Genomic DNA, 72,089 nt, shown 5'->3' on the forward strand with positions numbered 1-72,089 from the left:
AGTTCGTATGTGTTTTGCTTGTTTAGTGTTGGTCAGCACGTGAGCTGGGTGGGAATTCTATGTTGTGTGTCTAGTTTGTCTGTTTCTATGTTGGGTTAAATGTGTTGCCTGATATGGTTCTCAATTAGAGGCAGGTGTTTGACGTTTCCTCTGATTGAGAACCATATTAAGGTAGGCTGTTCTCACTGTTTGTTTGTGGGTGATTGTTCCTGTGTCAGTGTTGGTGCTACACGGGACTGTGACGGTTAGTGTGTTTTGTCAGTTTGTATAGTGTCTTGTTTTGTTTGATTAAATTCATTATGTCTAATTACCACGCTGCACATTGGTCCTCTGATCCTTCTCGCCTCTCCTCGTCCGAGGAGGAAGAGCTAGACTGCCGTTACAGTGACTCGTAAATCGTTTTTCACCTCAGCTAGCATCAAGCTAACATATTCTCTCACTCAATGTAAATCACGTTCTTTAACTCAGTTCGACACAAAATCAAAACAAAACCTTCCTAACGTGATAATATCTTGACAAAGTTGTTAAATAGCATGTCATTACATATTGTGTATATATTTGAACGTTTGGAAGTTCTGTTACATACCTGTAATAGTAAAAGGAACAGACACAGTTTACCTATGTAAAGTTCTGATCCTTATTCCGCAGAATGGTGAGCGCTTGGCAAGAACTTGCTGTTTCTCCTGCTACAACAGTGCAACAGCGCCATCTATTGGCCTGATGGACTGCTAACGCTAAACAATGTAGAAATTACAATTTAGATTAATTAAGACAAATACATAAACAAATTGGGGGGGGGGGATAAATAATAAATTGGTGTCTGTTTTTGGTGACTTTGTTTTCAACCCATTACACATGCACATTCGTACATGTGCATTTTAAAGCATTATTGTCACGCCCTGGCCTTAGTATTCTTGGTTTTCTTTATTATTTTAGTTAGGTCAGGGTGTGACATGGGGAATGTTTGTGTTTTGTCTCGTTTTGGTTGGTTATATGGAAAAGGGGGTGTTGGGTTTAGTGTATGGGTTTGTGTTGAGTGAATGTTTCTAGGTATGTCTATGGTTGAGTGAATGTTTCTAGGTATGTCTATGGTTGCCTGAGTGGTTCTCAATCAGAGACAGATGTCTTTCATTTGTCTCTGATTGGGAGCCATATTTTAGGCAGCCATAGGCATCATGTTTTTGTTGGGTCATTGTCTAGGTCTGTGTCTGTGTCTAGGTTGCATGTTTGCATTTTGTTCGGTTATAGCTTCACGGTCGTCTATTTGTTGTTTTGCTTCGTTCGTTCATCTCCTAAATAAAGAGAAGATGTATTTTTTACACGCTGCGCCTTGGTCATCTCTCTCTCCCATGGTCGATCGTGACAATTATTAAGATCCTTGAGTGTGGAACTGCAGGGCGTTTACGCAAAAACCACATGAATTTCACATGTGAACACGGGAAGTGTTCCAAAAACATGTTTTCATGTAATCTTATGTGAAGATAATATGTAAAGCAACATGTGATTACATTAAACTACACATGTGAAAATGTGATCACGTTGTGTTCCAAAACATGTTTTCACATGATTTCACATCAAATGTAAGTTGAAATCATGTGGTTTTTCTGTAAGGGCAGGAATATAAGATGCATTTTGATGTTATGTTTCATGTTACATGATCTTGAAAATGCAATGTTCTTTGAGGTTCTTCCATGTTCCTTTCCATGTATTTTCCGTTTTTCTTTCCCTCAGTCCTTTTCACTTTCCTTGGCAAAACAAGCTCTGTCTCAGTCAAGACTTATTCAGAGCCACCATGAATTGAAAGCAGCTTCTGACGGATTTTAAACCATTCAACAAATTGTTTTATAATGAAGCGTAGACCATACTAAACACCCTGGAGTCTTTACACACACATTGAAAGGCAAAAATCTCAAATTTGGACTCATCAGACCAAATCACAGATTTCAACCAGTCTAAGGTCCATTGCTCGTATTTCTTGGCCCAAGCAAGTCTCTTCTTATTATTGGTGTCCGTCCTTTAGTAGTGGTTTCAATGGAGCAATTCGACCATGAAGGCCTGATTCACGCATCCTCCTCTGAACAGTGCATGTTGAGATGTGTGTGTTTCTTGAACTCTGTGAAGCATTTATTTGGGCTCCAATCTGAGGTGCAGTTAACTACTGAACTTATCCTCTGCAGCAGAGGTAACTCTGGGTCTTCCTTTCCTGTGGCAGTCCTCATGAGAGCCAGTTTCATCATAGCGCTTCATGGTTTTTTGCGACTGCACTAGAAGAAACTTTCAAAGTTCTTGAAATGTTCCGTATTGACTGACCTTCATGTCTTATGTAACGATGGACTGTTGTTTCTCTTTGCTTATTTGAGCTGTTCTTGGCATAATATGGACTTGGTCTTTTACCAAATAGGGATATCTTCTGTAAACCATCCCTACCTTGTCACAACACAACCTATTGGCTCAAACGCTTTAAGAAGGAAAGAAATTCCACAAATGAACTTTTAAGAAGGTACACCTGTTAATTGAAATGCATTCCAGGTGACTACCTCATGAAAAGGTTTGAGAGAATGCCAAGAGTGTGCCAAGCGGTCATCAAGGTAAAGAATGGCTACTTCGAAGAATCTCAAATATAAAATATATTTTGATTTGTTTAACACTTTTTTCTTACTACATGATTCCAATTGTGCTATTTCATAGTTTTGATGTGTTCACTATTATTCTAAAAAGTAAAACATTTTAAAAATAAAAACCCTTAAATGAGTAGGTGTGTCCAGACTTTTGACTGGTACTGTATATATTGTGATATTGCAAATATGGTACAATCCAAGGGTGCAAAGCTCTTGGAGACTTACCCAGAAAGACTCACAGCTTTAATCGCTGCCAAAGGTGATTCTAACATGTATTGTGAATACTTATGTAAATGAGATATTTCTGTATTTCATTTTCAATAAATTTGAGACAAAATTAAAAACCATGTTTTCACTTTGTCATTATGGGGTATTGTCTGTAGCTGGGTGAGATGATAAAAAAACTATAATTTAATCCATTTGGAATTCAGGCTGTAAGAAAACAAAATGAGGAAAAAGTTAAGGGGTATGAACACTTTCTAAAAGCACTGTATATCTGCAAGAAAGTGATAAATGAGCGACTATTTGAAAGGGGGTCATATATACATTGCCTTATTTAAAAATAAATAGCTATCATGCTATAATCGGCATAGTTTCTCAGACCAAGTCTTCATTCTGACTTAAACAAAGCAATCTGATCATACTCCAGGAAAATACACCCTACAGGGAATTCAGAAAAATGGCTTCTGCAAAGCACATATACATTGTCCAATCAACATCCACACATTGATTTCATTCTTTGGGTCTTTATTCAAACACAAACACACTTGGAATAAAATGCTCTTTCAGTGTCTTGTTGCAGGTTGTGCAATGTTCAAAAGTGTGTAAGAGATTAGCATTAATGTGTGTGTATGTGTGGGGGGGGTCAAGTTTGGACGGTCGTACATATGCAAATAGTCAACATTGTATATTTCAGGACCATGGACAGCAGCAATATCGGCATAGCGATATTTGTCATTCAGCACCACATGACAGTAGACAGCGGCCATCGCATGTGAAGTTGGCACTTGGGAAATCCCATGTAATGAGAAACGAGGCCTAGGAGGCAAAAAGACTGAAGGAGAAGACTCCCACAGGAACTCTATGCTAAACTGTTCTGCCACATTCATTTCAAATGTTACATCTTTCGACTTGTAAATAATAGGGAATACATCTTCAAATAATTGAAAGTGATTATTCAAACTACACTGTACAGCTTTAGTGTGTCTGTGCATCATAGGTACAACTATAAGCAATTCCGTTCTCAAATGTCTGTTTAATGTGAGAAACCAAATGAAAAACACTTGTTAGACAATTACAATGCGGACTGTCATGCATTTTTACTATTACCAACAAGACAACGAAGTGATACGTCCCATGGAGACTTAAACGGATACTTTTATAACAGCAAAAGGTCCCACGCTGAGCGATATTGTTTACTACACTATTATGCATACAATCCAAGTCATACGTTTATTGTCATTCATACTCTTATTTTGAACCGAACATCTTTGCAAAAGTGTTCATTGTGTCAATTCAGAGCTTGGAAATATTGGAATAATGTGCTTAAGGGGACTGACACTCAAGGCGCACAACAGGATAACACAACAACCACATTTTCAATTGACAATCATTACTTTAAATGGAAGTGGTCGATAGATTTGTATAGGCATATATAAACAATGTATTTAACTTGTAAACCAAGGTTGGATTAGTAGGTCTAAGCAACATGCACCTGGATAATCGCGTCATGAATCGGGACGGGCTCCTACATCCTCATATACACATTATGACACAACAAAGAGCTTAATCTTTCACGAAATAAAGACATAGAAGCATACCCAATTATACAGGTTCTACACATTCCATTTCTCCATGGCAATAGAATGTGAACATTCTATTTGCGCCAAACATCGCCTACAACTCAATTCTAAGTGCAGCATATTGGACGACTCCACAGTCATTGATCATTCGCGACTTTAAGTCATTCCTGTTATCTCTAGAGCATCCCGTAAATCTATAGCGCTGCATTTCTTCCCCATCTTACTATGGATAGGGTTTTGTGCATTCCGGAGTTCACTTATGGTCCCACAAAGGTAATCTTAGGAGAAATGCATTTTAGCAAACTATAAATGCCTGTGCGTAATGTGCATAACAAAGCATAATTATTTTCATTATCTTCAAAGGAATTCTGTAGAAGCAGCCTTTATTTTCAGACTCTGCAGGCCTGCTGGGAGGAAACATATTACAATAAACAGGTAGGATTCATCCCACAAAACATAAACAACAGAACGAGAGTTGTATTTCAAGACAGTTTAGAGAAGTTGGTCATAAGAGTTCTTAATATCACTTGCAAATTGTCAGGCATGAGCAGTTGTGAAATGTTGCGAGAGGCCCTTCTGAAAGCACATGATATGGTATTTCGTGGCACGGTCTCACACCTTACCTCATCTTGCAGAAGAAGCTCATGGTCCACTATCTGCTGCTCCAGAGTCAAGGCCAGGTCCCGCCCCATGTCACCACGGAGCACATGAGCAACTGGCTGGTGTCTCAGGGCAAAAAATCCCTTAGGGAGAGGTGAGTACCACGTCAGCACTCACCTTCACTGCCATTCCCTGCCACCAGCAGCACTCCAGGAGGCGTGGGTAAAATAAACAACAGAAAAATCAGAAGCCAGGAAAGTTGAATTGCTCTGTGTTTTATTTGAAGGGTGTGGAAGGAAACCCTGGAGGAGGGAAACGACCTCGCTCGGCTGGTAAGAGAATGAGAGTTAGAGACATACTACAAGTTAGTGAGCTCTTTACTAGCCTTTCAACAACTAGTTAGCACAGCAGGATAGATCTGTTGTGAAATTACACTAATGGGACTTCCTGTTTCATACTGCAGGCCTGGGAAGTAAACACTTGCCTAAAAATGATGAACATAGAGCACGAGGCTTTCTGCAAGCTCCGTCGCTCCATGCACTCCACCTCGCCAGCTGACATGTGAGTTCCATGTACTGACTTGATCCATTTATCTACACATCTGGAACTACGCAGAAACAGACTAAGACAGTGTTCTATGTGAGAACATTGCACATCGTTTAGCTTAGTCTTCTCCTTTTTGTTGATTTCAGCGATCCTAAGGTCCACAGCATCGTGGAGAGAGCTGTGAGGAGCATTCTGGGCGAGCAGTCCAATGAGCCCCGTAGCAACCTGCTCAGCCCATCTCAGGTGGTGGTGGAGGTGGTGCCCAGGCTCCTCCTGGCCCTGTGGCTTCAGCCAGAGGAAGGCCATTCAGAGCACCCAATCCTTATAAGCGGGATGGCCGTGGGCATGGTGGCGGCTGTAGTGGAGAAGCTCTCCTGCATGTTAAAGGACCCTTCCCCTCACATCCCTTTCTCCCGGGCTGCTGCTTTTGACTCTGTGCGGTCGATCCTCGGGAGAATCAGTCAGTCCTTCTCAACGGATGACCTCCAGAGCCCTTTTTATATGAGCTCTGTCTGTGCCTTTGTGGCGGACGAGGTGCAGAGCTGCTTCCAGCCCCCTGCAGCCACCCTACTAGTCCCCCCTGTCCTCGCGGTGGCCGTCTCCACCACACTACCAGCTGACATCCAAGCAGGTGAATAGCAATGATATAGAGCATTCTGACAGATGCCTGTTGTGATGACATCTTGGTGCCTTGTAGTAGTAGAGCTCATCAGGATTGTTGTCGTCACCCATAACAGACGCAGACGCGGCTTCCTCCCACCTGGAGGTTGTGGACATCACCCCTAACATAGAGGCAGACCAGGCTTCCTCCCACCTGGAGGTTGTGGACATCACCCCTAACACAGAGGCAGACCAGGCTTCTTCCCACCTGGAGGTTGTGGACATCACCCCTAACACAGAGGCAGACCAGGCTTCTTCCCACCTGGAGGTTGTGGACACCACCCCTAACAAAGAGGAAGACCAGGCTTCTTCCCACCTGGAGGTTGTGGACACCACCCCTAACATAGAGGCAGACCCGGCATCTTCCCACCTGGAGGTTAAAGACATCACCACTTACACAGAGGCAGAGCCCATCTCTTCCCTCTTGGAGGTTGTGGACGTCACACCTGAAGAAAGGACTCTCACGATGGCCGTCTTCGCCACTCTGCCAGCTGACATCCAAGCAGGTGAGTAACACTTAGAGAGCACTCTGACAGGTGCCGCTTGTCATGACATCATAGTAGAACCTTTCAACTGGCCAGTGTTTAGAACCTACGGTTTGCAATTGTTTACATTCTGTTCCTCTTTTTTCCCTTTCCAGAGGATGTTGCTGTGGTCTTCCCGGATGTCACCCAACACGTCACCAAGGACGTGACACTGGATGTTCCATGCAGAGCTAGGAAAGGGGCAGTCCGGCGATTTTTTTGCAGGCTTTGGAGGGCAGTGTGCTGCTGCGCCTGCCACAAGGAAGAGGAGGAACAATATTAATTATTCATCAGACATTCAGAAATGGGATTGAACCATAGACCATTAAATTATTTGCATTATAATTGGACTCAATTCTGCTTTTCTTCTGTTTACTACTTAATTTCAGAACTTTTCTATAAACTTTTACTTTGCAAGTGTGGAGTAGGTTGTGTAAATACCTGGGAAACATCCCAATTTTAAAGCTTTTAATAATTTACTTAGTACATTTTTTAAAAAGTATTATTTGACATAAAAAACGAAGGGCGCTCAACCAAAAACGTTAATCATCATAGAAAAGGAAAAAGCGCAACTCTTGCTCACTATAAAAAATGCATTGTTTTATTCAAGCAAGGTTAAAAGATTAACGTTTCGGCCTAGTCTATGAAGATATGCAAGTTGTGTTTGCCCAGTAAAAGGGCGACCCAGACTCACCCTGGTTCTTGAGGGTTAAAGACAGTGAAAAATGATCATTAAGTAAATGGGACTTTTAAATTCTTGAATAAAAATCTTGAATGAACATGAATTAAAATACAATTGACTTGAGGATCAGAGCAGGCAGGCTGACTGGCTAGCCCTGAAGGCCCTCTGCCTCTACCTCTGTGTGGTTCATCTCAACCAAGAGGTTGTGTGGGTTGTCTTTCTCTCTGTGGGTGTGAATCACTATGACCTCTCCCTCTGCCTGCCATTTGGCTGATCAGAAGCCTTCTGCTCTTTCTTGCTCACATGAACAGGAGGAATTGCCTCTGGGGTAACCTCCTCCTCTATCTAACGCCTTCCACCTCCTCTTTCTGACTGTGTTCGACTGAGGTCACTCGTTCTCTCTCCCTGGGTGTTGGATAGTTCCTCCTCCTCTGTGTCTTTGTGAGTTTGGAGGGAGTTATCCTGTTTCGGCTCCCTCTAAGGGTGTGCACCGTAATCTCTTTCGGTGTGTTGAGGGGTTCAGTGGTTTTGGAGGGAGTCTGAAGTTCGATCTCTAACGATGAGTGTGGGGGCTGTACCGTGGTGGTGTCCCCCTCCCTCCTTAGGAGGAGCCACTGAGACATGTGATGAGGCCAAGGAAGATCACTCTGCAAGGACGGGATAGGACACATCACAATACTGCTGATCATTCATATTCAAACACACCTCAGAGTACGGACACAAACATGGACGCCCCCCCCCCCCCCCCCTTCCCCACACACATACAATGAACTTAACTGTACATATCAGAATCATACATTCGACAGCCACCTCTTCCCCCACATGTATTGATCCCCCACCTCAAACATGTTGAGTCAATTCCAGATGCTGGAATGGTGCTGGAATGCAGGTGCAGTAGGGCCTAGTACGTAATGATGTGATACCATGTGTACCCCATATCCTGTGTTTGTGTTGATATTTTTTAAACATTACATTGTCACATTGAGTCACATTGAGATTAAACATCTATTTTACAAGAGTGCCCTGTACAAGTTGAACTCATATTGAACAACTACCAGAGAGAACCTTCTCTACATAGGAATTGCATACCATATTTTTTTACATACATCAAAATAATACTTTATTGTCAATCAGCAATTACTTACTTAGATACGGCCTCAACAAGGCCCCAGTTAATGGTTGAAAATAACTTATTTCAGTGCCAATTAGTTACACTGAGTGTATAAAATATTAATAACACCTGCTCTTTCCATGACATATGCTGACCAGGTGAATCCAGGTTAAAGCTATAATCCCTTATGGATGTCACTAGTTAAATCCACTTAAATCAGTATAGATTAAGAGGCGGCGACAGGTTTTAAAAAATATTGTAAGGCTTGAGACAAGGATTGTGTATGTGTGACATTCAGAGGGTGAATGGGCAAGACAAAATATATACGTGTCTTTCAACGGGGCATGGTAGTAGGTGCCAGGGGTACCAGTTTGTGTCAAGAACTGCAACACTGCTGTTTTTTTTACACTCAACAGTTTCCCGTGTGTATCAAGAATGGTCCACCACTCAAAAGACATACAGCCAACTTGACACAACTGTGGGAAGCATTGGAGTCAACATGGGCCAGCATCCCTGTGAATGTGTTGTACACTCAGTACATTAATAGTATTGGTACCGTGTTCTTGCCATAACCTGTAAAGCTGGAGCAGCCTGCGAGGCAGGGGGAGGTGTAGGTGATGCCGTTGTCTGAATACACAGGGTCCTACTCCCCAGCCAAGCAGGAGCAGTCTCTGTTACACTCTGACAACAGGCTGCCATCGTACACCAGGGGACCTGGTGGACAGAGAAAATGGCTGGCAATAATGATGTTTAAATAATTGTTGCTGAACTATTATTGACATAGGCACAGTGACAAAACGGTCAGGAATCCTGGCTCAGTAACAACCATACTGTATATTCCCACAAGAGGGAGCCCCGGCACAAGCCCATGTGTAGTTTGGTCTAACTCCCTCATATTTTTATCAACCCACCAACCAACCAACCAATCAGATGTCATATTTACTCATTGTAGGACACGGTCAGACCAGCCACCTTAACTTTGTCACACTTAGTGCCAGACTGCAGAGGGAGGAGGAGGTAGGCCATGAAGGAGGTGACGAAAGACAGCTGGGCTCCAGACACAACGCCAAGCTTATACCTCTTCATCAGTAGACCTCCCAGGAATATCCCCACCGCACCCACAGGCAGGTTCAACTCACCTGGAAAAGTTATACTCACACATCTATAGTGCTACCAGTGTGCTGGAGTTTCATTTCCACTCATGTTCAACAAACCTACAGGGGATGGGAGAGAACAAAAAAAGTGTATTTAATGCCATTCAACATCAATACTGACAGGATGGAACATTTCAGTTGGAGCATGTCCAGGATTCTATGGCTTCGTTGAGACAGGCTGCCCAATTCAGTAATTTTTTTGAGTAATTTGTATTTTGACCAATCAGATATGCTCTGAAAAAGAGCTGATGCGAAAATATCTAATGTGATTGGTCAAAAGACCAATTAGTGAAAAAAATATCATAATTGGGCTGCCAGTCTAAACGCATCCCTTGTCTCTCTGTCTCTGACCCAAACTTCAGTCCTTGCATCGATTACAGAAGGCTGAAAAGGATTAGGATCAAGAATCGTTACCCCCTACCCGATGTCCGCCGCCTTGGAGTTGGCCCTAGGAGCCCAATTCTTCACCAAACTGGACCTCCGCAACGCTTAAAATCTGGTGAGAATCAGGGGGGGAAATGAGTGGAAAACTGCCTTTAACACCCCTAGTGGTCACTGAGTATTTAGTCATGACCTTTGGAATATCGAACTCACCGGCAGTCTTTCAAGCATTGATCAATGACACTCTTAGGGATTTGTTGAACCGGTTCGTCTTTGTTTCCCTCGACGACATCCTGATCTTCTCCAAAAACCCTTCCGGAACACATACAGCCCTGTCCCACCTCACTCAAGCAGGTTTTTGCTGGAATCCCAAGGCTGACAGGGCATTCATAGAGCTCAAGGGACGTTTCACCTCCGGACCCATCCTCATTCATCCTGATCCTACTCGCCCCTTTGTGGTAGAGGTGGGCGCCTCGGACACCGGAGCTGGGGCGGTCCTTTCACAGCAGAACGAGGAGGACAAGAAACTGCACCCATGCGCCTTTCTCTCCAAGCGGTTCTCGCCAGCAGATGGCAACTACGATGTAGGCAACTGGGACCTCTTGGCAGTTAAGTGGGCCCTTGAAGGGGCGGAGACACTGGTTGGAACCACTGCTTCATCTTCTGGTCTCTTCTCTGCACCTGGGTCCAACTTTACCACATCACAGTTAAAGTATCTCTTAAATCGCTTCTCTTAACATGTATGGCCCCAAAACATAATCAAGCAGCTGACCAATTACGCAAGACTTTAGTTCTGTTAACTGAGATTAATCAACAACTGGATACATTTCTTTATTTCTAAAGTGAAACTATCCTCCACATTGGAGTTTCTCTAGAAGTTTAACCAGTATTTCAGTTGTTTTACCGTCCCATGAAGAAGTGTGGCAGGCCTGTGAGGAAGGATCCTACAGCCATGAGGAAACAGCCCATAGCAGTGAGCCTGGGCCAGTGCAGCTTCGCCCCAAAATGGCTGACCACAGCCAGGAACAGCAGGTTACCTGCAAGAAACCACAACACTACAGTAGCCAGGAATCGCAAATTATAAACACTGTTTTTTTGTTAACTAAAAATGGCATATCAGTTTGGATACTAGGCTGCAACAACATAGCATCACATAAAACAATGTTAGATGTTTGACAGTAGAGTCATGGACAAACACCAGTCAATCAATTAATAGGAACAACTATAAAACTGGACAGTATTTTGAGCAGACTCTGATTGAACCACAAAAAAAATGGATCATACTGTAGTCTGTATCTGGTTTTTACTACATGAATTCTCAAGCAACTCAATGCTATTGTTGATACCCATCTCAAAGCTGCCGTCTATGAGTCCGATGAGAGAGCTGGACAGGTCAAAGTGTCTCTCTGAGTGATGGCACTCTTCATGTAGGTCCCTGACAGAGCTTAGGTGAAGGAGGCGAATGACAGGGCCACGATGAACTGCTGACAAACACAAGAGAGAGAACATTAGTGTGTGTTTGTCCGTGTGTATGTGCATGCGTGCATGCGTGTGCAGACAGAGTGCATGTGTAGCTGAGGTGGCCTGCAATAGTAAAAAGAACGGACACAAGTTTACGTCTGCAAAGTTCTGGCGCTTTCTTTATTCTGAAGAATGTTTTTTTTCTCTTGTTCAATTGTCTATTTTCTTGTTAGTACTTTGAAAATATTCACATCAAACAAGTGCACACTTTAAATTACACAACATGAATGCACTTTACCTAAAGCAAAATTAAAAAAAATTCCACAAATAACCCTGTCTTAGTGTATGGTTTCACATGAAAACCACAATGTATTTCACATTCATACAATAGAAACACCTGTATATGAAAACATAACTGAATGTTTTTCTATATACCGCTACCGCTATAGAAAACGGACAACAATACATTCAGCTTTAAGATATTGGCACCTCCAGAAAATCGTCTCTCTCTCACTGTATGCACTAAAAGTCCACCAGACTGAGCGTGCTCGGCCAGTTTACCAGCTAGTGAGCACAATTTTACACAAAACCAATAACGTGTAAAACCAACTCAGAAATCCCTAACAAATGGATTCTTTATAAAAAATCTCATAGACAAAACCCAGTACAAGTAAGCTACTCAGTAAACATAGTCTCTCTGTGACTCGTAAATCGTTTTTTACCTCAGCTAGCATCAAGCCAACATATTCTCTCACTCAATGTAAATCACATTCTTCTCTCACTCAGTTCGACACAAAATCAAAACAAAACCTTTCCTAACGTGAAAATATCTTGACAAAGTTGTTAAATAGCATGTCATTACATATTGTGTATATATTTGAAAGTTTAGAAGTTCTGTTACATACCTGTAATAGTAAAAAGAACAGACACAGTTTACCTCTGTAAAGTTCTGATCCTTATTCTGCAGAATGGTGAGCGCTTGGCCAGAACTTGCTGTTTCTCCTGCTACAACAGTGCAACAGCGCCATCTATTGGCCTGATTGACTGCTAACGCTAAAGTATGTAGAAATTACAATTTAGATTAATTAAGACAAATACATAAACAAATTGGGGGGGGGGGGGGGGGAATAATAAATGGGTATCTGTTTTTAGTGACTTTGTTTTCAACCCATTACACATGCACAATCGTACATGTGCATTTGAAAGCATTATTAATATCCTTGAGTGTGGAACTGCAGGCCGTTTACGCAAAAAACACATGAATTTCACATGTGAACACGGGAAGTGTTCCAAAAACATGTTTTCATGTACTCTTGTGTGAAGATAATGTGATAACATGTAAAGCAACATGTGATTACATTAAACTACACATGTGAAAATGTGATCACGTTGTGTTCCAAAACATGTTTTCACATGATTTCACATCAAATGTAAGTTGAAATCATGTGGTTTTTCTGTAAGGGCAGGAATATAAGATGCATTTTGATGTTATTTTTGATGTTACATGATCTTGAAAATGCAATGTTCTTTGAGGTTCTTCCATGTTCCTCTCCATGTATTTTCCGTTCATCTTTCCCTCAGTCCTTTCCCCTTTCTCGGCAAAACAAGCTCTGTCTCCGTCAAGACTTATTCAGAGCCACCATGAATTGAAAGCAGCTTCTGACGGATTTTAACCATTCAACAAATAGTTTTATAATGAAGCGTAGACCATACTAAACACCCTGGAGTCTTTACACACACATTGAAAGGCAAAAATCTCAAATTTGGACTCATCAGACCAAAGGACAGATTTCCACCAGTCTAACGGTCCATTGTTCGTGTTTCTTGGCCCAAGCAAGTCTCTTCTTATTATTGGTGTCCGTCCTTTAGTAGTGGTTTCAATGGAGCAATTCGACCATGACACCTGATTCACGCAGCCTCCTCTGAACAGTGCATGTTGAGATGTGTGTGTTTCTTGATCTCTGTGAAGCATTTATTTGGGCTCCAATCTGAGGTGCAGTTAACTCTACTGAACTTATCCTCTGCAGCAGAGGTAACTCTGGGTCTTCCTTTCCTGTGGCAGTCCTTATGAGAGCCAGTTTCATCATAGCGCTTCATGGTTTTTGCGACTGCACTAGAAGAAACTTTCAAAGTTCTTGAAATGTTCCGTATTGACTGACCTTCATGTCTTATGTAACGATGGACTGTTGTTTCTCTTTGCTTATTTGAGCTGTTCTTGGCATAATATGGACTTGGTCGTTTACCAAATAGGGATATCTTCTGTAAACCATCCCTACCTTGTCACAACACAACCTATTGGCTCAAACGCTTTAAGAAGGAACGAAATTCCACAAATGAACTTTTAGGAAGGTACACCTGTTAATTGAAATGCATTCCAGGTGACTACCTCATGAAAAGGTTTGAGAGAATGCCAAGAGTGTGCCAAGCGGTCATCAAGGTAAAGAATGGCTACTTCGAAGAATCTCAAATATAAAATATATTTTGATTTGTTTAACACTTTTTTTCTTACTACATGATTCCAATTGTGCTATTTCATAGTTTTGATGTGTTCACTATTATTCTAAAAACTAAAACATTTAAAAAATAAAGGAAAACCCTTAAATGAGTAGGTCTGTCCAGACTTTTGACTGGTACTGTATATATTGTGATATTGCAAATATGGTACAATCCAGGGGTGTAAAGCTCTTGGAGACTTACCCAGAAAGACTCACAGCTTTAATCGCTGCAAAAGGTGATTCTAATATGTATTGTGAATACTTATGTAAATGAGATATTTCTGTATTTCATTTTCAATACATTTGAGACAAAATTAAAAACCATGTTTTCACTTTGTCATTATGGGGTATTGTCTGTAGCTGGGTGAGATGATAAAAAAAAACTATAATTTAATCCATTTGGAATTCAGGCTGTAAGAAAACAAAATGAGGAAAAAGTAAAGGGGTATGAACACTTTATGAAAGCACTGTATATCTGCAATAAAGTGATAAATGAGCGACTATTTGAAAGGGGATCATATATACATTGCCTTATTTAAAAATAAATAGCTATCATGCTATAATCGGCATAGTTTCTCAGACCAAGTCTTCATTCTGGCTTAAACAAAGCAATCTGATCATACTCCAGTAAAATACACCCTACAGGGAATTAAAAAAAAATGGCTTCTGCAAAGCACATATACATTGTCCAATCAACATCCACACATTGATTTCATTCTTTGGGTCTTTATTCAAACACAAACACACTTGGAATAAAATGCTCTTTCAGTGTCTTGTTGCAGGTTGTGCAATGTTCAAAAGTGTGTCAGAGATTAGCATTAATGTGTGTGTATGTGTGGGGGGGGTCAAGTTTGGACGGTCGTACATATGCAAATAGTCAAGATTGTATATTTCAGAACCATGGACAGCAGCAATGTCGGCATAGCGATATTTGTCATTCAGCACCACATGACAGTAGACAGCGGCCATCGGAAGTGAAGTTGGCACTGGGGAAATCCCATGTAATGAGAAACGAGGAACGAGGAACTCTATGCTAAACTGTTCTGCCACATTAATTTCAAATGTTACGACTTGTAAATAATAGGGAATACATCTGCAAATAATTGAAACTGACTATCAAACTACACTGTACAGCTTTAGTGTGTCTGTGCATCATAGGTACAACTATAAGCAATTCCGTTCTCAAATGTCTGTTTAATGTGAGAAGCAAAATGAAAACACCTGTTAGACCATTACAATGCGGACTGTCATGCATTTTTACTATTATAAACAAGACAACGAAGTGATACGTGCCATGGAGACTTATAACGGATACTTTCCCAATGCCAAAAGTTCCCACGCGGAGCGATTATGTTTACTACACTGTTATGCATACAATCCAAGTCATACGTTTATTGTCATTCATACTCTTATTTTGAACCGAATATCTTTGCAAAAGTGTTCATTGTTTCAATTCAGAGCTCGGAAATATTGGGATAATGTGCTTAAGGGGACTGACACTCAAGGCGCACAACAGGATAACATAACAACCAAATTTTCAATTGACAATCATTGCTTTAAATGGAAGTGGTCGATAGATTTGTATAGGCATATATAAACAATGTATTTAACTTGTAAACCAAGGTTGGATTAGTAGGTCTAAGCAACATGCACCTGGATAATCGCGTCATGAATCGGGACGGGCTCCTACATCCTCATATACACATTATGACACAACAAAGAGCTTAATCTTTCACGAAATAAAGACATAGAAGCATACCCAATTATACAGGTTCTACACATTCCATTTCTCCATGGCAATAGAATGTAAACATTCTATTTGCGCCAAACATCGCCTACAACTCAATTCTAAGTGCAGCATATTGGACGACTCCACAGTCATTGATCATTCGCGACTTTAAGTCATTCCTGTTATCTCTAGAGCATCCCGTATATCTATAGCGCTGCATTTCTTCCCCATCTTACCATGGATAGGGTTTTGTGCATTCCGGAGTTCACTTATGGTCCCACAAAGGTAATCTTAGGAGAAATGCATTTTAGCATACTGTAAATGCCTGTGCATAATGTGCATAACAAAGCATAATTATTTTCATTATCTTCAAAGGAATTCTGTAGAAGCAGCCTTTATTTTCAGACTCTGCAGGCCTGCTGGGAGGAAACATATTACAATAAACAGGTGAGATTCATCCCACAAAACATAAACAACAGAAAGAGAGTTATATTTCAAGACAGTTTAGAGAAGTTGATCATAAGAGTTCTTAATATCACTTGCAAATTGTCAGGCATGAGCAGTTGTGAAATGTTGCGAGAGGCCCTTCTGAAAGCACATGATATGGTATTTCGTGGCACGGTCTCACACCTTACCTCATCTTGCAGAAGAAGCTCATGGTCCACTATCTGCTGCTCCAGAGTCAAGGCCAGGTCCTGCCCTATGTCACCACGGAGCACATGAGCAACTGGCTGGTGTCTCAGGGCAAAAAATCCCTTAGGGAGAGGTGAGTACCACGTCAGCACTCACCTTCACTACCATTCTCTGCCACCAGCAGCACTCCAGGAGGTGTGGGTAAAATAAACAACAGAAAAATCAGAAGCCAGGAAAGTTGAATTGCTCTGTGTTTTATTTGAAGGGTGTGGAAGGAAACCCTGGAGGAGGGAAACAACCTCGCTCGGCTGGTAAGAGAATGAGAGTTAGAGACATACTACAAGTTAGTGAGCTCTTTACTAGCCTTTCAACAACTAGTTAGCACAGCAGGATAGATCTGTTGTGAAATTACACTAATGGGACTTCCTGTTTCATACTGAAGGCCTGGGAAGTAAACACTTGCCTAAAAATGATGAACATAGAGCACGAGGCTTTCTGCAAGCTCCGTCGCTCCATGCACTCCACCTCGCCAGCTGACATGTGAGTTCCATGTACTGCCCTCCATATGACTTGATCCATTTATCTACACATCTGGAACTACGCAGAAACAGACTAAGACAGTGTTCTATGTGAGAACATTGCACATCGTTTAGCTTAGTCTTCTCCTTTTTGTTGATTTCAGCGATCCTAAGGTCCACAGCATCGTGGAGAGAGCTGTGAGGAGCATTCTGGGCGAGCAGTCCAATGAGCCCCGTAGCAACCTGCTCAGCCCATCTCAGGTGGTGCCCAGGCTCCTCCTGGCCCTGTGGCTTCAGCCAGAGGAAGGCCATTCAGAGCACCCAATCCTTATAAGCGGGATGGCCGTGGGCATGGTGGCGGCTGTAGTGGAGAAGCTCTCCTGCATGTTAAAGGACCCTTCCCCTCACATCCCTTTCTCCTGGGCTGCTGCTTTTGACTCTGTGCGATCGATCCTCGGGCGAATCAGTCAGTCCTTCTCCACGGATGACCTCCAGAGCCCTTTTTATATGAGCTCTGTCTGTGCCTTTGTGGCGGACGAGGTGCAGAGCTGCTTCCAGCCCCCTGCAGCCACCCTACCAGTCCCCCCTGTCCTCGCGGTGGCCGTCTCCACCACACTACCAGCTGACATCCAAGCAGGTGAGTAGCAATGATATAGAGCATTCTGACAGATGCCTGTTGTGATGACATCTTGGTGCCTTGTAGTAGTAGAGCTCATCAGGATTGTTGTTGTCACCCATAACAGACGCAGACGCGGCTTCCTCCCACCTGGAGGTTGTGGACATCACCCCTAACATAGAGGCTGACCAGGCTTCTTCCCACCTGGAGGTTGTGGACATCACCCCTAACATAGAGGCAGACCAGGCTTCTTCCCACCTGGAGGTTGTGAACATCACCCCTAACACAGAGGCAGACCAGGCTTCTTCCCATCTGGAGGTTGTGGACATCACCCCTAACATAGAGGCTGACCAGGCTTCTTCCCACCTGGAGGTTGTGGACATCACCCCTAACACAGAGGAAGACCAGGCTTCTTCCCATCTGGAGGTTGTGGACACCACCCCTAACACAGAGGCAGACCAGGCTTCTTCCCACCTGGAGGTTAAAGACATCACCACTTACACAGAGGCAGAGCCCATCTCTTCCCTCTTGGAGGTTGTGGACGTCCCACCTGAAGAAAGGACTCTCACGATGGCCGTCTTCGCCACTCTGCCAGCTGACATCCAAGCAGGTGAGTAACACTTAGAGAGCACTCTGACAGGTGCCGTTTGTCATGACATCTTAGTAGAACCTTTCAACTGGCCAGTGTTTAGAACCTACGGTTTGCATTTGTTTACATTCTGTTCCTCTTTTTTCCCTTTCCAGAGGATGTTGCTGTGGTCTTCCCGGATGTCACCCAACACGTCACCAAGGACGTGACACTGGATGTTCCATGCAGAGCTAGGAAAGGGGCAGTCCGGCGATTTTTTTGCAGGCTTTGGAGGGCAGTGTGCTGCTGCGCCTGCCACAAGGAAGAGGAGGAACAATATTAATTATTCATCAGACATTCAGAAATGGGATTGAACCATAGACCATTAAATTATTTGCATTATAATTGGACTCAATTCTGGTTTTCTTCTGTTTACTACTTAATTTCAGAACTTTTCTATAAACTTTCACTTTGCAAGTGTGGAGTAGGTTGTGTAAATACCTGGGAAACATCCCAATTAGAATGCTTTTAATAATTTACTTAAATTTAAAAAAACAAATATTATTTGACATCAAAAAAACGAAGGGCGCTCAACCAATTTGAGTTGAGGTGCAACCAAAAACTTTAATCATCATAGAAAAGGAAAAAGCGCAACTCTTGCTCACTATAAAAAATGCATTGTTTTATTTAAGCAAGGTTAAACGATTAACGTTTCGGGCTAGTCTATGAAGATATGCAAGTTGTGTTTGCCCAGTAAAAGGGCGACCCAGACTCACCCTGGTTCTTGAGGGTTGAAGACAGTGAAAAATGATCATTAAGTAAATGGGACTTTTAAATTCTTGAATAAAAATCTTTAATGAACATGAACTTAAATACAATTGACTTGAGGATCAGAGCAGGCAGGCTGACTGGCTAGCCCTGAAGGCCCTCTGCCTCTACCTCTGTGTGGTTCATCTCAACCAAGAGGTTGTGTGGGTTGTCTTTCTCTCTGGGGGTGTGAATCACTATGACCTCTCCCTCTGCCTGCCATTTGGCTGATCAGAAGCCTTCTGCTCTTTCTTGCTCACATGAACAGGAGGAATTGCCTCTGGGGTAACCTCCTCCTCTATCTAACGCCTCTTCCACCTCCTCTTTCTGACTGTGTTCGACTGAGGTCACTCGTTCTCTCTCCCTGGGTGTTGGATAGTTCCTCCTCCTCTGTGTCTTTGTGAGTTTGGAGGGAGTTATCCTGTTTCGGCTCCCTCTAAGGGTGTGCACCGTAATCTCTTTCGGTGTGTTGAGGGGTTCAGTGGTTTTGGAGGGAGTCTGAAGTTCGATCTCTAACGATGAGTGTGGGGGCTGTACCGTGGTGGTGTCCCCCTCCCTCCTAAGGAGGAGCCACTGAGACATGTGATGAGGTCAAGGAAGATCACTCTGCAAGGACGGGATAGGACACATCACAACACTGCTGCTCATTCATATTCAAACACACCTCAGAGTACAGACACAAACATGGACGCCCCCCATCCCCCACACACACACACAATGAACTTAACTGTACATATCAGAATCATACATTCGACAGCCACCTCTTCCCCCACATGTATTGATCCCCCACCTCAAACATGTTGAGTCAATTCCAGATGCTGGAATGCAGGTGCAGTAGGGCCTAGTATGTAATGATGTGATACCATGTGTACCCCATATCCTGTGTTTGTGTTGATGTTTTTTAAACATCACATTGTCACATTGAGTCACATTGAGATTAAACATCTATTTTACAAGAGTGCCCTGTACAAGTTTAACTCATATTGAACAACTACCAGAGAGAACCTTCTCTACATAGGAATTGCATACCATATTTTTTTTTACATACATCAAAATAATACTTTATTGTCAATCAGCATTTACTTACTTAGAGAAGGCCTCAACAAGGCCCCAGTTAAAACCTGTTAGTGTGTAGGGGGCGCTATTTTCACTTTGGGAAAAAATCGTGCCCAAATGAAACGGCCTTGTACTCTGTTCTAGATCGTACAATATGCATATTATTATTACTATTGGATAGAAAACACTCTCAAGTTTCTAAAACTGTTTTAATTATATCTGTGAGTAAAACAGAACTCATTTTGCAGCAAACTTCCAGATAGGAAGTGAAAAATCTGAAAACGATGCTCTGTTCCAGGGCCTGCCTATTGAATTGCCTTATATTTATGGATTTGCATGCACTGCATACGCCTTCCACTAGATGTCAACAGGCAGTGGAAGGTGGAATGGGGTGTCTAGCTTGATCTGAGGTCGAACAAGAGCTCTTGGAATGACGTGTCCACAATTTCCTTTCTCTACCTAGGCGCGGGAAGGACCTTCCTATTGTCTTCTGATAAGCGTTCGGTATACACGGCTAATATCTCCGGCTTTGTTTTTATTTGATACATATTAGAAAAACATCATAAAGTAGGTTTTTTCAACCGAGTTTCATCAGTTTATTCAACGTTTAATGGGTCTTTTGGAGTTTTCCGTTCTATGCGTCAAGAGGAGATGGACATGTTCGCGCCACATGGCTAGCTAAGGTTGCTAATTTGACAGGAGAGAAGGACATTCTAAAACCAAACAACGATTTATTCTGGACCTAGGACTCCTTGTACAAGATTCTGATGGAAGCTCAGCAAAAGTAAGAACAATTTATGATGTTATTTCGTATTTCTGTGGAAAATGTGTAGTCCTATTATCCACACTTTTTGCAGGCGCTGTCTCGCTATAACGTAAGCTGTTTGTTATGGTAAAGTTATTTTAAAAAATCTCACATGGCGGTTGCATTAAGAACTAGTGTATCTTTCATTTACTATCCAACATGTATTTTTTAGTAAAGTTTATGATGAGTTCTTTGGTCAGATTAGGTGAGTGTCCAAAATATCTCCGGACAATTTGGTGAATCGATGCTACATATTCACAATGTATAACTGTAACGTCCTGACCAGAGTTCTTATGTGTTTTGCTTGTTTAGTGTTGGTCAGGACGTGAGCTGGGTGGGAATTCTATGTTGTGTGTCTAGTTTGTCTGTTTCTGTGTCCAGCCTAATATGGTTCTCAATCAGAGGCAGCTGTCAATCGTTGTCCCTGATTGAGAATCATATATAGGAGGCTTGTTTTGTGTTGGGATTTTGTGGGTGATTGTTTCCTGTCTTCTGTCTTTGTGTTCTGCACCAGATAGGACTGTTGTCGGTTTTCACATTTATTGTTTTGTTGTTTGTAGTGTTCACATATTCTTTATTAAATTATGTTGAACACTAGCCGCGCTGCGTTTTGGTCCTCTCCTTCATCCCAGGAAGAAAACCGTGACAGAATCACCCACCAAACTCGGACCAAGCAGCGTGGCAACAGGCAGCAGCGACAGCAGCAGAGAAAGGAGGAATGGACATGGGAGGACGAGCTGGACGGTAAAGGACCCTGGGCAGAGCCAGAGGAGTATCGCTGCCCCAAAGCAGAGCTGGAGGCAGCAAAAGCGGAGAGGCGGCGTTTTGAGGAGCTAGCTCGGCAGCGGGAGCCGGATCTGGGTTACACCACTTGGGAGGAAATAAACAGGTGGTCGGTTGACCCAGGGAGAGTGCCGGAGCCCGCCTGGGATTCCATGGAGCAATGTGCGGAGGGATACCGGCGAATGAGGTTAGCACGACAGTGCGGTAGGAAGCCCGAGAAGAAACCCCAAAAATGTCTTGGGGGGGGGATAAAGGGTAGTGTGGCGAAGTCAGGTAGGAAACCTGCGCCCACTTCCAATGCTTACCGTGGAGAGCGGGAGTACGGGCAGACACCGTGTTATGCGGAAGAGCGCACGGTGTCTCCTGTACGTGTGCTTAGCCCGGTGCGGGTTATTCCACCTCCCCGCACTGGCCGGGCTAGATTGGGCATTGAGCCAGGTGTCATGAAGCCGGCTCAACGTATCTGGCCTCCAGTACGTCTCCTCGGGCCGGCATACATGGCACCAGCCTTACGCATGGTGTCCCCGGTTCGCCAACACAGCCCAGTGCGGGTTATTCCACCTCCCCGCACTGGTCGGGCTACGGGGAGCATGCAACCAGGTAAGGTTGGGCAGGCTCGGTGCTCAAGGGAGCAAGTACGCCTGCACGGTCCGGTATATCCGGCGCCACCTTCCCGCCCCAGCCCAGTACCATCAGTGCCGACACCACGCACCAGGCTTCCAGTGCGTCTCCAGAGCCCTGTTCCTCCTCCACGCACTCTCCCTATGGTGCGTGTCTCCAGCCCAGTGCCTCCAGTTCCGGCACCACGCACCAAGTCTCCTGTGCGTCTCCAGAGCCCTGTACGCACTGTTCCTTCTCCCCGCACTCGCCCTGAGGTGCGTGCCCTCAGCCCGGTACCACCAGTGCCGGTACCACGCACCAAGCCTATAGTGCGCTTTGAGAGTCCAGTGTGCCCTGTTCCTGCTCCACGCACTCTTCCTATGGTGCGTGTCTCCAGCCCAGTACCTCCAGTTCTGGTACCACGCACCAGGCCTACTGTGCGCCTCAGCAGGTCAGAGTCGGCCGTCTGCCCAACGCCGCCTGCAATGCTCGTCTGCTCAACGCCGCCTGCACTGCTCGTCTGCCTAGTGCCGTCTGAGCTGCCTGCCTGCCCAGCGCCGTCTGAGCCATCCGTCTGCCCAGTGCCGTCTGAGCTATCCGTCTGCCCAGTGCCGTCTGAGCCATCCGTCTGCCCAGCGCCGTCTGAGCCATCCGTCTGCCCAGCGCCGTCTGAGCCATCCGTCTGTCCCGAGCCATTAGAGCCGCCCGTCTGTCCCGAGCCGTTAGAGCCGTACGTCAGTCAGGAGCCGCTAGAGCCGTCCGTCAGTCAAGAGCTGCCAGAGCCGCCAGCCAGTCAGGAGCTGCCAGAGGCGCCAGCCAGTCAGGAGCTGCCAGAGCCGCCAGCCAGTCAGGAGCTGCCAGAGCCGCCAGCCAGTCATGAGCTGCCCTCCAGTCATGAGCTGCCCTCCAGTCATGAGCTGCCTTCCAGTCATGAGCTGCCTTCCAGTCATGAGCTGCCCTCCAGTCATGAGCTGCCCTCCAGTCATGAGCTGCCCTCCAGTCATGAGCTGCCCTCCAGTCATGAGCTGTCCTCCAGTCATGAGCTGTCCTCCAGTCATGAGCTACCCTCCAGTCATGAGCTGCCCTCCAGTCATGAGCTGCCACTCAGTCCGGAGCTGCCACTCAGTCCGGAGCTGCCACTCAGTCCGGAGCTGCCACTCAATCCGGAGCTGCCATTCAGTCCGGAGCTGTCATTAGTCCGGAGCTGCCCTTCAGTCCAGAGCTGCCCTTCAGTCCAGAGCTGCCTCTCTGTCCGGAGCTGCTTTTCAGTCTGGAGTTGCCCCTCTGTCGTGAGTTGCCCTTCTGTGGTGAGCTACCTCTCTGTCTTGAGCTACCTCTCTGTCTTGAGCTACCTCTCTGTCCTGAGCTATCTCCTCTATCTAGGGGGGGCCTTGGTGAAGGTTCCTAGACCACGGTCGGGGGCGAGGGTCGCCACTCAAAGGACGCTAAGGAGGGGGACAAAGACAGTGGTAGAGTGGTGTCCTCGTCCTGCGCCAGAGCCGCCACCGTGGACAGATGCCCACCCAGACCCTCCTCTTGAGTTTTAGGGGTGCGGTTTCGGAGTCCGCACCTCAGGAGGGGGGGTACTGTAACGTCCTGACCAGAGTTCTTATGTGTTTTGCTTGTTTAGTGTTGGTCAGGACGTGAGCTGGGTGAGAATTCTATGTTGTGTGTCTAGTTTGTCTGTTTCTGTGTCCAGCCTAATATGGTTCTCAATCAGAGGCAGCTGTCAATCGTTGTCCCTGATTGAGAATCATATATAGGAGGCTTGTTTTGTGTTGGGATTTTGTGGGTGATTGTTTCCTGTCTTCTGTCTTTGTGTTCTGCACCAGATAGGACTGTTGTCGGTTTTCACATTTATTGTTTTGTTGTTTGTAGTGTTCACATATTCTTTATTAAATTATGTTGAACACTAGCCGCACTGCGTTTTGGTCCTCTCCTTCATCCCAGGAAGAAAACTGTGACAATAACCATGGTTTGCAGTTCTAAATATGCACATTTTCGAACAAAACGTAAGTGTATTGTATAACCTGATGTTATAAGACTGTCATCTGATGAAGTTGGTCAAGGTTAGTGATTCATTTTATATCTTTTGCTGGTTTTTGCGATCGGTACCTTTTGCTGCTAATAAATGCATTTGTGTGTATTGTGGTAAGCTAATATATTTCTATATTGTGTTTTCGCTGTAAAACACTTAAAAAATCTGAAATATTGGCTGGATTCACAAGATGTTTATCTTTAATTTGCTGTACACCATGTATTTTTCATAAATGTTTTATGATGAGTATTTATGTATTTCACGTTGCTCTCTGTAATTATTCTGGCTGCTTCGGTGCTATTTGTGATTGTAGCTGCAATGTAAAACTATGATTTATACCTGAAATATGCAGATTTTTCGAACAAAACATAAATGTATTGTGTAACATGTTATAAGACTGTCATCTGATGAAGTTGTTTCTTGGTTAGTGACTAATTATATCTATATTTTGTCATTTTTTTGAAAGCTACCTATGCGGTGGATAAATAGCGTTGTGTGTTTGGTTATTGTGGTGAGCTAACATAAATATATATTGTGTTTTCGCTGTAAAACATTTTAAAAATCGGACATGCTGGCTAGATTCACAAGATGTTTATCTTTCATTTGCTGTATTGGACTTGTTCATGTGTGGAAGTTAAATATTTCTAAAAAATATTTTTTGAATTTCGCGCTCTGCGAAGGCAGCGGAATGTTGTGGGTGTTCCGCTAGCGGAACCCAGGGGCGAGAAAGGTTAATGGTTGAAAATAACTTATGTCAGTGCCAATGAGTTACACTGAGTGTATAAAATATTAATAACACCTGCTCTTTCCATGACATATGCTGACCAGGTGAATCCAGCTTAAAGCTATAATCCCTTATGGATGTCACTAGTTAAATCCACTTAAATCAGTATAGATTAAGAGGAGGAGACAGGTTTTAAAAAATATTGTAAGGCTTGAGACAAGGATTGTGTATGTGTGCCATTCAGAGGGTGAATGGGCAAGACAAAATATATACGTGTCTTTCAACGGGGCATGGTAGTAGGTGCCAGGGGTACCAGTTTGTGTCAAGAACTGCAACACTGCTGTTTTTTTTACACTCAACAGTTTCCCGTGTGTATCAAGAATGGTCCACCACTCAAAAGACATACAGCCAACTTGACACAACTGTGGGAAGCATTGGAGTCAACATGGGCCAGCATCCCTGTGAATGTGTTGTACACTCAGTACATTAATAGTATTGGTACCGTGTTCTTGCCATAACCTGTAAAGCTGGAGCAGCCTGCGAGGCAGAGGGAGGTGTAGGTGATGCCGTTGTCTGAACACACAGGGTCCCACTCCCCAGCCAAGCAGGAGCAGTCTCTGTTACACTCTGACAACAGGCTGCCATCGTACACCAGGGGACAGAGAAAATGGCTGGTAATAATGATGTTTAAATAATTGTTGCTGAACTATCATTGACATAGGCACAGTGACAAAACAGTCAGGAATCCTGGCTCAGTAACAACCATACTGTATATTCCCACAAGAGGGAGCCCTGGCACAAGCCCAGGTGTAGTTTGGTCTAACTCCCTCATATTCCACTGATCAAAACTTTTGTTTTTATCAACCCACCAACCAACCAATCAGATGTCATATTTACTCAATGTAAGACACGGTCAGACCAGGCACCTTAACGTTGTCACACTTAGTGCCAGACTGCAGAGGGAGGAGGAGGTAGGCCATGAAAGAGGTGACGAAAGACAGCTGGGCTCCAGACACAACGCCAAGCTTATACCTCTTCATCAGTAGACCTCCCAGGAATATCCCCACCGCACCCACAGGCAGGTTCAACTCACCTGGAAAAGTTATACTCACACATCTTTAGTGCTACCAGTGTGCTGGAGTTTCATTTCCACTCATGTTCAACAAACCTACAGGGGATGGGAGAGATGCCATTCAACATCAGTACTGACAGGAGGGAACATTTCAGTTGGAGCATGTCCAGGTTTCTATTGCTTTGTTGAGACAGGCTGCCCAATTCAGTACTTTTTTTGAGTAACTGGTCTTTTGAGCAATCAGATATGCTCTGAAAAAGAGCTGATGCGAAAATATCTAATGTGATTGGTCAAAAGACCAATTAGTGGCAAAAATATCATAATTGGGCTGCCAGTCTAAACGCATCCCTTGTCTGTCTCTGACTCAAACTTCAGTCCTTGCATCGATTACAGAAGGCTGAAAAGGATTAGGATCAAGAATCGTTACCCCCTACCCGATGTCCGCCGCCTTGGAGTTGGCCCTAGGAGCCCAATTCTTCACCAAACTGGACCTCCGCAACGCTTAAAATCTGGTGAGAATCAGGGAGGGAGATGAGTGGAAAACTGCCTTTAACACCCCTGGTGGTCACTGAGTATTTAGTCATGACCTTTGGAATATCGAACTCACCGGCAGTCTTTCAAGCATTGATCAATGACACTCTGAGGGATTTGTTGAACCGGTTCGTCTTTGTTTCCCTCGACGACATCCTGATCTTCTCCAAAAACCCTTCCGGAACACATACAGCCCTGTCCCACCTCACTCAAGCAGGTTTTTCCTCGAATCCCGATGCTGACAGGGCATTCATAGAGCTCAAGGGACGTTTCACCTCCGGACCCATCCTCGTTCATCCTGATCCTACTCGTCCCTTTGTGGTAGAGGTGGACTCCTCGGACACCGGAGCTGGTGCGGTCCTTTCACAGCGGAACGAGGAGGACAAGAAACTGCACCCTTGCGCCTTTCTCTCCAAGCGGTTCTCGACCAGCGGAAGGCAACTACGATGTAGGCAACCGAGAGCTCTTGGCAGTTAAGTGGGCACTTGAGGGATGGAGACTGGTTGGAACCACTGCTTTATCTTCTGGTCTCTTCTCTGTACCTGGGTCCAACTTTACCACATTAAAGCATCTCTTAAATCGCTTCTCTTAACATGTATGTGTAACAGTATAACTTTACGTCGTCCCCTCGCCCCGACCCGGGCGCGAACCAGGGAACTTCTGCACACATCAACAACGGTTGCCCACGAAGCATCGTTACCCATCGCTCCACAAAGGCCGCGGCCCTTGCAGAGCAAGGGGCAACCCTACTTAAAGTCTCAGAGCAAGTGACGTAACTGATTGAAATGCTACTAGCGCGTACCCGCTAACTAGCTAGCCATTTCACATCCGTTACACTCACCCCCCTTTCAACCTCCTCCTTTTCCGCAGCAACCAGTGATCCGGGTCAACAGCATCAATGTAACAGTATAACTTTACGCCGTCCCCTCGCCCCGACACGGGCGCGAACCAGGGACCCTCTGCACACATCAACAACGGTCGCCCACGAAGCATCGTTACCCATCGCTCCACAAAGGCCGCGGCCCTTACAGAGCAAGGGGCAACCCTACTTAAAGTCTCAGAGCAAGTGACGTAACTGATTGAAATGCTACTAGTGCGTACCCGCTAACTAGCTAGCCATTTCACATCCGTTACATATGGCCCCAAAACATAATCAAGCAGCTGACCAATTACGCAAGACTTTAGTTCTATATTAACTGAGATTAATCAACAACTGGATACATTTCTTTATTTCTAAAGTGAAACTATCCTCCACATTGGAGTTTCTCTAGAAGCACAAGTTTAACCAGTATTTCAGTTGTTTTACCGTCCCATGAAGAAGTGTGGCAGGCCTGTGAGGAAGGATCCTACAGCCATGAGGAAACAGCCCATAGCAATGAGCCTGGGCCGGTGCAGCTTCGCCCCAAAATGGCTGACCACAGCCAGGAACAGCAGGTTACCTGCAAGAAACAACAACACTACAGTAGCCAGGAATCGCAAATTATGAATGCTGTTTTTTTTTAACTAAAAAGGGCACATCAGTTTGGATACTAGGCTGCAACAACATAGCATCACATAAAACAATGTTAGATGTTTGACAGTAGAGTCATGGACAAACACCAGTCAATCAATTAATAGGAACAACTATAAAACTGGACAGTATTGTGAGCAGACTCTGATTGAACCACAAAAAAAAAAGGATCATACTGTAGTCTGTATCTGGTTTTTACTACATGAATTCTAAAGCAACTCAATGCTATTGTTGATACCCATCTCAAAGCTGCCGTCTATGAGTCCGATGAGAGAGCTGGACAGGTCAAAATGTCTCTCTGAGTGATGGCACTCTTCATGTAGGTCCCTGATAGAGCTTAGGTGAAGGAGGCAAATGACAGGGCCACGATGAACTGCTGACAAACACAAGAGAGAGAACATTAGTGTGTGTTTGTCCGTGTGTATGTGCATGCGTGTGCAGACAGAGTGCATGTGTAGCTGAGGTGGCCTGCAATAGTAAAAAGAACGGACACAAGTTTACGTCTGCAAAGTTCTGGCGCTTTCTTTATTCTGAAGAATGTTTTTTTTCTCTTGTTCAATTGTCTATTTTCTTGTTAGAACTTTGAAAATATTCACATCAAACAAGTGTGCACTTTACCTAAAGCAGAATTCAAAAATGTTCCACAAATAACCCTGTCTTAGTGTATGGTTTCACATGAAAACCACAATGTATTTCACATTCATACAACAGAAACACCTATATATGAAAACATAACTGAATGTTTTTCTATATACCGCTACCTCTATAGAAAACTGACAACAATACATTCAGCTTTATGATATTGGCACCTCCAGAAAATCGTCTCTCTCTCACTGTATGCACTAAAAGTCCACCAGACTGAGCGTGCTCGGCCAGTTTACCAACTAGTGAGCACAATTTTACACAAAATCAATAACATGTAAAACCAACTCAGAAATCCCTAACAAATGGACTCTTTATAAAAAATCTCCTAGACAAAATCCAGTACAAGTAAGCTACTCAATAAACATAGTCCCTGTGACTCGTAAATCGTTTTTTACCTCAGCTAGCATCAAGCTAACATATTCTCTCACTCAATGTAAATCACGATCTTCTCTCACTCAGTTCGACACAAAGCAAAACAAAACCTTCCTAATGTGATAATATCTTGACAAATTTGTTAAATAGCATGTCATTACATATTGTGTATATATTTGAACGTTTAGAAGTTCTGTTACATACCTGTAATAGTAAAAAGAACAGACACAGTTTACCTCTGTAAAGTTCTGATCCTTATTCTGCAGAATGGTGAGCGCTTGGCCAGAACTTGCTGTTTCTCCTGCTACAACAGTGCAACAGCGCCATCTATTGGCCTGATTGACTGCTAACGCTAAAGTATGTAGAAATTACAATTTAAATTAATTAAGACAAATACATAAACAAATCGGGGGGGGGGGGGGGGGGGGAATAAATAGTAAATGGGTGTCTGTTTTTAGTGACTTTGTTTTCAACCCATTACACATGCACAATCGTACATGTGCATTTTAAAGCATTATTAAGATCCTTGAGTGTGGAAATGCAGGGCGTTTACGCAAAAAACACATGAATTTCACATGTGAACACGGGAAGTGTTCCAAAAACATGTTTTCATGTAATCTTATGTGAAGATAATGTGATAACATGTAAAGCAACATGTGATTACATTAAACTACACATGTGAAAATGTGATCACGTTGTGTTCCAAAACATGTTTTCACATGATTTCACATTAAATGTAAGTTGAAATCATGTGGTTTTTCTGTAAGGGAAGGAATATAAGATGCATTTTGATGTTATGTTTCATGTTACATGATCTTGAAAATGCAATGTTCTTTGAGGTTCTTCCATGTTCCTCTCCATGTATTTTGTGTTTTTCTTTCCCTCAGTCCTTTCCCCTTTCTTGGCAAAACAAGCTCTGTCTCAGTCAAGACTTATTCAGAGCCACCATGAATTGAAAGCAGCTTCTGACGGATTTTAAACCATTCAACAAATAGTTTTATAATGAAGCGTAGACCATACTAAACACCCTGGAGTCTTTACACACACATTGAAAGGCAAAAATCTCAAATTTGGACTCATCAGACCAAATCACAGATTTCAACCAGTCTAAGGTCCATTGTTCGTATTTCTTGGCCAAAGCAAGTCTCTTCTTATTATTGGTGTCCGTTCTTTAGTAGTGGTTTCAATGGAGCAATTCGACCATGAAGGCCTGATTCACGCAGCCTCCTCTGAACAGTGCATGTTGACATGTGTGTGTTTCTTGAACTCTGTGAAGCATTTATTTGGGCTCCAATCTGAGGTGCAGTTAACTCTACTGAACTTATCCTCTGCAGCAGAGGTAACTCTGGGTCTTCCTTTCCTGTGGCAGTCCTCATGAGAGCCAGTTTCATCATAGCACTTCATGGTTTTTTGCGACTGCACTAGAAGAAACTTTCAAAGTTCTTAATGTTCCGTATTGACTGACCTTCATGTCTTATGTAACGATGGACTGTTGTTTCTCTTTGCTTATTTGAGCTGTTCTTGGCATAATATGGACTTGGTCTTTTACCAAATAGGGATATCTTCTGTAAACCATCCCTACCTTGTCACAACACAACCTATTGGCTCAAACGCTTTAAGAAGGAAAGAAATTCCACAAATGAACTTTTAAGAAGGTACACCTGTTAATTGAAATGCATTCCAGGTGACTACCTCATGAAAAGGTTTGAGAGAATGCCAAGAGTGTGCCAAGCGGTCATCAAGGTAAAGAATGGCTACTTCGAAGAATCTCAAATATAAAATATATTTTGATTTGTTTAACACTTTTTTTCTTACTACATGATTCCAATTGTGCTATTTCATAGTTTTGATGTGTTCACTATTATTCTAAAAAGTAAAACATTTAAAAAAATAAAGAAAAACCCTTAAATGAGTAGGTGTGTCCAGACTTTTGACTGGTACTGTATATATTGTGATATTGCAAATATGGTATAATCCAAGGGTGCAAAGCTCTTGGAGACTTACCCAGAAAGACTCACAGCTTTAATAGCTGCCAAAGGTGATTCTAACATGTATTGTGAATACGTATGTAAATGAGATATTTCTGTATTTCATTTTCAATAAATTTGAGACAAAATTAAAAACCATGTTTTCACTTTGTCATTATGGGGTATTGTCTGTAGCTGGGTGAGATGATAAAAAAACTATAATTTAATCCATTTGGAATTCAGGCTGTAAGAAAACAAAATGAGGAATAAGTTAAGGGGTATGAACACTTTCTGAAGGCACTGTATATCTGCAAGAAAGTGATAAATGAGCGACTATTTGAAAGGGGGTCATATATACATTGCCTTATTTAAAAATAAATAGCTATCATGCTATAATCGGCATAGTTTCTCAGACCAAGTCTTCATTCTGACTTAAACAAAGCAATCTGATCATACTCCAGTAAAATACACTCTACAGGGAATTCAAAAAAAAATGGCTTCTGCAAAGCACATATACATTGTCCAATCAACATCCACACATTGATTTCATTCTTTGGGTCTTTATTCAAACACAAACACATTTGGAACAAAATGCTCTTTCAGTGTCTTGTTGCAGGTTGTGCAATGTTCAAAAGTGTGTGAGAGATTAGCATTAATGTGTGTGTATGTGTGGGGGGTCAAGTTTGGACGGTCGTACATATGCAAATAGTCAAGATTGTATATTTCAGAACCATGGACAGCAGCAATATCGGCATAGCGATATTTGTCATTCAGCACCACATGACAGTAGATAGCGGCCATCGCATGTGAAGTTGGCACTGGGGAAATCCCATGTAATGAGAAACGAGGCCTAGGAGGCAAAAAGACTGAAGAAGACTCCCACAGGAACGCTTTGATAAACTGTTCTGCCACATTCATTTAAAATGTTACATCTTTCGACTTGTAAATAATAGGGAATGCATCTGCAAATAATTGAAACTGACTCTTCAAACTACACTGTACAGCTTTAGTGTGTCTGTGCATCATAGGTACAACTGTAAGCAATTCCGTTCTCAAATGTCTGTTTAATGTGAGAAGCAAAATGAAAACACCTGTTAGACCATTACAATGCGGACTGTCATGCATTTGTACTATTACCAACAAGACAACGAAGTGATACGTGCCATGGAGACTTATAACGGATACTTTCCAAACATTTAAAGTTCCCACGCTGAGCGATATTGTTTACTACACTGTTATGCATACAATCCAAGTCATACGTTTATTGTCATTCATACTCTTATTTTGAACCGAATATCTTTGCAAAAGTGTTCATTGTGTCAATTCAGAGCTCGGAAATATTGGATTAATGTGCTTAAGGGGACTGACACTCAAGGCGCACAACAGGATAACACAACAACCACATTTTCAATTGACAATCATTGCTTTAAATGGAAGTGGTCGATAGATTTGTATAGGCATATATAAACAATGTATTTAACTTGTAAACCAAGGTTGGATTAGTAGGTCTAAGCAACATGCACCTGGATAATCGCGTCATGAATCGGGACGGGCTCCTACATCCTCATATACACATTATGACACAACAAAGAGCTTAATCTTTCACGAAATAAAGACATAGAAGCATACCCAATTATACAGGTTCTACACATTCCATTTCTCCATGGCAATAGAATGTGAACATTCTATTTGCGCCAAACATCGTCTACAACTCAATTCTAAGTGCAGCATATTGGACGACTCCACAGTCATTGATCATTCGCGACTTTAAGTCATTCCTGTTATCTCTAGAGCATCCCGTATATCTATAGCGCTGCATTTCTTCCCCATCTTACCATGGATAGGGTTTTGTGCATTCCGGAGTTCACTTATGGTCCCACAAAGGTAATCTTAGGAGAAATGCATTTTAGCATACTGTAAATGCCTGTGAATAACAAAGCATAATTATTTTCATTATCTTCAAAGGAATTCTGTAGAAGCAGCCTTTATTTTCAGACTCTGCAGGCCTGCTGGGAGGAAACATATTACAATAAACAGGTAAGATTCATCCCACAAAAACATAAACAACAGAACGAGAGTTGTATTTCAAGACAGTTTAGAGAAGTTGGTCATAAGAGTTCTTAATATCACTTGCAAATTGTCAGGCATGAGCAGTTGTGAAATGTTGCGAGAGGCCCTTCTGAAAGCACATGATATGGTATTTTGTGGCACGGTCTCACACCTTACCTCATCTTGCAGAAGAAGCTCATGGTCCACTATCTGCTGCTCCAGAGTCAAGGCCAGGTCCCGCCCCATGTCAGCACGGAGCACATGAGCAACTGGCTGGTGTCTCAGGGAAAAAAATCCCTAAGGGAGAGGTGAGTACCACGTCAGCACTCACCTTCACTGCCATACCCTGCCACCAGCAGCACTCCAGGAGGTGTGGGTAAAATAAACAACAGAAAAATCAGAAGCCAGGAAAGTTGAATTGCTCTGTGTTTTATTTGAAGGGTGTGGAAGGAAACCCTGGAGGAGGGAAACGACCTCGCTCGGCTGGTAAGAGAATGAGAGTTAGAGACATACTACAAGTTAGTGAGCTCTTTACTAGCCTTTCAACAACTAGTTAGCACAGCAGGATAGATCTGTTGTGAAATTACACTAATGGGACTTCCTGTTTCATACTGCAGGCCTGGGAAGTAAACACTTGCCTAAAAATGATGAACATAGAGCACGAGGCTTTCTGCAAGCTCCGTCGCTCCATGCACTCCACCTCGCCAGCTGACATGTGAGTTCCATGTACTGCCCTGCATATGACTTGATCCATTTATCTACACATCTGGAACTACGCAGAAACAGACTAAGACAGTGTTCTATGTGAGAACATTGCACATCGTTTAGCTTTGTCTTCTCCTTTTTGTTGATTTCAGCGATCCTAAGGTCCACAGCATCGTGGAGAGAGCTGTGAGGAGCATTCTGGGCGAGCAGTCCAATGAGCCCCGTAGCAACCTGCTCAGCCCATCTCAGGTGGTGGTGGAGGTGGTGCCCAGGCTCCTCCTGGCCCTGTGGCTTCAGCCAGAGGAAGGCCATTCAGAGCACCCAATCCTTATAAGCGGGATGGCCGTGGGCATGGTGGCGGCTGTAGTGGAGAAGCTCTCCTGCATGTTAAAGGACCCTTCCCCTCACATCCCTTTCTCCCGGGCTGCTGCTTTTGACTCTGTGCGGTCGATCCTCGGGAGAATCAGTCAGTCCTTCTCCACGGATGACCTCCAGAGCACTTTTTATATGAGCTCTGTCTGTGCCTTTGTGGCGGACGAGGTGCAGAGCTGCTTCCAGCCCCCTGCAGCCACCCTACCAGTCCCCCCTGTCCTCGCGGTGGCCGTCTCCACCACACTACCAGCTGACATCCAAGCAGGTGAGTAGCAATGATAGAGAGCATTCTGACAGATGCCTGTTGTGATGACATCTTGGTGCCTTGTAGTAGTAGAGCTCATCAGGATTGTTGTCGTCACCCATAACAGACGCAGACCCGGCTTCCTCCCACCTGGAGGTTGTAGACATTACCCCTAACATAGAGGCAGTCTGCCAGCTGACATCCAAGCAGGTGAGTAACACTTAGAGAGCACTCTGACAGGTGCCGTTTGTCATGACATCTTGGTAGAACCTTTCAACTGGCCAGTGTTTAGAACATACGGTTTGCATTTGTTTACATTCTGTTCCTCTTTTTTCCCTTTCCAGAGGATGTTGCTGTGGTCATCCCGGATGTCACCCAACACGTCACCAAGGACGTGACACTGGATGTTCCATGCAGAGCTAGGAAAGGGGCAGTCCTGCGATTTTTTTGCAGGCTTTGGAGGGCAGTGTGCTGCTGCGCCTGCCACAAGGAAGAGGAGGAACAATATTAATTATTCATCAGACATTCAGAAATGGGATTGAACCATAGACCATTAAATTATTTGCATTATAAATTGGACTCAATTCTGCTTTTCTTCTGTTAACTACTTAATTTCAGTACTTTTCTATAAACTTTCACTTTGCAAGTGTGGAGTAGGTTGTGTAAATACCTGGGAAACATCCCAATTAGAATGCTTTTAATAATTTACTTAACTTTAAAAAAATGTATTATTTGACATAAAAAAAACAAAGGGCGCTCAACCAATTTGAGTTGAGGTGCAACCAAAAACTTGAATCATCATAGAAAAGGGAAAAGCGCAACTCTTGCTCACTATAAAAAATGCATTGTTTTATTCAAGCAAGGTTAAAAGATTAACGTTTCAGCCTAGTCTATGACGATATGCAAGTTGTGTTTGCCTAGTAAAAGGGTTACCCAGACTCACCCTGGTTCTTGAGGGTTGAAGACAGTGAAAAATGATCATTAAGTAAATGGGACTTTTAAATTCTTAAAGATAAAAATCTTTAATGAACATGAACTTAAATACAATTGACTTGAGGATCAGAGCAGGCAGGCTGACTGGCTAGCCCTGAAGGCCCTCTGCCTCTACCTCTGTGTGGTTCATCTCAACCAAGAGGTTGTGTGGGTTGTCTTTCTCTCTGTGGGTGTGAATCACTATGACCTCTCCCTCTGCCTGCCATTTGGCTGATCAGAAGCCTTCTGCTCTTTCTTGCTCACATGAACAGGAGAAATTGCCTCTGGGGTAACCTCCTCCTCTATCTAACGCCTCTTCCACCTCCTCTTTCTGACTGTGTTCGACTGAGGTCACTCGTTCTCTCTCCCTGGGTGTTGGATAGTTCCTCCTCCTCTGTGTCTTTGTGAGTTTGGAGGGAGTTATCCTGTTTCGGCTCCCTCTAAGGGTGTGCACCGTAATCTCTTTCGGTGTGTTGAGGGGTTCAGTGGTTTTGGAAGGAGTCTGAAGTTCGATCTCTAGCGATGAGTGTGGGGGCTGTACCGTGGAGGAGCCACTGAGACATGTGATGAGGCCAAGGAAGATCACTCTGCAAGGACGGGATAGGACACATCACAACACTGCTGCTCATTCATATTCAAATACACCTCAGAGTACGGACACAAACATGGACGCCCCCCCCCCCCCAAACACATACAATGAACTTAACTGTACATATCAGAATCATACATTCGACAGCCACCTCTTCCCCCACATGTATTGATCCCCCACCTCAAACATGTTGAGTCAATTCCAGATGCTGGAATGGTGCAGTAGGGCTTAGTATGTAATGATGTGTTACCATGTGTACCCCATATCCTGTGTTTGTGTTGATGTTTTTTAAAATTGTATTTAACTTTTATTTAAACAGGGAGTCACATTGAGATTAAACATACATTTTACAAGAGTGCCCTGTACAAGTTGAAGTCATATTGAACAACTCCCAGAGAGAACCTTCTCTACATAGGAATTGCATACCATATTTTTTTTACATACATCAAAATAATACTTTATTGTCAATCAGCATTTACTTACATCTAGTTAAAACCGTTTTTCAATAAAACATTTTAATAGAAAATCATGTTGAAATTTTTGGAAAGAAGTGGGATGGCGGGGCCAATAGCTGAACATGAGTAATTGTTGCCCATCACGAGAGAGGGTATGAGCCAAAATTTGGGACCTCTAGCCCCTCGGGAAGTATTTTTTATAATTATTTGAACATTTCAGAAATTGGTCAAAAAAGTGACAGAGTGCCCACTTTTTCCTTTCGCTCTAGAGACTAAGTCCAACCGTGCACCTGGTTTTATTTTTGGGTTACCACGCACAATTTTCAAAACGGTTTTAAATGCATTTAGGGGGCATACAGACCTCCATGCCCACTATGGGAGATCCCTACGGCCTGAGTGATTTATGGAGGTTTTTAAAAAAGTTCAGAAAAACGACTAAGTCCAGACATATCTGTTCATTGCACTATGTTTTTTCTTCACGAAAATATTCTATGTTTCATGTTTTGGGTTACCAGTCACGATTTTCAAAACGGTTTTAAATGCTTTTAGGGGGCATCCAGACTTCCATGCCCGCTTTGGGAGCACCCCACTACCGGGAACGGTCACTTGAGGGCGCCATTGGTCAACTTATGGAGTTTTATTTTTTATTTTTTTTATTTCACCTTTATTTATTTAACCAGGTAGGCTAGTTGAGAACAAGTTCTCATTTGCAACTGCGACCTGGCCAAGATAAAGCATAGCAGTGTGAACAGACAACAACACAGAGTTACACATGGAGTAAACAATAAACAAGTCAATAACATGGTAGAAAAAAGAGAATCTATATACAATGTGTGCAAAAGGCATGAGGAGGTAGGCAATAAATCGAATAATTACAATTTAGCAGATTAACACTGGAGTGATAAATCATCAGATGATCATGTGCAAGTCGAGATACTGGTGTGCAAAAGAGCAGAAAAGTAAATAAATAAAAGCAGTATGGGGGGGTGAGGTAGGTAAATTGGGTGGGCTATATACCGATGGACTATGTACAGCTGCAGCGATCGGTTAGCTGCTCGGATAGCAGATGTTTAAAGTTGTTGAGGGAGATAAAAGTCTCCAACTTCAGAGATTTTTGCAATTCGTTCCAGTCGCAGGCAGCAGAGAACTGGAAGGAAAGGCGTCCAAATGAGGTTTTGGCTTTAGGGATGATCAGTGAGATACACCTGCTGGAGCGCGTGCTACGGGTGGGTGTAGCCATCGTGACCAGTGAACTGAGATAAGGCGGCACTTTACCTAGCATAGCCTTGTAGATGACCTGGAGCCAGTGGGTCTGACGACGAACATGTAGCGAGGGCCAGCCGACTAGGGCATAAAGGTCATACTTCTCTCTCATTGCACTAAGTCCAGCCTGTGCACCTGGTGATTGAACTGGTGCACCTGGGGATTGAACTGGTGCACGTGGTACCCCATAACACCCTAGTCATTCAGACCCCCAGGCTACATACATTCTCAACCGTGACCAAATGACACACAAAGACAATGGTGAATTTCAAAGAAATGTACTTTATTTATTAGTGAATCGTGGATTGATTTGCAGGTGTACAGATAGGCCATTACATTTCCCCATATATAGACTTGTGTTAAAATAATATAAATTGAGTTATCAGTCATTTCTAAGCTGCTTATTGTTTCAGTATTGAGTTATTTTTTTTTTACAAACCAGTCTGTTGGGAGTTGAGTTTTAAATCCCCCCCACACCCCTCCACCTCATCCTAATAGAGCATGGAGAGAGACAAATCAGAAAACAGATGGAAAAAAATGTTGTTGAAACAATATTTAGAAAGACTTTTCAAAAGAAAGAGAATACTGGACAGAAGAAAGAAAGTGAAGTGGTTTCTTCACACGCTGGACAGATTGTTACACTGAAATAAAAACAAAGGCAAAAGCTCAGTCTCCGCACTGGCTGCACAAGCAGCCTGCAGCCCTGATGTGTCAGGTGTGTCCGTGGCTGTTCACTTCTCCTGACCTGGCTCTGTGCCTGTCTCAGCTGCTGTCTTCACTGCTCTCTCCTCCACTTTGTGTGGTCCAAACTTTTCAGTCACCATGGGATGTTGGAGCATCGATTGGAAATCCAATTTCCCCACAGCGGTACGTGCGAATGGAGACTCCGGGATCAGAGGGGTCTGAGATCGAGGCCACAATGAATCTGAATTTATTGTCGGTTTGATGATTCTCTGAAATAACGCAGAACCGCCGAATGATATCTCTAATTTTCTTTGAGAGCTCAGGGGAGGTGTACCATGGCTGGGTCTCCTCTTCAGGGGCACTTGGTACAAAACTATAATTCTTCTCCAGCTTCCTGAAATCATCAGATTGGAGGCACTGGGTCAGGTTAGAGAGATATGGCTCTTTGTTTTGCAGAGAGGTGAAGGTGAAGCAGACGACAGTCTCAATCATGGGATCGAAGAGGACTTTGAAAAGTTTGACTCTTGAGTTCATGATGGGAAAGTCTTTCAGCATATCAGTGTAGGATCTCAACAGGTTCATTTCAATCTCCTTCTCGTCCAGCCACTTCTTCATCTTGCTGCTGGTGAATTGAGAATCATTGTGGGTGTTCAGTATATCAACCAGCTTCTGCTCCTTTTCTCCGCCCCCCCCGGATAGCTGGCAGGACCCTGGACACAGCTTTCTCAAACACTGTTTTATACTGTAGGAAATTCTGCTGGAACTGTCCCAGTTTGTCTTTCAGATCTTCAAACTGGTTGAGAAAGCTGTCGCCGATCATGTCATTTGCTCTCACGTTGACCTCTTTGAACAAGTCCAGCACCTTCTCGACCTGGGAGACCAGATCCACGCTGATCTCTCGCAACAGCTGAGCAGCGTTGGAGTGCAGCTTCATCATAGGGTAGAGCCACACTTTCACAGGCACAGCCTTTTCCCCCTTCTCCCCCAGCAACCCTGGTAGTGTTTTATACACCTCGATGGCTTCCAGGTAAGTGGTGGGATTCTGTTTTATATCAAAATCGCCGTGGAACCTGCAGCTGAACCGATCTGCAGTCGTCTTCTCCTCTTCTGTCAATTGCACCTTTCCCTCCCCTTCGATGGAGAACATAGGGATCTTCTTGACCATCATATGCAGGGTCCCCTGGATCTCCTGCTTCTGTTCTTCTGTAGAAGCCATCTGGTCGAAAACCATGAAGGCTTGAGCCCCGTACAGCACGGCTGTGATGATGTGAGTGGCTGTATGCTTATCAAGCATCCAGGGGTAGGTAATCTTACCCAGGTTGCTCATGGTCAGCTGCTCGTAGCGAACAGTCTTGCTGCATTTCATAGTGACCCTGCACTGCCTTGCAGAGGAGACGTCATCCTTCAGATACTTCGCTGACCCCTCCACCTCTATCAGTCCCCCCATGAAGCTGGCCTTCAGTGAAGCACTCACGTCCAGCAGATTGGACTTCACCATCAAGGAGTTGGAGGTTGAGATTGTGAAATCTGAGCTTGGATGTTGATGGACATCAAGGTTTTTTTTTATAGCTTCAGTGTCCCAGAGGGTGACACCTGAGAGAGAGAGAGGGAGAGAGAGAGAGAGAGAGAGAGACAGAGAGAGAGAGAGAGAGAGAGAGAGAGAGAGAGAGAGAGAGAGAGAGAGAGAGAGAGAGAGAGAGAGAGAGAGACTTGACTTTTTGTCTTTCTTTACTGAAACTTTCTCATTTCATTTAAAAAACTTACCCCCACTTAAAAATAAATAAACAAAATATATGTACTGCATACATGTACCATACTCACCTTTCCATCTACCACATGATACAAACCAACATCACAATACCCAAAACAATATCCACTTCTACAACCGTACATCCAAAACATCTTCCCCAGCTATACAGACAGCCCCCCCCCCCCAACACACCATATCTCCTGAAACATCTCCACACTTTTTTATCATTCTATAGTACTCAAACTCAACCCTAAGGCGCGCAGAGACCATCCCATTAACTTCTTTGGGGTAGGGGCAGTATTTTCACGTCCGGATGAAAAGCGTTCCCAGAGTAAATTGCCTGCTACTCAGGCCCAGATCCTAGGATATGCATATTATCAGTATATTTGGATAGAGAACACTTTGAAATTTCTAAAACTGTTTGAATGATGTCTGTGAGTGTAACATAACTCATATGACAGGCAAAAACCTGAGAATAAATCCAACTAGGAAGTTGGATTTTCAACTCTTTGCTTATCCAAGATGCAGTGGAAATGGGATCATGTTGCACTTCCCAAGGCTTCCACTAGATGTCAACAGTCTTTAGAACCTTGTTTGATGCTTCTACTGTGAAGTGAGGGCGAATGAGAGGAGATTGAGTAAGGTCTCTCCCAGAGTGCCACGAGCTGACCATGCGCTGACCATGCGCGTTCATGTGAGAGTTAGCTGCGTTCCATCGCATGTCTGAAGACAAAGGAATTCTCCGGTTGGAACATTATTGAAGATTTCTGTTTAAAACATCCTAAAGATTGATTCTGTACATCGTTTGACATGTTTCTACGGACTGTAACGGAACTTTTTGGACTTTTCGTCCGTACTTTCCGCTGGACTTGCACGTGCGTCGTGAGTTTAGATTGTGTACTGAACGTGCAAACAACAAGGAGGAATTTGGACATAAATGATGGACATTATCGAACAAAACAAACATTTATTGTGGAACTGGGATTCCTGGGAGTGCATTCTGATGAAGATCATCAAAGGTAAGTGAATATTTGTGATGCTATTTCTGACATCTGTTGACTCCAACATGGTGGATATCTCTTTGGGTTGATTTGTCGTCTGAGCGCCGTACTCAGATTATTGCAAGGTTTACTTTTTCCGTAAAGTTAAAAAAGAATCTGACACAGCGGTTGCATTAAGGAGAAGTGGATCTAAAATTCCATGTACAACACTTGTATTTTCATAAACATTTGTGATGACTATTTTTGTAAATTGATGTGACTCTGCAAAATCACCGGATGTTTTGGAACTACTGAACATAACGCACCAATATAAACTCAGATGTTTTGGATATAAATATGAACTTTACCGAACAAAACATACATGTATTGTGTAACATGAAGTCCTATGAGTGTCATCTTATGAAGATCATCAAAGGTTAGTGATTCATTTTATCTATATTTCTGCTTTTTGTGACTCCTCTCTTTGGCTGGAAATATGGCTGTGTTTTTCTGTGACTTGGCTCTGAAGTAACATAATCGTTTGGTTTGCTTTCGTCGTAAAGCCTTTTTGAAATCGGACACTGTGGCTGGATTTACAACAAGATTACCTTTAAAATGGTATAAGACACATTTATGTTTGAGGAATGTTAATTATGAGATTTCTGTTGTTTTAAATTTGGCGCCCTGCACTTTCACTGGCTGTTGTCATATCATCCCATTAACGGGATTGCAGCCATAAGAAGTTTTAAGGAGAAGGCATCACTAACCTCTGATGATCTTCATCAGATGACACTCATAGGACTTCATGTTACACAATACATATATGTTTTGTTCGATGTTTTGTTCGATGTTCATATTTATATCCAAAAACCTCAGTTTACATTGGCGCCAAGTTCAGAAATGCCTCCAAAATATCTGGAGAAATTGCAGAGAGCCACGTCAAATAACATAAATTCTCATCATAAACTTTGATGAAAGATACATGTTTTACATATAATTAAAGATACACTTGTTCTTAAGGAGAGGTATATCTATAATTCCATGTGTATAACTTGTACTATCATCTACATTTATGATGAGTATTTCTGTTGAAACGATGTGGCTATGCACTATCACTGGATGTTTTTGGAACTAGTGAATGTAACGCGCCAATGTAAACTCTGATTTTTTTTATATAAATATGAACTTTATCAGACAAAACATGCATGTATTGTGTAACATGAAGTCCTATGAGTGTCATCTGATGAAGATCGTCAAAGGTTAGTGATTAATTTTATCTCTATTTGTGCTTTTTGTGACTGATATCTTTCGCAGGAAAAATGGCTGTGCTTATTGTGGTTTGGTGTGACCTGACATAATCATTTGTAGTGCTTTCGCTGAAAGTATATTTGAAATCGGACACTTTGGCGGGATTAACAACAAGATTACCTTTAAAATGGTATAAGACACATGTATGTCTGAGAAATTTTAATTATGAGATTTCTGTTATTTTGAATTTGGCGCCATGCACTTTCACTGGCTGTTGTCATATCATTCCGTTACCGGGATTGCAGACATAAGACGTTAATGCAACTGCTGAATCAGATTTCAAAAAAACTTTACGGAAAAAGCAAACCATGCAATAATCTGAGACGGAGCTCAGAACAAGAGTCAAATTAGCCGCCATGTTGAAGTCAACAGAAACCAGAAAATACATGATAAATATTTCCTTACCTTTGATCTTCATCAGAATGCACTCCCAGGAATCCCAGGTCCACAATAAATGCTTGATTTGTTCGATAATGTCCGTTATTTATGTCCAATTAGCTACTTTGGTTAGCGCGTTTGGTAAACAATTCCAAAGTCACAAAGCGCGTTCACTAAAACGTGACGAAAAGTCTTCTTAGGCTGCAGGTGCAGTATTGAGTAGCTTGGATGAAAGGTGCCCAGAGGTGCCCATAGTAAACTGCCTGCTCCTCAGTCCCAGTTGCTAATATATGCATATTATTATTAGTATTGGATAGAAAACACTCTGAAGTTTCTAAAACGTTTTGAATGATGTCTGTGAGTATAACAGAACTCATATGGCAGGCAAAAACCTGAGAAGAAATCCAAACAGGAAGTGAGAAATCTGAGGTTGGTCGATTTTCAACCCTGCCCTTATTGAATACACAGTGGGATATGGATCTATTTGCACTTCCTAGGACTTACACTAGGTGTCAACTGTCTGTAGAACCTTGTCTGATGCCTCTACTGTGAAGTGGGGCCGAAGGAGACAGGAATGAGTCAGGTCTGCCATGAGGTGACCATGCTCTGACCATGCACGTTCACATGAGAGGCAGTTCTGTTCCATCGCACATCTGAAGGCAATGGAATTCTCCGGTTGGAACGTTATTGAAGATTTATGTTAAAAACATTCTAAAGATTGATTCAATTCATCGTTTGACATGTTTCTATTGACTGTTACGGAACTTTTTGACATTTCATCTGCTTTTAGTGAACGCGCTTCCTGACTTTGGATATGTTTACCAAACACACTAACAAAAATAGCTATTTGGACATAAATGATGGCCATTACCGAACAAAACAAACATTTCTTGTGGAAGTGGGAGTCCTGGGAGTGCATTCCGATGAATATCAGTAAAGGTAAGTGAAGATTTATAATACTATTTATGAGTTTCGTTGACTGCACGAGTTGGCGGGTAACTGTATGGCTTCCTTTTGTTGCTGAACGCTGTTCTCAGATTATTGAATATTGTGCTTTTGCCGTAAAGCTTTTTGAAATCTGACACAGCGGTTGCATTAACCTGGTGCAGACAGAAAACACATGAATCACAGTTTCTTTCGTTACACAGAAAGGACACCCCTGCCTGATTCCCGGTTCAACCCCGTGCCAACCAGCTGTTAGTGTCCAGGGCTCCATGAAGAACCCTCCATTGGAGGTGACATTACTTCTTTGGTACTGGGGGTTTGTAGAGCCCCCTCCATCTAAAACCCACCATACTCTCCGCCCCACATACCCCCTGCCACTGATGTGCCTTCACTCCTGTTAGGCTCCTAATGTTCCTAACCTTAACGCAGTGGTGGTAGAGGGCTATACCTCCCACCCCTTCAAACTCGCCCAGGCTCGGAGTGTTAAAATCTAACAAGTCCTCCAGACCCCCTTGCCGGTCTCCAGTCTCTGCTGTCACCTGCAGTCGCGGAAACATTGGTTGCCCCTCCCCCTTTGGCTGCTCAAACACCCCCCTTACCGGCTCAGACAGTGCCTCCTGGACCTCCTCCAGGAATCTCTCCAGCAGCCTAAGAGACGTTATTCTTGTTTGTTGTGCCAAGACTTCCGGGGTTTTCCACCCCTCCTCTCCCAGCAGTCTCAGGTCACCCAGCCTTTGTAAACCCACTGCCATCAGTTGCCTCTGCAGTGTGGCCGATTGAACCGATCTCAAAGGGATGGCTGGGTTGTTGAAGATAGTCTCCTCCCACACCCACAGCCCAGGCTCCACACCCCCTTCTCGTGTGGGCCTTAGCAGCTGCCATGCCTATAGCACTGCAGAGTAAAAATTCGAGAGACCTGCTGTACTCAGCCTCTCCAGCTTCACGAGGAACAGCTGCCAGTCCAACCCTAATCCGCCAGCTCTCCTCAGCAGCGCATGCTGGTTCCCTCCAGCCAACATCAGTATGGTACAGCAGTCTCTGCACTGCCTGTAGCCGGAAAGCAGCCATCCTGCTCTCCAGTTCCATCAGGCCCTGTCCTCCTTCGTGGATGGTCATGTACAACACTGCCGCCCTCAGCCAGTGATGGCCCAACCAGAAAAAGTCCACCAGCTTGCATTGCAGGTCGAGCAGACCGGCGGGGGGGGGGGGGGGGGGGGGGGGGTTGAGAACAGCCAGTTTATGCCACAAGGAAAATGCCACCAGGTTGTTGTTTATCAGCACCCTCCCTCTGTATGACACTTGGGACAGGAGCCTCCTCCACCTGGCCAGTCTTGACACCACTGCCTGTGACAGCCCCTCCCAGTTCTTCCTGAACCACTTCTCCGAGCCCAGGTACACCCCCAACACTTTAAGCCCTTCACAACCCCACTGCAAACCCTCTGGAAGCAGAGGAGGAGCCCTATCTCCCCATGCCCCACATAACAGAACTTTGCTCTTGCCCCAGGTCACCTTAGCTGAAGAAGCTCCCTCGTACACCTTCAGACTAGTCTCTAGTGCCTGCATATCCTGACCATCCCTGACCATCACAGAAACGTCATCTGCATATGCTGACACTGCTATGCCTGTCACCACATCCATGCCTGTCCAGCACAATCCCTGCAGTCTCCTGCGTAGCAGTCCCAAAAAAGTCTCAATGGCTAATGTGTATAACTGCCCAGATAGAGGGCATCCTTGTCTAATGCCCCATCTCACCCAGACTGGCCTACTGAGCCCCCCTTCCACCTTGACCATACATGACGCCCCAGCATACAACAGCTTCACACAGGTCAAAAAACTCTTCCCAAACCCAAACATCACATTAAACAGATACTCATGGTCCACTTTATCAAAAGCCTTCTCTTGATCTAAAGAGACCAGTCCAAAGTTCACATTTGAACCTCTCGACAAGTCCAACATGTCCCTGATTAAGAACAAGTTGTCCGTGATTGAGCGTCCCGGTACACAGTATTTTTGGTCTTTATGTACTATCGAGTCCAAATGGGACTTCATCCTGTTAGAGAGGACCTTGGCAAATATCTTGTTGTCCGCTCAGTGTAATGCCACAGGCCTCCAGTTCTTAAGTTCACACAAGTCCCCTTTTATGGGCAGGAGAGTCCGAGCCGCCCGACGGCAGCTCATCGGCAACTCTCCTACCCCGACGCATTCACGCAACACGCAAAAGAAATCCTGTCCAATTATTCCCCAGAATTTTTTATAAATCAACCCCCGGGGGTTGCATGACCGGGGGACATCTGGGTTACGGCTTTTGCCAGTTCATGGGAAAACAGAGGAATGTCCATTTCATCCCTCTGTGCCAGAGAGAGCTGACGGAGTCCTGCGAACAAAACCTGAGCACACATAGGATCACACACTTCTGCCCTATACAACTCAGTATAAAACTCCACAGTCCGCTCCCGCATCTCACCTACCACAGAGGTCACCCACCCATCAGACAGCCATAGAGAATGCATACCCTTGGCTTCACTGCTCTGTCTTTCCACACCAAAGAAGAAGGAGCTGGGAGCCTCCATCTCCTTGAGCATGGAGAACCTAGCTCTTACATGTGCTCCCTTTGCTTTAACATGGAAAAAACTGCCCAGTTCCCTACGTAATTCGGCTAAATTAGCCTGGAGGCCTACATTGCCTTGCCCCACTATCTCAATAATACAACGCTCTAGTACCCCCAATACTCTCCTAGCCTCTGAGGATGAGAGAGCTGTGTACTGTTGACAGAAAAGCCAGAATTTGGACTTTCCTCACATCCCACCATTGACTCAGACTCATACTCCTCTCTTCGCTGCCCCCACCTTTCCCAAAAGGTCTGGAAACCTGAGCAAAAGGTTGCATCTTGTAAGAGCTTTACATTGAACTTCCAATAGGATGCCTGCCGGGGCCCTGGTGAAATAGACAGCCGAGCCATGGTTATGTGGTGACCCGAAAACCCCACTGGGAGAATGGTAGCGCCCAACAGCCTGTTGCTCCGATTCCTAGACATGTAAAAGCGATCAAGTTGGGCTGCACTCACCCTAGCCCCGAAAACCTTCACCCATGTATACTGTCTTGTGTTTGGATGTTTAGTTCTCCAAACATCCACTAGGTCGAACTGATTAATTCTTGTGAATAGGGGGGCGCTGTTTTCACTTTGGAAAAAATCGTGCCCAAATTAAATGGCCTCGTACTCTGTTCTAGATCATACAATATGCATATTATTATTACTATTGGATAGAAAACACTCTGAAGTTTCTAAAACTTTTGTTTGAATTATATCTGTGAGTAAAACAGAACCCATTTGGCAGCAAACTTCCATACAGGAAGTGAAAAATCTGAAAATGAGGCTGTGTCAGGGCCTGCCTATTCAACTGGCTTTTATTTATCGATCTGTATGCACTTCATACGCCTTCCACTCGATATCAACAGGCAGTAGAAGGTTGAATGGGGTGTCTAGCTTGATGTGAGGCCGAATAAGACCTTTTGGAGTGGCAGGTCCGGTCTTTTGTCAGTTTTCGACGGCGCGCAGGGGAACCTCACATTGTCTTCTGAAAAGCGTTCGGTATACACTACGAATTGCTCCGGCTCTCATTTTATTGGATACATATGATAATAACATCATAAAGATGGATTTTCAACCGAGTTTGACCAGTTTAGTCGACGTTTATTGGGAATTTTGGAATTTTTTGTTGATTGCGCCAAGAGATGAAGGACACGTGAGCTCGACATGGCTAGCCAAAGTTGCTAATTCGAGAGAAGAAATGGACATTCTAAAACCAAACAACGATTTATTCTGGACCAAGGCCTCCTTGCACAACATTCTGATGGAAGCTCAGCAAAAGTAAGACAAAATTTATGATGTTATTTCGTATTTCTGTGGAATATGTTGGCTCCAACACGGCGGAGAATTGGAGAGCGCTGTCTCACAATATTGCATGCTGTATGTTGTGGTAAAGTTATTTTAAAAAATCTAACACAGCGGTTGCATTAAGAAGCAGTGTATCTTTCATTTGCCATACAACAAGTATTTTTATGTAAAGTTTATGATGAGTTCTTTGGTTAGATTAGGTGAGTGTCCAAAAATATCTCCGGAGATTCTGGTGAATTGTTGCTACGTATTCACGACGTATAACCACGATTTGCAGCTCTAAATATGCACCTTTTCGAACAAAACATAAATGTATTGTATAACATGATGTTATAAGACTGTCATCTGATGAAGTTGTCCAAAGGTTAGTGATTAATTTTATATCTATTGCTGGTTTTTGCGAAAGCTATGTTGGCGGTGGATAAATGGCGTTGTGTGTTTGGCTATTGTGATGAGCTAATATAATTCTATATTGTGTTTTCGCTGTAAAACACTTAAAAAATCGGAAATATTGGCTGGATTCACAAGATGTTTATCTTTCATTTGCTGTACACCATGTATTTTTCATAAATGTTTTATGATGAGTATTTATGTATTTCACGTTGCTCTCTGTAATTATTCTGGCTGCTTTGGTGCTATTTGTGATGGTGGCTGCAATGTAAAACTATGATTTATACCTCAAATATGCACATTTTCGAAAAAAACATAAATGTATTGTATAACATGATGTTATAAGACTGTCATCTGATGAAGTTGTTCAAGGTTAGTGATTAATTTTATCTCTATTTGTGGGTTTTGTGAAAGCTACCTATGCAGTGGAAACATGGTGAAAACATGCCGTTGTGTGTTTGGCTATTGTGGTTAGCTAATAATATAAATACATATTGTGTTTTCGCTGTAAAACATTTTAAAAATCGGAAATGATGGCTGGATTCACAAGATGTTTATCTTTCATTTGCTGTATTGGACTTGTGATTTCATGAAATTATATTATATGATATCCCTGTCCCGTTAGGTTAGGCTATGCTAGTCAGCTTTTTGATGAGGATGCTCCCGGATCCGGGATGGGTATCACTGAAAGTTTAAAGATGTCGCGTAACACTCCCACTGACACTGAATGAGGCTCTTCCTCCTCTCTTCCAGTTCCAGTCCCCTCAGACCACCAGCGTCTCCTCAGGCGCTACCTGTGAGAGTTCCTGTCTAAGACTCCCAAATAGAACCCCTCTTTCTCTCCCTGTATTAGGCGCATACACATTTATATAGACAAAGCCCATGTTGTTAATTTCTGCTTTAACAACAAGCAGCCTACCCCTACACACCTCCTTTGAGGAGCAAATTTTTTTAGTGCAAAAAGGACTGCCACCCCTGCACTAAGATTTGTTCCATGGCTCAACACACTTGCCCCTTTCCACCAGAGCCCCCAATCGACTTCATTCAACACATCACCATGTGTCTCCTGCAGAAACAACACCTGTACTTTTTTGTTTGTTTTACATATTCACCCAACACACTCCTCTTTCCCGCATCTCTGGCGCCATTTATATTGAGCGAGCCTACCCGAAGAGTCTCCATAAGAAGTGGGAGAAGAGCCAGCAAAGAAAGAGACCAATAGCAAAGCTCAAAAAGCCCCAGTGTCAGTAAGAAACTATACATCTAAACAGTGTCTGAAGGTAAACCTTTATGGGGCAGGCCACCATAGTCCCTGTGCCCAAGAACACTAAGGTAACCTGTCTAAATGACTACCAACCCGTAGCGCTCACGTCTGTAGCTATGAAGTGCATTGAAAGGCTGGTCAAATCAAATCAAATCAAATCAAATCAAATTTTATTAGTCACATACACATGGTTAGCAGATGTTAATGCGAGTGTAGCGAAATGCTTGTGCTTCTAGTTCCGACAATGCAGTAATAACCAACAAGTAATCTAACCTAACAATTCCACAACTACTACCTTATACACACACAAGTGTAAAGGGATAAAGAATATGTACATAAAGATATATGAATGAGTGGTGGTACAGAACGGCATAGGCAAGATGCAGTAGATGGTATAGAGTACGGTATATACATATGAGATGAGTACTGTAGGGTATGTAAACATAAAGTGGCATAGTTTAAAGTGGCTAGTGGTACATGTATTACATAAAGATGGCAAGATGCAGTAGATGATATAGAGTACAGTATATACATATGAGATGGGTAATGTAGGGTATGTAAACATTATATTAAGTGGCATTGTTTAAAGTGGCTAGTGGTACATTTTTACATAATTTCCATCAATTCCCATTTTTAAAGTGGCTGGAGTTGAGTCAGTATGTTGGCAGCGGCCGCTAAATGTTAGTGGTGGCTGTTTAACAGTCTGATGGCCTTGAGATAGAAGCTGTTTTTCAGTCTCTCGGTCCCTGCTTTGATGCACCTGTACTGACCTCGCCTTCTGGATGATAGCGGGGTGAACAGGCAGTGGCTTGGGTGGTTGTTGTCCTTGATGATCTTTATGGCCTTCCTGTGACATCGGGTGGTGTAGGTGTCCTGGAGGGCAGGTAGTTTGCCCCCGGTGATGCGTTCTGCAGACCTCACTACCCTCTGGAGAGCCTTACGGTTGTGGGCGGAGCAGTTGCCGTACCAGGCGGTGATACAGCCCGACAGGATGCTCTCGATTGTGCATCTGTAGAAGTTTGTGAGTGCTTTTGGTGACAAGCCGAATTTCTTCAGCCTCCTGAGGTTGAAGAGGCGCTGCTGCGCCTTCTTCACAACGCTGTCTGTGTGGGTGGACCAATTCAGTTTGTCCGTGATGTGTACACCGAGGAACTTAAAACTTTCCACCTTCTCCACTACTGACCCGTCGATGTGGATAGGGGGGTGCTCCCTCTGCTGTTTCCTGAAGTCCACAATCATCTCCTTTGTTTTGTTGACGTTGAGTGTGAGGTTATTTTCCTGACAGGCCGTCTCGTCGTTGTTGGTAATCAAGCCTACCACTGTAGTGTCATTCGCAAACTTGATGATTGAGTTGGAGGCGTGCATGGCCACGCAGTCGTGGGTGAACAGGGAGTACAGGAGAGGGCTCAGAACGCACCCTTGTGGGGCCCCAGTGTTGAGGATCAGCGGGGTGGAGATGTTGTTACCTACCCTCACCACCTGGGGGCGGCCCGTCAGGAAGTCCAGGACCCAGTTGCACAGGGCGGGGTCGAGACCCAGGGTCTCGAGCTTGATGACGAGTTTGGAGGGTACTATGGTGTTAAATGCTGAGCTGTAATCGATGAACAGCATTCTCACATGGGTATTCCTCTTGTCCAGATGGGTTAGGGCAGTGTGCAGTGTGGTTGCGATTGCGTCGTCTGTGGACCTATTGGGTCGGTAAGCAAATTGGAGTGGGTCTAGGGTGTCCGGTAGGGTGGAGGTGATATGGTCCTTGACTAGTCTCTCAAAGCACTTCATGATGACGGAAGTGAGTGCTACGGGGCGGTAGTCGTTTAGCTCAGTTACCTTAGCTTTCTTGGGAACAGGAACAATGGTGGCCCTCTTGAAGCATGTGGGAACAGCAGACTGGGATAAGGATTGATTGAATATGTCCGTAAACACACCAGCCAGCTGGTCTGCGCATGCTCTGAGGACGCGGCTGGGAATGCCGTCTGGGCCTGCAGCCTTGCGAGGGTTAACACATTTAAATGTTTTACTCACCTCGGCTGCAGTGAAGGAGAGCCCGCAGGTTTTGGTAGGGGGCCGTGTCAGTGGCACTGTATTGTCCTCAAAGCGGGCAAAAAAGTTGTTTAGCCTGTCTGGGAGCAAGACATCCTGGTCCGCGACGGGGCTGGTTTTCTTTTTGTAATCCGTGATTGACTGTAGACCCTGCCACATACCTCTTGTGTCTGAGCTGTTGAATTGCGACTCGATTTTGTCTCTGTACTGGGACTTAGCCTGTTTGATTGCCTTGCGGAGAGAATAGCTACACTGTTTGTATTCGGTCATGCTTCCGGTCACCTTGCCCTGGTTAAAAGCAGTGGTTCGCGCTTTCAGTTTCACGCGAATGCTGCCGTCAATCCACGGTTTCTGGTTTGGGAATGTTTTAATCGTTGCTGTGGGTACGACATCGTCAATGCACTTCCTAATGAACTCGCTCACCGAATCAGCATATTCGTCAATATTGTTGTTGGACGCAATGCGGAACATATTCCCAATCCGCGTGATCGAAGCAGTCTTGAAGCGTGGAATCAGATTGGTCGGACCAGCGTTGAACAGACCTGAGCGCGGGAGCTTGTTGTTTTAGTTTCTGTTTGTAGGCTGGAATCAACAAAATGGAGTCGTGGTCAGCTTTTCCGAAAGGGGGGCGGGGGAGGGCCTTATATGCGTCGCGGAAATTAGTATAACAATGATCTAGGGTTTTTCCAGCCCTGGTAGCACAATCGATATGCTGATAGAATTTAGGGAGTTTTGTTTTTAGATTAGCCTTGTTAAAATCCCCAGCTACGATGAATGCAGCCTCAGGGTGTGTGGTTTCCAGTTTACAAAGAGTCAGATAAAGTTCGTTCAGGGCCATCGATGTGTCTGCTTGGGGGGGAATATATACGGCTGTGATTATGATTGAAGAGAATTCCCTTGGTAGATAATGCGGTCGACATTTTATTGTGAGGAGTTCTAGATCAGGTGAACAGAATGACTTGAGTTCCTGTGTGTTGTTATGATGATCACACCACGTCTCGTTAATCATAAGGCATACCCCCCCGCCCCTCTTCTTACCAGAAAGATGTTTGTTTCTGTCGGCGCGATGCATGAAGAAACCAGCTGGCTGCACCGACTCCGTTAGCGTCTCTTGAGTTAGCCATGTTTCCGTGAAGCAGAGCACGTTGCAATCCCTGATGTCTCTCTGGAATGCTACCCGTGCTCGGATTTCATCAACCTTATTGTCAAGAGACTGGACATTGGCGAGTAGTATGCTAGGGAGTGGAGCGCGACGTGCCCGTCTCCGAAGCCTGGCCAGGAGACCGCCTCGTTTGCCCCTTTTACGGCGTCGCACAGGGTCGCCGGCTGGGATCAGATCCATTGTATTGGGTGGAAGGCAAAACACTGGATCCGTTTCGGGAAAGTCATATTCCTGGTAGGAACGATGATGAGTTGACGTTAATCGTATATTCAGTAGTTCCTCCCGACTGTATGTAATGAAACCTAAGATTACCTGGGGTACCGATGTAAGAAATAACACATAAAAAAACAAAATACTGCATATTTTCCAAGGAACGCGAAGCGAGGCGGCCATCTCGTTTCGGCGCCGGATGTTGTTAATGTGGTCATGGCTCACATCAACACCATTATCCCAGAAACTCTAGACCCACTCCAATTTGCATACTGCCCCCACAGATCCACAGATTATGTCATCTCTATTGCACTCCACACTGCCCTTTCCCAAATGGACAAAATGAGCACCTATGTGAGATTGCTATTCATTGACTACAGCTCAGCATTCAACACTATAATGCCCTCAAAGCTCATCATTAAGCTAAGGACCCTGGGACTAAACACCCCCCTCTAACACTGTATCCTGGACATCAGGTGGTAGGTAACAGGGTAGGTAACAACACATCCTCTACGCTGATCCTCAACACTGGGTCCCTTAGTGGTGGGTGCTCAGTCCTCTCCTGTACTACCTGTTCACTCATGACTGCATGGCCAGGCACGACTCCAACACCATCATTAAGTTTGCAGATGACAACAGTGGTAGGCCTGATCACCGACAACGATGAGACAGCCTATAGAGAGGAGGTCAGAGACCTGGCTGTGTGGTGCTAGGGCAATAACCTCTCCCTCAATGCGATCAAGACAAAGGAGATCAAATCAAATCAACTTTTATTTGTCACATGCGAGACGACTACGCCGAATGATTGCATTATTATTATTACATTAGGCTACTATTATTGCTGTTATTATGGAACATGGAGTACAGTACCTGGGATGAAGGAGTCGTTGCGACAGTCGTACAGCATGCCAGGATACAGCGCCCTGCTTAGGGCTGCTACCTCAATGGGCTTGGAGTCCATGACTGGAAAAACCAAAAGTGTACGAGGTTGAGTAATAGCTCCTGGCAACAATGTTTCTGATTTAGAACAACCCGCTGCGGTTATTGAATACAAACAAAGTATCGTTGACAGCGATTAACCTGTTAGTGTGTAGGGGGCGCTATTTTCACTTTGGGAAAAAATCGTGCCCAAATGAAACGGCCTTGTACTCTATTCTAGATCGTACAATATGCATATTATTATTACTATTGGATAGAAAACACTCTCAAGTTTCTAAAACCGTTTGAATTATATCTGTGAGTAAAACAGAACTCATTTTGCAGCAAACTTCCTGACAGGAAGTGAAAAATTAGGCTCTGTTCCAGGGCCTTCCTATTAATTTGCCTGAAATCTATGGATATACATGCACTTCATACGCCTTCCAGTAGATGTCAACAGGCAGTGAGAGGTGGAATGGGGTGTCTAGCTTGATCTGAGGCCGAACAAGAGCTTTTGGAATGACGTGACTGGAAATTTCATTGTATTCGAAGGCGCGAGAAGGAACCCCAGATTGCCTTCTGAAAAGCTTTCGGTATACACGTTAGATATCTCCGGCTCTGATTTTATTTGATAGATGTGATAAAAACATCATAAAGTAGTTTTTTTCAACCGAGTTGTATCAGTTTATTGAACGTTTATTGCGAGTTTTGGAATTTTCTTTTCTTTGCGTCAGGTGAAGTTGGGCACGTTTGCGCCACATGGCTAGCTATGGTTGCTAATTCGACAGGAGAAGAGGACATTCTAAAACCAAACAACGATTTATTCTGGACAAAGAACTCCTTGTACAAGATTCTGATGGAAGCTCAGCAAAAGTAGGAACCATTTATGATGTTATTTCGTATTTCTGTGGAAAATGTTTAGTTCTATTTTCCGCCCTCATTGCAGGCGCTGTCTCGCTATAACGTAAGCTGTATGTCGTACTAAAGTTATTTTAAAAAATCTAACACGGCGATTGCATTAAGAACTAGTGTATCTTTCATTTGCTGTACAACATGTATTTTTTATTAAAGTTTATGATGAGTTCTTTGATTAGATCAGGTGACTGTCCAAAATATCTCCGGTGTCACGATCTTTCAAGATCGAACCCAGAAGCAGACCAGGACAAGGAGCGTAGGAAGAAGGTGAGTATTTATTTACAGTGAAATGTGAAAAGGTAGATATATCCAGATGGCGTAGCGGGCAGCGGTGGTGAGTAGATGAGAGGAAATAGGTGAATCCAATGTAGTAGCAGAATCCTCTGTCAACCAGGCGGGAATGGAGTGAATGATCCAGGTGAGTAACTGAAGACAAAACAAACGGAGGTAAGTTCAAGGCAAGCAATACGTAAATGAAAACAACAAAACAAATTCTATCCAACTGGAGTCTGGTACTCAGGCACAACATACTGTTCATGGCTAACGATCCAGCAGGGAATGGAAGTCAGGTCAGAGCTTTTGAAGGGTAGAGATGATGATCAGGACAGGTGTGCAGATTACTGACGGGAAACAGGTGCGGGTGAAATCAATCTCCCAATGAGCTAATTCGCCCGGCAACCAGACAGGGTGCGTTCCAGGACACCTGAAACACACTCCAGGACAGACACACAGGCAAACCCAGACTCAGGAAGCGGGATTCGTGACAGTACCCCCCCTCCGACGAACGCCACCGGGCGGACTACCTGGAGCGCCAGGATGGAGGCGGTAGAAGTCACGAATCAGGTCGTCATCCAGAATCTGTCGCCGAGGAATCCAACTCCTCTCCTCTGGACCATATCCTTCCCAGTCCACTAGAAACTGGTACCCTCGACCCCGCCGTCTGGAGTCCATGATGCGGCGCACCGTGTAGACAGGACCACCTCCGATCATCCGAGGAGGAGGAGGACGAGGAGGAGGAGGCAACAGAGGACTGAGGTGAACCGGCTTGAGACAGGAGACATGAAAAGTGGGATGCACTCTAAGTGTTGCAGGCAACTTGAGTCGAACCACCACAGGATTTATGATTCTCTCCACTACAAACGGACCAATGAACTTAGGTGACAACTTCCTTGACTCCGTCCGTAGAGGAAGATCCCGTGTAGCCAACCAAACCTTATCTCCAACCGTATAAGCTGGGGCAGGAATACGGCGACGGTTCGCCTGTATCTGATACCGGTCAGAAACTCTAAGGAGAGCCTTCCTGGCCCGATGCCAGGTCTGGTGGCAACGACGAATATGGGTCTGGACAGAGGGAACCGAGAGATCCCTCTCCTGAGAAGGAAACAAAGGAGGTTGGTATCCGTAAAGGCATTGGAAGGGAGACATCCCAGTGGCAGATGAAGGAAGGGTATTATGGGCATACTCAACCCAGGGTAATTGAGATGACCAAGAGGTGGGATCAGAGGAGACAAGACAACGCAGCGTGGACTCCATCTTCTGGTTGGCTCTCTCCGCTTGACCATTAGATTGTGGGTGAAATCCAGAAGTGAGACTGACTGTAGCTCCAATGGCCAAACAGAAGGATTTCCAGACAGCAGAGGTAAACTGAGGACCACGGTCAGACACAATGTCACTGGGCAATCCGTGAACCCTGAAAACCTCCCTGACCAGGATCTCGGACGTCTCCGTAGCCGATGGAAGCTTGGAGAGAGGAACAAAATGAGCAAACTTGCTGAATCTGTCCACAATGGTCAGAATGACCGTGTTCCCAACAGAAGGGGGCAATCCCGTGACAAAATCCAGGGCCAGATGCGACCAAGGTCGCCGAGGAATAGGTAGGGGGTGAAGAAGCCCAGAGCTGGGCCGATTGGTACTCTTGTTCTGGGCACAAACAGGACATGCGGCAACAAACCTCCGGGTATCTTCTCCCATGGCAGGCCACCAAAAACGTCTGCGCAGTAGTGCCATAGTCCGAGCAATGCCAGGGTGACAAGCTATCTTGCTGGCGTGGGACCACTGAAGGACAGCAGAACGGACCGACTCGGGTACGAACAACCGACCGGGTGGACCGTTACCGGGGCCGGGCTGCGTCCGAAGGGCCGCCATCACATCCTCCTCTATCCTCCATGTAACGGCTCCCACGACAACATTCTGGGGAAGAATCGTCTCAGTCTTGACCCCACTCTCCTCCGTCTTAGAGAACATCCGGGACAGGGCGTCCGCCTTCCCGTTCTTAGACCCAGGTCGGAACGTCAGGGAAAAATTGAAACGTCCAAAAAACAAGGCCCACCTAGCCTGACGGGCGTTGAGACGTTTAGCCGATTGTACGTAAGCCAGATTCTTGTGGTCAGTCCAGACCACAAACGGTTGCTCCGCTCCCTCCAACCAGTGCCGCCACTCCTCCAAGGCAAGCTTCACAGCGAGAAGCTCCCGGTTACCCACATCGTAGTTTCTTTCAGCTGGAGAAAGACGACCAGAGTAGAAAGCGCAGGGATGGAGTTTACCGTCAGTGGAGCTACGCTGGGACAGGATGGCGCCCACACCCACATCAGAAGCATCCACTTCCACAACGAACTGACGGGAAGTGTCAGGTTGAGAGAGAATCGGGGCGTTGGTGAATCGGCTCTTCAAGTCCAGAAATGCTCGGTCTGCCTCAGGAGTCCAACAGAACTTTCTGGTGCAAGACGTCAGGGCAGTTAAAGGTGCAGCCACCCGGCTGTAGTCACGGATAAACCTCCGATAAAAATTCGCAAACCCCAGGAATCTCTGGAGCTGCAATCTTGTACCGGGCTGGACCCAATCCCGAACCGCCCGAACCTTCTCTTGGTTCATCTTGATCTCTCCCCTGGATATGATGTACCCGAGGAAGGACGTTGTATGGGCGTGAAAATCACACTTCTCCGCCTTCACGAACAGACGGTTCTCCAATAACCGCTGCAGGACCTGCTTGACATGCAGAACGTGGCTAGAAAGCTCCTTTGAGAAGATGAGGATATCATCCAGGTAAACGAACACAAAAATACCAATCATATCTCTCAAAACGTCATTCACCATACTTTGGAACACCGCCGGAGCGTTGGTCAGTCCAAACGGCATCACCTGGTACTCAAAATGTCCCATCGGAGTATTGAACCCAGTCAACCACTCGTCCCCCTCCTTGATCCGAACCAAATGATAAGCATTACGTAAATCAAGCTTCGTAAAAACCGTAGCACCCTGTAAGGAATCGAAAGCCGAGCTCATCAAGGGCAGGGGATACTTGTTCTTAACCGTAATCTCATTCAAACCCCGATAATCAATACACGGTCGAAGAGAACCATCCTTCTTGCTCACAAAAAAAAATCCTGCTCCCAAAGGTGATGACGATGGCCGAATGAGACCTGTAGCTAGAGACTCCTTGATGTAGGTCTCCAAGGCCTCACGTTCCGGTCGAGAGATACTGTATAACCGTCCCTTGGGAAAGGCAGATCCAGGAAACAGATTAATCGCACAATCATAAGGTCGGTGGGGAGGAAGAGACAGAGCCTTCTGTTTACTGAATACCTCACCAAACTCGTGATATGTTTCTGGAACCAGGGACAAATCAGGAGGAGCAGAGTCACTGACCTGACTGGAAACAGCAGGAGAACAGGCAGTCCTAAGGCAGTTAGCATGACACTCAATGTTCCAACTAGTTACCTTCCCTGTCACCCAATCAAACGAGGGATTGTGTTCCTTCAGCCAGGGGTAACCAAGAACCAGAGGAACATGGGGCGAGGACAAAATGAAGAAAGAGATAAACTCTGAATGATTTCCCGACACCAACATCTTAACCGGTTCAGTCCTCATAGTGATCCGTGCCAGACTACTGCCGTTCAGAGTGGTTGCTTCAATGGCTTCCGGCAATTGCTCCTTGGAAAGCCCCAGCTGTTCCACCAAGTCGGCATCCATAAAGTTGCCATCGGCACCTGAATCGATAAAAGCGTTCAGGTCAAAACTCTGATGCTTATTCATAAGGGTCGCAGGAAAACGGGGTCTGACAAGATCCTTGAGAGATTGAAACTGGCTCGCTAAAATTCCTCCCAAATTTAGCGAGCCGGGCAGTTTAACGGGCGCTGTGGACAAGCGGAGTTGTAATGTCCCGATCTACCACAGTAGAAAGAGCTATTGGTCTCACGTCTACGTTGGCGCTCCTCCTTAGTTAGCCCGTGTCGCCCCACTTGCATTGGTTCAGAATCTGGTGGCAAGACTCCTCCACTAATCCCGTGTGGAGAATAACGATCAATACGTCCTGGTTCACCTCCTGAACCGAATGGTAACCGAGTTACAGATTGATTGGATAGACCCCACTGCTTCTCCCTCCTTCTCTCTCGGACTCTATTATCAACCCGAATAGATAAAGCGACCAAGCTGTCTAAGTCACTAGGCTCTGGATAAGAAATCAGCTCATCCTTAAGTTCATCTGACAACCCCTTGTAAAAAACCGCTTGTAGTGACTCCTCATTCCAACCACTCTCCACAGCCAATGTCCTGAACTCAATCATAAAATCTGCCACACTGCGATCTCCTTGGCGAAGAGAGAACAAACGTTTAGCTGCGTCCTTACCTCGGACTGGATGATCAAAAAGCTTCCTCATCTCTCCCGTGAACTCCTGATATGAAGCCGTGCAGGTTCCCTGTCGTTCCCAAACGGCTGAAGCCCATTCCAGAGCTCTTCCACGCAACAGTTCAATAACCAAGGCTATCCTAGCCTTGTCAGTGGCGTAAGAATGGGGCTGTAGATCAAACACTAACCCACACTGCATAAGAAACGAACGGCATTTTCCCAAATCCCCTTCATATTTATCAGGCGTCGGTACCTTGGGTTCACGAAATGGAACCGCTTCAGACACGGCAGGTGAGATGGGTGAAACCGGTGGTGAATGAATCACCTGCAAACTGAGCTGATCCTGGACTTGTCTCAAGCTAGCAGATAAATTCTGGATCGAACTCGCTATCTCCTGTAGCGCCGTATTGTGTTGTCCCAATTTCTTCTCCTGCAGGGTAATGGCATGGCAAACGGAGTCCAGGTCCGCTGGGTTCATTACTGGCCGGATCGTTCTGTCACGATCTTTCAAGATCGAACCCAGAAGCAGACCAGGACAAGGAGCGTAGGAAGAAGGTGAGTATTTATTTACAGTGAAATGTGAAAAGGTAGATATATCCAGATGGCGTAGCGGGCAGCGGTGGTGAGTAGATGAGAGGAAATAGGTGAATCCAATGTAGTAGCAGAATCCTCTGTCAACCAGGCGGGAATGGAGTGAATGATCCAGGTGAGTAACTGAAGACAAAACAAACGGAGGTAAGTTCAAGGCAAGCAATACGTAAATGAAAACAACAAAACAAATTCTATCCAACTGGAGTCTGGTACTCAGGCACAACATACTGTTCATGGCTAACGATCCGGCAGGGAATGGAAGTCAGGTCAGAGCTTTTGAAGGGTAGAGATGATGATCAGGACAGGTGTGCAGATTACTGACGGGAAACAGGTGCGGGTGAAATCAATCTCCCAATGAGCTAATTCGCCCGGCAACCAGACAGGGTGCGTTCCAGGACACCTGAAACACACTCCAGGACAGACACACAGGCAAACCCAGACTCAGGAAGCGGGATTCGTGACATCCGGAGAATTTTGTGCAGTTTGGCTACATATTCACATTGTAAAACCAGGATTTGTAGCTCTAAATATGCACATTTTCGAACAAAACATATATGTATTGTGTAACATGATGTTATAGGACTGTCATCTGATGAAGTTTGTCAAGGTTAGTGAATAATTTAATATATTTTGCTGGTTTTTGCAATCGCTACATTTTGCTGCTGATAAATGCGTTTGTGTGGTTGGCTAATGTGGTAAGCTAATATAATGCTATATTGTGTTTTCGCTGTAAAACACTTAAAAAATCGGACATGTTGGCTGGATTCATAAGATGTTTATCTTTCATTTGCTGTATTGGACTTGTTAATGTGTGAAAGTTAAATATTTCAAAAAAATATTTTTTGAATTTCGCGCGCTGCCTTTTCAGTGGAATGTGGGGGGATAGACAGGTTAAACAATTCACTATTTTAATAACCAAATTCCTTTAATTTGAGTGTTTTTGAAACTCACAGTTTTGATTTAGATATATATATATATATATATATATATATATATTTAGATATATATATATATAAGGGTATATATATATTGTAAAAAATATATATTGTAAAGGGTGTATGTATATATATATATATATACATACACCCTTTACAATAAAGATCTGTAAAGTTATTTAGATTTTTATGAATTATCTTTGAAAGACAGGGTCCTGAAAAAGAGACATTTCTTTTTTGCTGAGTTTATATATGTATATATGTATATATGTACATATGTACACAAACACACACACACACACACACACACACACACACACACACACACACACACACACACACACACACACACACACACACACACACACACACACAGGCAATAGCTGTCCATTCAGCACAATTAATTACGTCACTGCAAGCAGCAGCATTTTACCTTGATACTTGTCTTCAAGGGAAGAACAGGAATGTCTCCGTGTCTCGACGTCTTTCTGAAGGCTTGTGTGAAAAATGCCTTCTGCAGCGGATATATATATACACACACACACACACACACACACACACACACACACACACACACACACACACACACACACACACACACACACACACACACACACACACACACACACACACACACACACACACACCAGTCAAAAGTTTGGACACACCATTCTATGGAATTACACTGCGATCTTTAATCTCCCACACCCACGCAGCTCCACTCAATTCTTAGGAACCGGCTCTTCAAAGGAAAATACACTTTTTAATGATGTGGTTTGGAAAAAAAGGATCAAACCCTTTTTTCCCAATTTTTGCCTAAAATGACATACCCAAATCTTTCTGCCTGTAGCTCAGGACCTGAAGCAAGAATATCAATATTCTTGATATCATTTGAAAGGAAAAACGTTGAAGTTTGTGAAAATGTGAAATTAAGACACACAGAGCCTGCAATGTCATTACCATTATCTCTAGGCTGTGCCGAGATCAACGAGATGCCCCGCTTGACCGTAGCTTGCTCGGTCTGAGCGCAGCGACAGTGACAAGATAAGGCCCAAAATGAAGCCTGGACCTAAATTTCATTTGGTTTTGGGATCTAAATTTCAATTGCTTTTGGGAGACAGAGAAAGAACCGTTAACCTCTACTTCATCACCCTCCCGGATCCGGGATCCTCCTCATCAGAAAAGCTGACAAGCATAGCCTAGCATAGCGCCACAAGTAAATAATAGCATATAAATATCATGAAATCACAAGTCCAATACAGCAAATGAAAGATAAACATCTTGTGAATCCAGCCATCATTTCCGATTTTTAAAATGTTTTACAGCGAAAACACATGTATTTCTATTAGCTAACCACAATAGCCAAACACACAACCGCATATTTTCATCATGTTTCCACCATAAAAAATATCACCAAAGCAGCCGGAATAATTACAGAGAGCAACGTGAAATACCTAAATACTCATCATAAAACATTTATGAAAAATACATGGTGTACAGCATATTAAAGATAAACATCTTGTGAATCTAGGCACACTAACCTTGACCGTGTGGCATTAACCCTTAACAGTTAAAAGAAGGTGTTTACATCAAACAATTTACAATGACATCTCTCCCCATAGGAAAACATTGCCTGCAACCCTAAATTCAAGGTGAAGCCTATGTGGGTTATGAATGTCTTATGAACCTGTCTTCGATGACAATCCATCAGGCCACTATGAGGTCTACCTGTGTCGATTCTAAGCTTCCTGAAGTAACCGATTAAATTCACCCTAAAAGTGTTTTGATATACATAACCTGCAATTGTGAAAATCACTGCATTCAACCCTGTGTAGATCGGTCAATTTTTATCATACAGACTTAAAACTCAGGATTCTGTAACAGCATACCCTAATCAATATATGTGTTTACTTATAGCTTCCTGTGCCAACCGGAAGTGCCTTAAAATGGTGCCATAGATTCAAACATAATCGTTTGTAGTGCTTTCGCTGAAAAGCATATTTGAAATCGGACACTTTGGTGGGATTAACAACAAGATTACCTTTAAAATGAAATAAGACACATGTTTGTTTGAGGAATTTTAATTATGAGATTTCTGCTTTTTGAATTTGGCGCCCTGCACTTTCACTCGCTGTTGTCATATCATCCCGGTAGCGGGATGGCAGCCATAAAAGGTTAAAGCACCGCACTTTGTCACTCCATCCTTGCTGTGTGTGTGTGTGCGTGTGTGTGAGAAACCTTTTCTTTGACATCTGTTGGGAGAAATTACTGTTTTACAGTTCATGAGGGTTGCCTAATCACACATATGAGGTTTTGAAAAGATCTGACCTTTTTAACCCTTCAAAACTGCCCCTATGACACCATTTTAAGGTACTTCCGGTTGACACAGGAAGCTGAAAGTGAACACATATCCTCCATGAGGTAGGCTCTTAAATAATATTGAGTTTTAAGTCTTTATGTTAAGAAGTGACTTATTTACAGAGGGTTATATGAGTGTGTGTTATTTCATAAAATCACATAAAATCACAGAATTCTCGCAGAGCTTCGAAACCCACTTAAAAAATGTTTGTCTGAACATGCTGCAACTGGATCTGTAACTTTTTTGGAAAAAAAACTCATTTTTGTGAACATCACCAATTGTACAATGTACGATTTATCTTAAATTACGATAGATAAATGGCTGTTTCTTTTTTTCCTGACACCGTAGGTTTATGTACTTTGACGTGAAGCGGTCAAATTAGCGCTCTATTTTCGATTTTGACCTTTTATCCCAGAAAAATGGCCATAAATCAAAAATCGTTGAGGCTTCAACTGCCCATTATGTCAAACCTATGCTCACCAAGTTTCGTCTTTCAAAATCTTTTCCATTTAGGAGAAAAGGCCACGTACATTTGCAATATGATTGTACATTTGCAATATGATTAATTTGCCCTCTGGTGGGAATTACCGGGACAGCGGAAAAATGACCCAACATTTTAAAATTTTATAAAACGGAAACCAAATGTCCGAGAGACTTCGTTCAATGACTTGCTGAAAGATCTGGCCCCTGTGCACGGCCCGGCACAGCCCGCAAATTTTACAAACGTTGGCGGACGTCTGGTAAGGGACCGTACATTCACAATATGGTGTTTCTCACTAACCATACCGCAAATGTAAAAATGTTCCCTTCATGTATGTAAAGCTTGTAAGGGGCCTAGTGTCAGGGAAATTTCTGTTAAACCTTATTAATGGTTGTGTACTAAAATATCTTTCTTTCAGCCTAGTTGCCTAGGCATTAAGGTTGAGATTGTTAAATAAACTAGATCATATGAGATAAAAATTGTGTGTGCATTAGTGCAGGCCTGTTTTTGCTTTCTTTTGTCATTGTAGCATAAAAAGCCTAGTTAAGGAAGTATGGCCCCATAATGTCTGGGCACTCAGCCAAGAGCTGACAAGCGTGATTTATGGGTTCCTGATAGTCAGACAAAAACTGTGGTTCCTCTGAAATCTACTGAAACCGGAGCAACGTGTTATATCCTGCGCACCAGTGATAAAGCTGTTGTTCTGTTTGGAGCCTGTTTCTGGATGAAAGGTTCATGCTTGTATGTGTGTATATGTGTGGGGGTCGACAACCAAAGGCGATAGCTTGCCCAACTTGGGGAACAGTTGATGTACTGTTAGAGGAAGTATGTTAAAGGACATTTTATTGGTCACATACATGTGTTTAGCAAATGTTATTGCAGGTGTAGTGAAATGCTTTTGTTTCTAGCTCCAACAGTGCAGTAATATATAACAAGTAATATCTAACAAATTCACAACAATACACACTAATCTAGAGTAAACAAATGGAATTAAGAATATATAAATATTTGGACAAGCATTGTCAGAGCGGCATATACTAAGATACAGTAGAACAGAATAGAATACAGAATAGAGTATATATATAATAGAATCCCTCCATAAGGCAATCAAACAGTCAAAACGTCAGAATAGAGAAAAAGTGGAGTCGCAAGACGCATGTGGCAGGGTCTACAGACAATCACGGACTACAAAGGGAAAACCAGCCATGTCGCAGATGCCGACGTCTTGCTTCCGGACAAGCAAAACACAACATTCTTTGACCGCTTTGAGGATAACACAGTTCCACCGACGTGACCTGGGACCAAAGACTGTGGAGTCTCCTTCTCCGTGGCCGACGTGAGTAAGACATACGTAAGAATACTGTTCATTGACTACAGCTCAGCATTTAACACCATAGTACCCTCCAAGCTCATCATTAAGCTCGAGGACCTGTGTCTGAACCCCACCCTGTTCAACTGGGCCATGGACTTCCTGACGGGCAGCCACCAGGGTGGTGAAGGTAGGAAACAACACTTACACTTTGCTGATCCACAACACTGGGGCCCAACAAGGGTGCGTACTCAGCACCCTACTGTACTCCCTGTTCACCCATGACTGCGTAGCCACGCACGCCTCCAACTCAATCATCAAGTTTGCAGACGACACACCGGTAGTAGGCCTGATTACCAACAATGACGAGACAGCCTACAGGAGTTGAGGGCCCTGTGAGTTTGGGGTTTGAGTTCGGGTGGTGCGGTCTGCCCAACGCATCACCGGGTGAAAACTACCTGCCCTCCAGGACACGTACAGACCCCGATGTCATCGGAAGACCAAAAAGATCATCAAGGACAACAACCACCTAAGCCACTGCCTGTTCAGCCCGCTATCATCCAGAAGGCGAGGTCAGTACAGGTGCATCAAAACTGGAACCGAGACACTGAAAAACAGCTTCTATCTCAAGGCCATCAGATTGTTAAATATCCATCACTTGCACAGAGGCTGCTGCCCTATATAGACTTGAAATCACTGGCCACTTTAATAAATGGAACACTAGCCACTACTCATCTCATATGTGTATACACTGTATTCTATTCTGTTCTACTGTATCTTAGTATATGCCGCTCTGAAAATGCTTGTCCAAATATTTATATATTCTTAATTCCATTTGTTTACTCTAGATTAGTGTGTATTGTTGTGAATTTGTTAGATATTACTTGTTATATATTACTGCACTGTTGGAGCTAGAAACAAAAGCATTTCACTACACCTGCAATAACATTTGCTAAACACATGTATGTGACCAATAAAATGTAATTTGACATACTTCCTCTAACAGTAGATCAACTGTTCCCCAAGTTGGGCAAGCTATCGCCTTTGGTTGTCGACCCCCACACATATACACACATACAAGCATGAACCTTTCATCCAGAAACAGGCTCCAAACAGAACAACAGCTTTATCACTGGTGCGCAGGATATAACACGTTGCTCCGGTTTCAGTAGATTTCAGAGGAACCACAGTTTTTGTCTGACTATCAGGAACCCATAAATTACGCTTGTCAGCTCTTGGCTGAGTGCCCAGACTGTAACGTTCGTCATTTTCTTCCTCCTCCTCGGATGAGGAGAGGCGAGAAGGATCGGACCAAAATGCAGCGTGTTGTGAATACATAATGAATTTATTTAAACAAACGAAAGACGAAGCACACTTGAATAATTACAAAATAACAAAACGACGTAAACAGACCTTAACGAACACAAAGAACGCACGAACATGAACAAACGATTACAGTCCCGTGTGGTACACAGACAGACACGGAAGACATTCACCCACAAACAAACGGTGTGAACAGCCTACCTTAATATGGTTCTCAATCAGAGGAAACGTATAACACCTGCCCCTAATTGAGAACCATATCAGGCAACACATTTAACCCAACATAGAAACACAAAACATAGAATGCCCACCCAACTCACGCCCTGGCCATACTAAACAAATACAAAAACAAGGAAAACAGGTCAGGAACGTGACAGAACCCCCCCCCCCCCTCAAGGTGCGAACTCTGGGCGCACCACCTAAAGTCTAGGGGAGGGTCTGGGTGGGCATCTGTCCACGGTGGCGGCTCTGGCTCAGGACGTGGTCCCCACCCCACCATAGTCAATCCCCGCTTTCGTAACCTCCTCCTAATTACCACCCTCCAAATTAAACCCACTGGATTAAGGGGCAATACCGGACTGAGGGGCAGCTCCGGACTGAGGGGCAGCTCCGGACTGAGGGGCAGCTCCGGACTGAGGGGCAGCTCCGGACTGGCTGACGGCTCTGGCTGGTCATGGCTGGCTGACGGCTCTGGCTGCTCATGGCTGGCTGGCGGCTCTGGCTGCTCATGGCTGGCTGGCGGCTCTGGCTGCTCATGGCTGGCTGGCGGCTCTGGCTGCTTATGGCTGGCTGGCGGCTCTGGCTGCTCATGGCTGGCTGGCGGCTCTGGCTGCTCATGGCTGGCTGGCGGCTCTGGCTGCTCATGGCTGGCTGGCGGCTCTGGCTGCTCATGTCTGGCAGAAGGCTCTGGCTGCTCCTGTCTGGCGGAAGGCTCTGGCTGCTCCTGTCTGGCGGAAGGCTCTTGCGGCTCCTGTCTGGCGGAAGGCTCTAGCGGCTCCTGTCTGGCGGACGGCTCTAGCGGCTCCTGTCTGGCGGACGGCTCTAGCGGCTCCTGTCTGGCGGACGGCTCTAGCGGCTCCTGTCTGGCGGACGGCTCTAGCGGCTCCTGTCTGGCGGACGGCTCTGAAGGCTCAGGACAGACGGGCGGCTTTGAAGGCTCAGTACAGACGGGCGGCTTTGAAGGCTCAGTACAGACGGGCGGCTTTGAAGGCTCAGTACAGACGGGCGGCTTCGAAGGCTCAGGACAGACGGGCAGTTCAGGCGGCGCTTGGCAGACGGACAGCTCAGATGGCGTTGGGCAGACGGGCAGTTCAGGCGCCGCTGGGCAGACGGCAGACTCTGGCCGGCTGAGGCGCACTGTAGGCCTGGTGCGTGGTGCCGGAACTGGAGGTACCAGGCTAAGGACACGCACCATAGGGCTAGTGCGTGGAGGAGGAACAGGGCTCTGGAGACGCACAGGAAGCCTGGTGCGTGGTGTAGGCACTGGTGGTACTGGGTTGGGGCGGGGAGGTGGCGCCGGAAATACCGGACCGTGCAGGCGTACTGGCTCCCTTGAGCACTGAGCCTGCCCAACCTTACCTGGTTGTATGCTCCCCGTAGCCCGACCAGTGCGGGGAGGTGGAATAACCCGCACTGGGCTGTGTAGGCGAACCGGGGACACCATGTGTAAGGCTGGTGCCATGTATGCCGGCCCGAGGAGGCGCACTGGAGACCAGACGCATTGAGCCGGCTTCATGGCACCTGGCTCAATGCCCAATCTAGCCCTACCAGTGCGGGGAGGTGGAATAACCCGCACCGGGCTATGCACACGTACAGGAGACACCGTGCGCTTTACCGCATAACACGGTGTCTGCCCGTACTCTCGCTCTCCACGGTAAGATCGGGAAGTTGGCGCAGGTCTCCTACCTGACTTTACCACACTACCCTTTAGCCCCCCCCCAAGAAATGTTTGGGCTTGACTAACAGGCTTCCTACCGCGTCGTCGTGCTGCCTCCATTCGCCGGTATCCCTCCTCACACTGCGCCAGAGAATCCCAGGCGGGCTCCGGCATTCTCCCTGGGTCAATCGCCCACCTGTCGATCTCCTCCCACGTAGTGTAGTCCAGATTTTGCTCCTGTTTCCGTGCTGCCTCCTCATACCGCCGCCTCTCGGCTTTAGCTGCCTCCAGCTCTTCACGAGGGCGGCGATATTCTCCAGGTTGTGCCCATGGACCTTTACCGTCCAGTATTTCCTCCCATGTCCAGGAATCCTGCGATCGCTGCTGCTGCTTTCTCCCACGCCGCTTGGTCCTTTGTGGTGGGTGATTCTGTAACGTTCGTCATTTTCTTCCTCCTCCTCTGTTGAGGAGAGGCGAGAAGGATCGGACCAAAATGCAGCGTGTTGTGAATACATAATGAATTTACTTAAACAAACGAAAGACGAAGCACACTTGAATAATTACAAAATAACAAAACGACGTAAACAGACCTTAATGAACACGAAGAACGCACGAACATGAACAAACGATTACAGTCCCGTGTGGTGCACAGACAGACACGGAAGACATTCACCCACAAACAAACGGTGTGAACAGCCTACCTTAATATGGTTCTCAATCAGAGGAAACGTATTACACCTGCCCCTAATTGAGAACCATATAAGGCAACACATTTAACCCAACATAGAAACACAAAACATAGAATGCCCACCCAACTCACGCCCTGACCATACTAAACAAATACAAGGAAAACAGGTCAGGAACGTGACACAGACATTATGGGGTCATAGTTCCTTAACTAGGCTTCTTATGCTACAATGACAAAAGAAAGCAAAAACAGGCCTGCACTAATGCACACACAATTTCTATCTCATATGATCTAGTTTATTTAACAATCTCAACCTTAATTCCTAGACAACTAGGCTTAAAGAAAGTTATTTTAGTACACAAGCTGTAACGATTGTCGTCGGGATAAGGAGAAGAGGACCAAGGTGCAGCGTGGTACGTGTCCATATTACTTTTAATAAATACGAACACATGAACAAAAACAACAAAACGACAAATTTACAGTTCTGCAAGGTGCAATACACAAAACAGAAAACAACTACCCACAAACAACAGGTGGGAACAGGCTACCTAAGTATGGTTCTCAATCAGAGACAACGATTGACAGCTGCCTCTGATTGGGAACCATACCAGGCCCAACACATAGAAATACAAAACATAGAACAAAACATAGAACGCCCACCCCAACTCACGCAATGACCAAACCAAAATAGAGACATAACAAAGGAACTAAGGTCAGGGCGTGACACAAGCATTAGTAGGGTTTAACAGAAATTTCCCTGACATTAGGCCCCTTACAATCTTTACTAGTGACATGCCACTGGCTGACATGCTTAACTTCACACGTCAGCTACTACAGTGAGTTAAATTATTGCAACAGTTAACGTAGAGCTGCAGTCAGTTTCAGAATGTGCGGCAAGAAATAAGTTGGTCCTAAATATTTCAAAAACCAGAAGCGCTGTATTTGAGACAAATAATTCTCAAAACTCTAAACCTAAATTCAATCTTGTAATAAATAATGTGGAAATTGAGCAAGTTGAGGTGACTAAACTGCTTGGTGTAACCCTGGATTGTAAACTGTCATGGTCAAAACATGTTGATGAAACAGTAGCTAATATTTGGAGAATTAATATTAAGAATTTTTGTTTCTCAATTCCTGACATTTAGTCCTAGTAAAAATTCCCTGTCTTAGGTCAGTTAGAATCACCGGTTTATTGTAAGAATGTGTAATGTCAGAATAATAGTAAAGAGAATGATTTATTTCACCTTTTATTTCTTTCATCACATTCCCAGTGGGTCAGAATTTTACATACACTCAAATAGTATTCGGTAGCATTGCCTTTAAATTGTTTAACTTGGGTCAAACGTTTTGGGTAGCCTTCCACAATAAGTTGGGTGAATTTTGGCCAATTCCCCCGACAGAGCTGGTGTAACTGAGTCAGGTTTGTAGGCCTCCCTGCTCACACACGCTTTTTCAGTTCTGCCCACAAATGTTCTATAGGATTGAGGTCAGAGCTTTGTGATGGCCACTCCAATACCATGACTTTGTTGTCCTTAAGCCATTTTGCCACAACTTTGGAAGTTTGCTTGGGGTCATTGTCCATTTGGAAGACCCATTTGCGACCAAGCTCTAACTTCCTGATTTATGTCTTGAGATGTTGCTTCAATACAGTGGGGCAAAAAAGTATTTTGTCAGCCACCAATTGTGCAAGTTTTCCCACTTAAAAAGATGAGAGAGGCCTGTAATTTTCATCATATGTACACTTCAGCTATGACAGACAAAATGAGAAAAAAAATTCCAGAAAATCACATTGTAGGATTTTTTATGAATTTATTTGCAAATTATGGTGGAAAATAAGTATTTAGTCACCTACAAACAAGCAAGATTTCTGGCTCTCACAGACCTGTAACTTCTTCTTTAAGAGGCTCCTCTGTCCTCCACTCGTTACCTGTATTAATGGCACCTGTTTGAACTTGTTATCAGTATAAAAGACACCTGTCCACAACCTCAAACAGTCACACTCCAAACTCCACTATGGCCAAGACCAAAGAGCTGTCAAAGGACACCAGAAACAAAATTGTAGACCTGCACCAGGCTGGGAAGACTGAATCTGCAATAGGTAAGCAGCTTGGTTTGAAGAAATCAACTGTGGGAGCAATTATTAGGAAATGGAAGACATACAAGACCACTGATAATCTCCCTCGATCTGGGGCTCCACGCAAGATCTCACCCCGTGGGGTCAAAATGATCAGAAGAACGGTGAGCAAAAATCCCAGAACCACACGGGGGGACCTAGTGAATGACCTGCAGAGAGCTGGGACCAAAGTAACAAAGCCTACCATCAGTAACACACTACGCCGCCAGGGACTCAAATCCTGCAGTGCCAGACGTGTCCCCCTGCTTAAGCCAGTACATGTCCAGGCCCGTCTGAAGTTTGCTAGAGAGCATTTGGATGATCCAGAAGAAGATTGGGAGAATGTCATATGGTCAGATGAAACCAAAATATAACTTTTTGGTAAAAACTCAACTCGTCGTGTTTGGAGGACAAAGAATGCTGAGTTGTATCCAAAGAACACCATACCTACTGTGAAGCATGGGGGTGGAAACATCATGCTTTGGGGCTGTTTTTCTGCAAAGGGACCAGGACGACTGATCCGTGTAAAGGACAGAATGAATGGGGCCATGTATCGTGAGATTTTGAGTGAAAACCTGGAGTGAGGCTGGGGGCTGCATGCTCACTCCACGTGGACTCCTCTCACACTCCTGAGAGAAACATGAGAGAAAAGCAGTTGATAGCTTAGATCGGATACTGTGCACTGTAGCATTTCTGGCTCGGCTCTCTTCTCTCCGTAGAAGTGGTTCAGACAGGGCCTTATTCAACGCCTTTGTCACTCTTCTTCAGCCAGTTAGAGGGGGTTTTGAGGTACACACACAGTTCGGTCCAATTAACTCTTCATTGCATTACGATACCGTCTGATGTCACTTTTCATGATAACCTCGAAAGAACAGATCAGAACAACAGTTTAGTTCAGTTCATTAACTACATGATAAATTATTACTTTTACCAATTATTCTTAATACACATGTCTAAACATATTTCAAAGAGAATATCCACACATTTTATTGAAACTATTATTTCAAATTGGCTTATACTCCCTATCACACTGTCAACTCCATCGTAGAGCCAAAGGATCAGGAAGTTAGACCTACAACCCATCGCGAATAGAACAGCACAAACAACACAACAATACAATACACTCCTCCACATATCACTCAAGGTGTGTAAACTTCAATCCAAAACCTCAAAGAACTGAATCCTCACCCATTTTTAACAAATATCTCTCCATGAGAGTAATGTATAAAACAACACTACTACTGGTCAAAAGATAACACAATTTCAAATAACCTAATCAAATAAAATCACTACT

At 44.3% G+C, this 72,089-nt stretch overlaps 1 protein-coding gene and 1 long non-coding RNA gene across 2 annotated transcripts; both read right to left on the minus strand.

Annotated features, from left to right (window-relative positions):
• Positions 1-11,065: 11,065 nt before the first annotated feature.
• LOC120037222 lies at positions 11,066-12,532 on the minus strand. Its single transcript, XR_005474786.1, has 3 exons — positions 12,445-12,532; positions 11,425-11,562; positions 11,066-11,115 (listed from the first exon to the last, which is right to left on the minus strand). It is a non-coding gene; the product is annotated as an uncharacterized LOC120037222 (long non-coding RNA).
• A 25,754-nt stretch (positions 12,533-38,286) lies between these two features.
• LOC120037223 (neoverrucotoxin subunit beta-like) lies at positions 38,287-53,624 on the minus strand. The gene is made up of 3 exons (XM_038983400.1): positions 53,534-53,624; positions 39,155-39,934; positions 38,287-39,051 (listed from the first exon to the last, which is right to left on the minus strand). Exons 1-3 carry the CDS (start codon positions 53,622-53,624, stop codon positions 38,471-38,473), a joined length of 1,452 nt encoding a protein of 483 aa, XP_038839328.1. The 3' UTR covers positions 38,287-38,470.
• Positions 53,625-72,089: the final 18,465 nt, after the last annotated feature.

Source organism: Salvelinus namaycush, unplaced genomic scaffold (assembly GCF_016432855.1).
Source record: "Salvelinus namaycush isolate Seneca unplaced genomic scaffold, SaNama_1.0 Scaffold164, whole genome shotgun sequence".
Classification (NCBI taxonomy): domain Eukaryota; kingdom Metazoa; phylum Chordata; class Actinopteri; order Salmoniformes; family Salmonidae; genus Salvelinus; species Salvelinus namaycush.

Excerpts from the sequence above, each read along its gene's own strand:
- LOC120037223 (XM_038983400.1), bottom strand. The coding sequence starts at position 53,624 with ATGGACTCCAAGCCCATTGAGGTAGCAGCCCTAAGCAGGGCGCTGTAT. Across the intron at positions 39,935-53,533 it reads CAACGACTCCTTCATCCCAG|GTGTCACCCTCTGGGACACT; the intron begins GTACTGTACTCC and ends TCTCTCTCTCAG. Across the intron at positions 39,052-39,154 it reads GAGAGCAAATGACATGATCG|GGTCCTGCCAGCTATCCGGG; the intron begins GCGACAGCTTTC and ends AGCTGTGTCCAG.